This window comes from Macaca mulatta, chromosome 1, assembly GCF_049350105.2.
Source record: "Macaca mulatta isolate MMU2019108-1 chromosome 1, T2T-MMU8v2.0, whole genome shotgun sequence".
Taxonomy (NCBI): Eukaryota; Metazoa; Chordata; class Mammalia; order Primates; family Cercopithecidae; genus Macaca; species Macaca mulatta.
Genome location: NC_133406.1, coordinates 204,044,022 through 204,116,110, shown reverse-complemented (window position 1 = coordinate 204,116,110; position 72,089 = coordinate 204,044,022).

Genomic DNA, 72,089 nt, shown 5'->3' with positions numbered 1-72,089 from the left:
TGTTACAGTAATATATAGATGCAACAACTTAGAGTAAAAATAGACAGGGTAAGTCACAGGTAGAGTGACATTCCCTATAAGAGACAGATAACTACAGGAATACATAGATCCTATAATATGGTTAAATTTTCTTACAGGAATTATAATGTGCAGTCCAATAACATGTGGATAGAGTAATGCACAGAGTCAGACCCGTAGGAACATTGATAAAAAGCAGGCAATGTTGCTTCCAGCATTCTGTCTACAGTTGGAGTTCTTATTTTTATCAGGTTATAGTTTTTCTGAGAATCTTATGAAAGCTATGGATGCTCTTCTTAGAAAAAACAAACCTTCCAAAATGCATTTATAAGTGGCAAAATTCTGTATCTGTGTAGTCCTAGCTCTGGTCTGATATTTAGTGTTCAGATGTCCCAGATTCAAACACTTGAGAATCAGAGCAAGGAGAAATAATCTCTTAAGAGATCAGACTTCTGTCCACATCCAGGCATAGTCTATTCCTGCTTACTGGACTCTGATTTGATTTGATTTTTTAGGTGACCCAGTCTTCTGTATTGCTGGAGCAAAAGGGCATCTCTTTTGATCATGGTTTTGAGGTCCAGCCGTTCCTGTTGGCTAATCTGACTTCTGCTGAGGAGATCATCTTTGTTTGAGCAAAAGTCCTTTTTGACCAATATCCTGTAAAGCCCAAAAAAGTCAGTTCCAAACAGCCTATGCATAGGCTGGTCAGTCCTTTTGTATGGAGATGTTGGTGGCAGTTGCAACCTGGCTTGTGCCTGGGGCTGCAGTGGAAGATGAGTAACTATTTAGGGGCAGCTGGTGTCCACTAAAGTCAAACTGACAGACCACCTTCTTCATAGTTACATTTCCCTGGACTTGCTATATCAGTTAGCTATTGCTGTGTAACAAAATAGACCAAAGCTTAAAAAATACACATTTGTTATTGCTCATGCATTTATGGGTCAAGTGGATGGTTCTTCTGATGTGGGATAGGCTTGGCTGGTTTTGGCTGGACATACTCATACCTCTACAGTCAACTGGCTGGTCTAGGATGGCGCTGACTGGGAGAACTGGCTCAAATAGGTGTACTGTCCATGTATCTCTCACATCCCTCTAGCAGGCTTGTTTACAAGGCAGCATCAGGATTCTGAGAGAGAGAGAGAGAAAGAGGGAGGGAGGGAGCTGTGTGTGCAAGCCTGTTGAAGCCACAGCTTCAACTGGGGCACTGGCACTCCTGCTGCATTCTATTGATCAAAACAAGTGATGAAGTCAGCCCAGACCCAAGGGGTGAGAAAACAGACCCCAATTCCTGATGGAGGGAGCTGGAAAGTCAAATTACAAAGGTTTTGGTACAGAGAAGAGTGGAGGACTGGGGAACAACCACACCTACTTTTCAGGGAGAGTTGCTGGGGCCTCTGCCAAGTCCTCCTTTGGATCCCTCAGCAGAGCCAAAACTGTATCTTGGGCTGATTTCTGACCCTGCACACCTGAGACCAGGCTCCACATGGGCAGTGGGGCCCATTTGCTGGTCTCAAACCCTCATAAATGCCTACTTCCCTTGGATGATTGGCCCAGAGGTGAGCACTTGACCCAAAAGGGCTTATCCACTGGCTTCTAGTGATCTGTGCCTTGCAGGATTTCTCCTAACAATGAGCTGGGCCACCACAATTCTCTACTGGGAATTTGAAATCTGGGCCAAGAGGTGATGCAAGAGTCACCAGTGGGTGGAAACAGAGATCATGATGAGGGAGCAGAGCAGACTCTCAGAGAGAAATGCAGAAGAGAGAGACCATGTAAGTATAGAAAGGAGGCAAAGAGAGAAGTGGACTGGCCCCAGGTGCTTTCCTGTTTCCAGAAAACTTGCCTGAACTTTGTTTTCTGTCCTTGAATTCAATGAAAGCTCTGTTTCCATATAATATGCCCCTTGCTTTTGCTTGAGAAAATCTGATGGGGGTTCTATTCTTTGCAACCAAACACTGTTGATTAAGGATCCCCTTTAGTGGGGAGAAGGCCAGACAAAGCTTCCATGGGGGCCCCAGCTTGTTGGCATCCATCCCATACATCCCAGAGCATTTTCTCTCTTGGGTCTTGCTGACAGCTCAGGCTCAAAATAATTAGCTTTCGATGTTTAGTTTCTGCCCCAAATCAGAGAGACACTTGATATTTGCAAAAGAAAGTCATTGACATTCATTCCTGAATGTCCCCGACGCTCCACCTTAGGGAGAGAGCCACATAGTTCACCAACCACAAAGATGATTTCCCCAAACTAGGGGTGAAAGTTCCGCCTTTCACTTTTATATAGGGCTGGTAGAGACACAGACGCTTGAAAAGAGTTTCTACACTTTCTTTTACACTCTTGTTGAAAACATTGTCCTCTACATGAGATCCTATGTGATAAATTTATTTAAGAATTCAGTGATGGGTAAAAGTTATGAAGAACATTTTATGAGAGAGAGAGACCTCTGAAACTCAATCCTTTCTTTTTTGTTTTTCAAGGTTACAGGGAAGCTCACACCAAAATTTACCACTCAATCACTCGCTGACAGTTTCCAAACATGCCGATACTGATTATATATATATGCTAGCATTGTTGCAATGAACGATCACAAACTTAATGGTTTAAAACAACACGCATTTATTATTTTACAATTCTGGAGGTCAGAAGTCTAAAATTCATCCTAAGGGCTGAAATTCAGGGGTTAGCAGAGCTGCATTCCTTCTGGAGTCTCCTTGGGAAAAATCTGCTATCTTGCCTTTTCTAGAAGCTACCTGCTTTCCTTGGCTTGTGGTTCCTTCTCGCACCTTCAAAACCAACAGTATAGTATCCCCCAATCTCTCTCTCTATCTGACTCTGATCCTCTTGCCTCCCTCTCATAAGAGCAGTTATGATTATATTGAACCTACTGAGATATTCTGAGATTATTCTTTCTAAATAAAATCAACTTAATTCCATCTGCAAAGTCCCTTTTGTCATCTAAGGTAACCTAGTAACAGGGTCTGGGGATTAAGATGTGGACACCATTGGGAGGGGCTATTATACAGCCTGCCACAATATATATCTCAGCTCCCCTGTCCCATTTATGGGACAATTCTGAGGTGTGTTCTACAGCCTCACAGCAGATCCCCGGCAGGATTGAATCTCCGTTGCTCAGAGCATAACCCACTCATGAACACATCTTTATTGGCTCTCTTCCCTCCTTGTGTTCCTACTTCCTGACACACTCCTTGGGATCACCTCTGATAAATTATTTGTACCCAAAGTGTTGTTTCAGAATCTGTTTTGGAGGAAACATGAACTGAAACAAGAACCATATTAGCCTAGATTTATCGGCATATTTTCCTTTCCTTCTTTCTCTGGAGTCCTCTGAATTTTCTATTTTTAACACTTATGTAAAAAAAAAAAAACAGCATAATATAGAAAAGAACATGAGATTTGGAGCCAGAAAGACATGGATTCAAATGTGAAATCAATTTCTTATGAATTGTGTGTTTTAAAGCACTACAAGTTTCTGAAATATCTTCTGCATCGTCCAAAACATTTTTTTCCCTGACTAGTGTGGTATTAAAGTGCATTTCATGTTGCTCTTTAAAACTAATAGATAATCCATGCATATACATTCTGGTGTGCAGAATATGTGCTTCACCAGAACATTTATTTCATGATCTGCTGAGATACCAGAGGTTTCCCAGTGCATGGTGGTTAATGAGGACCTCTAGTTTCGCATTATTGAAGCCCATGTTTCCCATATACTTAAAATTATCAGAGTATCTGTTCACAGGTTTCTGATGCTTGTTGGGTTGCATGGGACCCCTGTTACATGCCGATTGTGGAAGGGTCTACATTGCCTGCTTCTCATCACCTGAGGCTGCAGGCCCTGTCCATGGTCCTGATGTGGACTCAAGCTCTTCAAGAGCGACTCTCTTCAATGTGGGATTCTCAAGATGACCCTTTGGAAGTGCAAAGAAAATATTAAAATGGTGATTTATCTATTTAAAAAGATCCAAGTTCAGTTGTACTAGTATTTAATATGTGGATTGATATTGGTGTCCTGTTATAAGTTGGGTAGTCATGGTACATGGAAGGGCCAAGGTGTGCTGAGGGAGGAATAGCATTCCACAGAGCAAGAAGATTAATGGTGGTATCTACCTTCATATGCCACTCCTGGCCATGTCATTCCAGTTTACATGTGACTGTTTAAGGGATTCATGGGTTATGAAATTTAGTTTGACTTTAAGCAAAGTTTTAATTACAGGATAATTTATATACAAAAACGTATACAAATTTTAAGGGTACAAGTCAATAGACTTTCACAAAGTGAACACATCTCTTATAACCATATACTCCAGATTAGAAACAAAGTTTCCAGCACCCCCGAAGCCACTTCTATGACGTCTTCCCATCACTACCTACCCCTCAGTAACCCTTATCCTGATTTCTAGCACCACCTATGAGTTTTATATGTTTTTGAACTTTGTATAAATGAAATCATGCGTTTGAATGACTTTTTAAATTCAACATTACACTTGTGAGGCTCATTCAATCACATTGTTTTGTAGTTTGTTCATTCTCATTGTTGCACAACATTACACTGCATGCACACATCCATTCTCCTGTTAACGAGCACTTTTGGTCCATCCAGGTCCTGGATATTATAAATAGTGCCACTAAGAACATTCTTATGCATGTCCTTCTATGAGATAATTTAATTTTAACTAAAATAATCCTCACAAAATGGGCAGATGGCTTAAAAATTTCCTGCAAATATACCATGAGTTGAAGATAATACTAATAAATGCAAGTCCATCAGATAGCTATAAAATGGAAAGGATGATACTTCTAGTCCAAATAGAAAGTTTTGGACCAATGATGAGTATTTAATCATACCCAACAAAAAATTAGCAAAAGAGGAGGAAAAATTTAAGAAGATTTTGCTATGTACATGTGACTATTCATGATAGATGTCGAGAAATTAGCTAACGAGAATGTAAGTGTCTGCAGTTAGCATGTGTGGATGTCATTGGCTCCATGCACCAGATATTTCTGATTCTTTTTTAAAAGATTGTCTCTTTTTAAAAAATTTTAATAGATTTTTGGAGAACAGGTCATGTTTGGTTACATGAATAAATCCTTTAGTGGTGATTTCTGAGATTTTGGTGCACCCATCACCTGAGCAGTGTACACTGTACCCAATGTGTAGTCTTTTATCTCTTACCCCACTTCCACTCTTCCCCTGAGCCCCCAAAGTCCAGTGAATAATTCTTATGCCTTTGCATCCTCATAGCTTAGTTCCCACTTATAAGTGAGAACATGCGATGTCTGGTTTTCCATTCCTGAGTTACTTCGCTTAGAATAATGGTCTCGACATCCTGGATAACACAGTGAAACCCCGTTTCTACTGAAAATACAAAAAATTAGCTGGGCATGGTGGCACGCACCTGTAGTCCCAGCTACTCGGGAGGCTGAGGCAGGAGAATCGCTTGAACCCAGGAGGCGGAGGTTGCAGTGAGCCGAGGTTGAGCCATTGCACTCCAGCCTGGGTGACAGAGCGAGACTCTGTCTCAAAAAAAAAAAAAAGAAAAAAAAGGATCTCGAACTCTATCCAGTTTGCTTGCTACGAATGTTATTATTTCCTTTCTTTTTATGGCTGAGTAGTATTCATATATATATATTATATATTTTATATATATATATATATATGGAATATCTCCATGGAATATATATACCACATTTTCTGATTCTTTTTGACTGATTGACTTCCTGGCCTGCTTGGAGTTAAGTGTGGCCATGTGACTTGTGTTGGTCATTGAAATATGAGAAGGAGTGACGGGTGTCACTTCCAGGCAGAAACATTAACAGCCAATGTGCTATTTATCATCCTCTCTTTTCCCTTTGCCACAAGTACTGGCAATGTTCTGTTCTGGAAAGAAGCTCAGTCAGTCTGGGTCCCAGAGTGAGGCTGTGCCACAGCTGACCTGTGATGTGCACTTAGCATGCAACAAGCTTCTACTGTTTTAAGCCACAGTTAGTGGGAATATTTGTTATCATAGCAAAACCAAGTCCCTCCTAACTAATATAACACTATCCTTTAAAATGAAGCATCCAGAACACAAAGACAAACCCCTAATATTGTTTTCTGATGATATCTAAGGTTATGTGATGCTCCCGCAGGTCCTTTACATAAGTTCTGATACTTTGTGGCAAATGTTTAGATGCCTCTTTTGAAATTGTTTTAAACAGTGAAAGATAAAAAGCCACATATCATCAAGAAAATGCTTGTTCTTCCTGCCCTCAGAAAAAAAGGGATGAAATAATCCACAGAACACAATCCACGGACAAACTAAAATGCATTCCCTTGTCAGCAAATGTACTTGGAAGATGCAAAGTGAGTACTGCTAAACATGTGAAGAAACAAGTACTAGAACAAATTATGCAGTGTAGGAGATCTGCTCTACAATCAAATAAAGGCACAGATATTTCTAGCCTGTCTCAGCTTATGGTATGTACTGGATTTGGGTTACAATAATGAAATACACAAAGAATTACTTTTTTATGAGATGTACTGAAGAAGAGACAGTTTTAATAACCAATGACTTACTTAACGAAAACAGTTTTTTTAAAAAATGAAAAACAATATAAACAGCCATTGAGAGAGTGGGTGCTTAACTGAAATACATGAAGTAGTCTGGATTAAAGTTATTGAGAGTACTCCAAATGTAAAATTCATCAGAAAACTAACTGTTGAAGCAAAGAAATTGAGGGCAGAAGTGTACAAAATAATGCAGGATGTTATTGATGAGATTATATTATCAAAATAAGACCTTTAATATATAGTAGAATCCTTACAATATTTTATATTGAGGATATAGAGGTTTGATTATTTTTAATGAGATAACAGAAGTTTGATTGTTATCTTGTGGCAGAATACTGATATGTGGAATTTTATTTTAAGATGTTATACATTTTTCTTTTTCTTTCTTTCTTTTCTTTTCTTTTCTTTTCTTTTTTTTTTTTTTGTTTTTTGAGACAGAGTCTCGCTCTGTCGCCCAGGCTGGAGTGCAGCGGCGTGATCTCGGCTCACTGCAAGCTCCGCCTCCTGGGTTCACGTCATTCTCCTGCCTCAGCCTCCCGAGTAGCTGAGACTACAGGCGCCCACCACCATGCCCAGCTAATTTTTTGTATTTTTAGTAGAGATGGGGTTTCACCATGTTAGCCAGGATGATCTCGATCTCTTGACCTCGTGATCCGCCCACCTCAGCCTCCCGAAGTGCTGGGATTACAGGAGTGCGCCACTGTGCCCGGCCATACATTTTTCTTTTACAAAAAAAGAAGTGTTTTAAACTTGCTGACCATTTAAATAAATGGCTGTCAAAAGTATGCTGTATAACCAAACATTAGATATATATATAACATATATAACATATATTATATTCAATATATTTATATTAAATATATATATTTAATATAATATTATATATATTATATATATATTTTTTTTCTTGAGATGTGGTCTCCCTCTGTCGCCCAGGCTGGAGTGCAGTGGCATGATCTCAGCTCACTGCAATCTCCACCTCCTGGATTCAAGTGATTCTCCTGCCTCAGCCTCCTGAATAACTGGGATTACAGGCATGCGCCACGACTCCTGGCCAATTTTTGTATTTTAATGGAGACGGGGCTTCAGCAGTTGGCCAGGTTGGTCTCAAACTCCTGAACTCAAGTGATCCACCTGCCTTGGCCTCCCAAAGTGCTGGGATTACAGGTATGAGCCACTATGCCCGAGATATATATATATATGTATGTGTGTATATATATATATATATATATATATGTCGTCTCAGTGCCACTGAGACAGGACTGTCACGAAAGCAGAGGTCCAAATATATATACGTATTTAAAGACAGGGTTTTGCTTTGTTGCCCAGGTTGGCCTTGAACTCCTGTGCTTAAGTGCCCCTCTGGCCTCGGCCTCCCAAAGTGCTGGTTTTACAGGTGGGAGCCACTACACCCGGCCCAAACATTTTTTAAGTGAATTTTTAAATTTTGAAATAATTTTATATTACAGAAGAGTTGAAGAGATAGTACAGAGAGTAACTGTATGCTCTGTGCCCAGTTTCCCATAATGTAAGTTCTTACGTAACCATGATATATTTGTGAAAACAAAGAATTAACACTGTACATTGCAATTAACAAAGCTCCAGACTCTGGATTTCACCAGATTTGCCACGAATGCCCTTTTTCTGTTCCAGCATAAAATTCAGGATACCACATTGCATTTAGGCAACAGAGATCTTGAAAGAAAAAAAAAGCACACACATTTTCTTTGTCTCTGCATGGTACATTTGACATGTGAATAATGACTGAAAGAGAAATTACTTTCTGAAAGCAACTAGTGCCATGGAGAGAGCATTTTTTTTTTCTTTTAAAACAAACATTTGGAAATGTTGTCATTGTTTGGTGATTTTTGTGATAGAAAATGTTGTACATATATCACCCATAACAACTCCTATATATGAAAACTTTAAAAACTTGGAAACAATATTTTAACCTGTTTAAAAAAATCTTCCAAAGTGTTTCAGAACTGATTTGCTAAAAATACAAAAATGTAACACCTTTTGATTAGTTTGCAAGAACCACTGATCGACATCAGGGAAGATGGAAATTTGCTTGCTGAATTTCAACAAAAAACTTTGCATAGTTGGTGGATGAGAATGAAAAACAACTATGAGTATTTAGTAAGCACAGCCAGCATTGTTGTTTTCCCATTTAGAACAATGCATCTTTGCAAGTTATTTTCCTCCCCGACACCTCCAGTAATTAAAACCAAGTATCAAAAGAATCTGAATTAAGAACCACGCCTTTGACCTACTGTATCATACAGCTTTGCTGTTTAAAAATGAAACATTTTCAATCACATGGTTCCCATTTAATCTTTTAAAAAAATTTTATTTATTTATTTATTTATTTATTTAGAGATGAAGTTTTTCTCTTGTCGCCCAGGCTGGAGTGCAACGGTGCAATCTCAGCTAACTGCAACCTCAGCCTCCCGGGTTCAAGCAACTCTCCTGCCTCAGCCTCCCACGTAGCTGGAGTTACAAGCACCCGCCACCATGCCCAACCAATTTTTGTATTTTTAGTAGAGACGGGGTTTCACCATGGTGGCCAGGCTGATCTCGAACTCCTGACCTCAGGTGATCCACCCACCTCGGCCTCCCAAAGTGCTGAGATTATAGGCATAAGTCACTGTGCCTGGCCTTCATTTAACCTTTTAGTGAGAACAAAAATGCTTTTAACCATTAATATTAATAACTATGTACAATAAAATGATTTAAAATATTTTATCTTTATCCTATCAATTTAAATCTAAATAATTTTAATTATGTTGTACAATACATGTAAAATATTAGTGCAGTGATACAGAAATATACTTTATAAATAAACATGCCAAATGCAAGCATGTACCCATTTTAAAAGAACTGGCAGGGGTGGCTGGAAAAAACTGTTTGGGATGTGGATACCTGTGGAGCTGGTGCCTGGTAGATGCTGAGGGGAGAGCTCTGCGGATGCTTGGAGGGCTGCCTGGGGCAGGGCGAGTCAAAGCCACCAGGCTTCCATGGTATTAGTTAGACGTCAAGACTCCGTGCCAGGGAGACAGGACTGTCACGAAAGCAGAGGTGCAATCCCATTCCAGGTGTTGGGGAAGGAGAGGAGTCTAGAATTAAACTGGCAACCTCAGTATCCAAAGATATCCCCTAAGCACTCATGTGCCCACCAAGTTGCAGCCCTCCCCAATGCCTACCTCTCGTAACTGGTCTGGTCCAGGGTTCCCTGTGGACTTCGGTGCCAACACCCAGTGTCTTCTCTGAATCCTGGCACTTCAGGTTGCTTGTCTCTATGTTGTCTCTGCCCAGGCCAGGCAAGCTCCTCTCTGCCCAGCATCCCCTCTCACACGGCTCTTCTCATTGTCTGCTGGGGGTTCTATCATGGGGGCCCACATCCTGCTTCTCTTTGCCTGGCAGACCCCCACTGTCATGGGTTAAATAGTGGTCTCTAAAAAGAAATGTCCACATCCTGCCCCCCAAAACTTGTGAACGTGACCTTATTTGGAAAAAGGGTCTTTTTACACATCATTAAGTTACAGATCTTAAGATGAGATTGATCATATTGGATTGCCCTGGGCAGACTCAAAATCTGATCAATGTCTTTATAAGAGACAGAGACACAGAACACAGAGGAGGGGAGAAGGCCACGTGAAGACGAAGGTGGAGATTGGGGTGATGCAATCATAAGGAAGGTCAACAGCCACCAGGGGCCGGGAGAAGCCTCTCATCTCCTAGAGCTTTTGGAGGGAGCACAGTCCTGGTGACACCTTGACTTCAGATTTCTGGTCTCCAGAGTAGTGACAGACTAAATATCTCTTGTAAGTCACCCAGTTTGGAGCAGTTTATTAAGACAACCCCAGGAAATTAAAGTACACACTACCTTTTTAGCCCCAGTTTGGACCACTGGGAAGCCACCTCTGGCCTCTCTATTCTGGGGTATAGCCACTCCTTTGGGCTTCTGACATCTCCCTGGTAGGTGAAGAAGGAATAAGTTCTCCTGTTAGAACATATTCGTATGTGTTAGAAATACATCTGTCTATCGATTCTCTCTCCCCTGAGCTAACCCAAAGAACTCTGCAGCCTCTCTGATTCCCCAAAGCTCCCGGGAGCACAATGCTGTCCCAGATGAGTGGGTTTCACTGGAGGTTTGAGGATAATGAGAGTGGTTACACAGGCCAGCACATGACTTAAAATCAAACCCACACTCTTGAGCCTCAGCCATTCCTGGTAATGTTCATTGGCCATGTCTCATCTTCAAGCCTATCAGTTTCCACCATGTTGCTCAGACTCCTGGACTCTCAAAGCCCTTCTTACATCTCTTCTCCTATATCTTGGGGAGACACTCATCATCTTGGATGTCTTCAGCTGAGTTCACTAAGAAGGAGACCTGAAGTAAGGATATGAGTGCAAGTCATTGTTTTGGAGGTGCTCCCAGGAAGCATGGGTAAAGGAACATGGAAGACAGAAGGGAAGGGGAAGGAAGGAAGGGACAGGAAGAGAAAAAGGGGAGGAGAGGGGAAGGGAGGGAAGAGAAAGGGAAAAGGAAGAGGAAAAAGGGGAGGGAAAGGAAGGGGAGGGGAGGAGAGGGGAGGAGCCCCGACGAGCCCCGATGAGCCCCGAAGAGGCTTACGTTTCTTCATAAAGGAAGGGATATGGGAAGGGGTATGGGAAGAGGAAGGGAAAGGGGAAGGGATATGGGAAGGGAAAGTGGAAGGGGAAGGGGTGGGGGAAGGGGAAGGGGTATGGGAAGGAGAAGAGATGGGAAGGGGAAGGGATATGGGAAGGGGAAGGTGGGTGGGAAGGGGAAGGGGAAGGGGTATGGGAAGGCGAAAGGATGTGGGAAGGGGAAGGGTATGGGAAGGGGAAGGGATATGGGAAGGGGAAAGGATGTGGGAAGGGGAAAGGGTATGAGAAGGGGAAGGGATGTGGGAAGGGGAAGGGGAAGGGGTATGGGAAGGGGAAAGGATAGGGGAAGGGGAAGGAGTATGGGAAGGGGAAGGGGAAGGAGTATGGGAAGGGGAAGGGGTGTGAGAAGGGGAAGGGGTATGGGGAGGGGAAGGGGAAGGAGTATGGGAAGGGGGAGGGGTGTAGGAGGGGGAAGGAGAAGGGATATGGGAAGGGGAAGGAGTATGGGAAGGAGAAGGGGCATGGGAAGGGGAAGGGGTATGGGAAGGGGAGGGGGAAGTGAGTCAATACAGAATGCTGATGAGCCATCACTGTGGGCCACAGGGGCTCCATTTCACTGGGACCTCTGTGAGATGGTGTGGAACACACCTCAGAGTCGGCCCACCTGAGGGTCAGAGAAGCTGTATTTAGCCTCCAACTTCTGTCTGCTATTGGCTGAAGGCTGCTCCCAGTGGCAGTGACTCCCTGGCAGGTCCAACCTGCATCTCAGGCAGGCCCTGAGAAAGCCCTCATTTGGAGGGTTTCAGAGCCTCACAGAGGCTGAGCATGGAGGGCAGGGGCACAAGGGCACCAGCAGCATCTGCTCCAGTGGAGTAGGCAGGGTTGCTCTGTCTTGCCACAGCTCATTGAGTCCATGCTCTTGGAGGAGGGGAGGCAATTTTCCCTCTAAAAACAGCCATCAAGGCATGTTGCCAAACAAAGGACAATCCACCCTGGGGAAAAATTATGCCTCTTTCTCAAAAGACAAAGGGTCTGTACACAGTGGTGGTTTGAAAAAAACGCAGTTGCTTCTGTATACCATGAGGTAGATACTATTATTACCCCAGTTTATACATTAGGTAACTGAGGCCGAGGGAGGCAGTGAGGGAGTAACAAAAGCCAAGATTCAAACTCTGGTCTTCCTAATAGAATAACCACATGCACTCCCAGCTGCTTTGTGGGGCCTGGGAGTAGGGCTTGGGTTAAGTGTGTGAATGCACAAAGCTTTGCCATTTATAATCACATCCTTCTCCCCCATCCTGTGTGCAGGGGGAATGGGGCTTCTCTTGTTGTGGCCATTTCACTGAAGAGTAACTAGCGGCATGGATAGATTTAAGTCACGTGTCCAAGTTCCCATAGACTTGAACCAGGTCTGTTTGACAACAAGTTGTTGAAACTGCCCCCTTTAACATCCTTGAAACACAAGGTTCCAAGTGCTGATGGCTCCAGGCAAATCCATCCCCACCATCAAAGGCTGCAGCTGCACCATAAGGGGAATCAGAGAGAGGCGTGATCTTCAGAGACAACAGGCAGGATGCCATCCTAAGTGTCCCCATCATCACCACCCTCATTCCCATCATCCACAAGTGGCAGGCACTGCCTAGCCTTATGTTGTTGAGTACTCACTAGATTCACAGAAAGAAATAGGATCTATGAGCCAAGAGGAAAGGCTTAGAGCAACGAAGAGCACAAGCTGCCTAGGTTTGAATCCCAGCTCTGACATCGGCCAGCTGTGTGAGCTTGGGCAAAGTACTTAAATGCTCAATGCCTCAGTTTCCCCATCTATAAAACAGAGATAATGCTGTCTATCTCAAGGGATGCTGGGAGACTAATGTATAGAGAGAGGCTAGAATGTAGGTTGTGCCATGGAAATATAAGCAATTATTGAGTAGGTATTCAGGGTAAACTCCAGTCCCTTTGGGAATCGTGGGGGGATAAGCAGGGAATCTGAGGCAGAAGACAGGTCATATGGAGTTAACTTGAGAGTAAGGTTGAGGGGAGAATGGGTGGGGCCTCCCCAGGCACATGGTTAAGGGCAGTATTACTAACACAGAGCTCATGCCTAGTGGGACAGGCCTCCTTAAGCCCTCCCTCCCCAGTGGCACCCCTGGATTGAGGAATGAACATGGATGTCCTGTGGGTGACCAGCCTCTGCAGGCAGAAGTGTAAATGTAGCCAATAATCTGGCCTTTGGAATCTGATAGAGCCAGATTTGACTCCCAGTTCTACTGCAAGTTATTTTGCCATTACACCTGTGAAACAAGAATGGCAAAGGCTTCCTTTGAGGATTGACGAGTAGGTGGCCCTGGTGACCACTCTCCCCTTGAAGTCCTTTCCTCTGACCGCTCCCTTCCAGACTCCAGCATGACCTCCTCTTCATGCCCTACCTCTCAAAACCAGCACCCCTGATGTTGCTGTCCTGGGCCCTCCCCACTGCTCGGTCTCACACCATCCCTCTGAAACCATGTCCACATCACATCCGCACCACAGCTTCAACTACTAACTGCAGCGCAGGCCCTTCCAAGTCTACCTCCCCTGCACAGACTTCCATCTCGAGCTCCAGATCCTCTTTCCAACTGTCCATCTCCCAAGGACATCTCCATCTCCCAAGCAAACTCAACATATTTAAAACCAACTCATCGTCTTTTTCCAACCTGCTCCTTCCATCTCAGTAAACACCATCACCTTCCACTGAGCCACCAGGGCTAAAACTGCACCCCATCTTCCACCATTTCCTCTCCCTTGGCCAAAAAACTCTCTCCAATCCATCTACCACCCTAGACCAGGCCACGGTCATCTCTTGCCTCCATCTGCATCCATCCTTCATCCTGCAGCCAGAGGGATCTTCCCAAAACACAAATATGAACACCTCCCTGCCCACACTCTTTCATGACTCACCAGTGTCCTCAGGATCAAGGCCAAGCTTCTGAGGCTGGGCTATGTGATTTTCACCACCTAGGTTCTGCTTCTCTTGTTGGCCTTATCTCTTACCTCCAGCTACAGATATACCCTGGAGCTAGGATTTCGGCTTGGCTGCTCCTAGGATATGCCTACCCTAGCACCCTGCCAGGTAGGGCCGGATCTGAGTCATCCCTGCAACTTCCATGGCCAGCAGGGAGAATGAATAACCTGCACGGTGTCTTTCCAGGTGAGAGGGTTTATGAAGACTGGGAGGCTTGGAGGTGGTGACTGGTGGGGCAGGTGCGGGTTCTGAGGGATGTAGTCCTGGCACTTTGTCTTGAAGAAGGGAGTACTGGCACACGAAGGACAGGTGCCATCAGCAAGAATGCCACCTCCCTCTTGTGACCTTTACCAAAGACATTTTCTCTGAATGTCAGGTTCATTAGACACAGGATGGGGAGTGGAGGAATTGCTCTAAGACTGAATGAGAGACAGGACAGACAGATAGACCTTACCTACAGGACAGACAGATAGACGTTACCTAGACTGTGATAAACCAGCCTGTAGGGTGAGCAGACACCCCCTCTACAGGCATGTGCTCCAATTCGAGGGACAGAGCCATGCTCATCCTCCTCAGACTGAAGGTCTCTGGGTCAGGGCCATGTCTCTCCTTCAGAGTGGAGAAGGACAATGTTTGCATGTGTGCATCTCACCGCCTCTCACCTCCATATTGTTCTCTGCCCCAGGGTCCCAGGGAATGCAGTACCAAGAATGGGGCCTCAGTCCATAGTACTCACCAAATGACCCATTAAGATGTGGTGTCCTGATTCTCAGGAGGGGCAGCTACACTTACTCCATCACCCTGCCCCTCCCTGGGTCATTTAAAATAGGTCCCTAGACTTGAAGCATCTTTTCCTGCCCAACCCTATTTCTCTAGCCCAGTTCGTCATCTGAGGATCTGTGTGTCTGACTCAGAGACCCACTCTAGGTCCACCTCATGTTAGACATTAGAGAAATAGATCAGATATTTGCCCCACCCTCAAGGAGCTCCAAGTCTCATGAGGAAGACACGTAGATATACAAATATTACCAAGTGGTGGGCTCGGTGTCATAATAAAAACAGGTCCGAGGTAGAGACATGCTGTGGAAGAGTCCTTGTAGGTGGAGGGTCATGAAGGGCTTCCTGTGACAAGGTAACATCTGAACTGGGCTTTGAAGGATGAATAGGAGTTTGTCACTTTGTGTGTTCTTTCTAGGAGACTTGGTTTCTGAAAACAGAGTAACCTGCTTCTGTGAGCGGTGAGCTCTCTGAAGAGCACAAGGTGACTCTGAGTCCTTGTCCTTCAGGCCACTTTCATTGCTGTGCACCATGGTCAGGGCACTGGAGAGCAAGGAGCCCTCAGATCTCGCTCCTGCTCTCTGCCTCCCGGTTCTCCTCCACGGCCCTCAGCATAATTGATGGTGCAGTGATGCATGCTGGGCACCTTCTTCTCCCAGACTAGCAGCTCTCTCCCGGTCTGCTGCCCCAGAGCTCCCAGGAAATGGGCTCCCATGCCATTGGCTAGGGTTTCACGTGTTAGCGCCAGGTACATGTTGGGTTAGGGGGAGTCAGGGACAAGACCCAGAATAGCAGGCTTCTCCAGTCTGGGAGCTTCCAGACTTCAGGCACACATACACGTGCCATCCTCAGAACCTCATCCCCCATCCACCCCGTCTCCACCTCCCTTAAGACCTTGGTCCCCTCCTGGGGATAACTGACCCTGACCCCACAGTTCTTCCTGGCAGCTCTGCCTCCTCTTCCTCTTCCTGCCCTCTGAGAGGCTCCTCTGTCTTCCCGGAAGCCGCTATTGCCCATCCTGAATGCAGAGCAGCTCCACTCAGCGCCTGGCTCGGCACCCTCGTAGCTTCTTGGTTGCCAACTCCATCTTCATGCCTCCGAGAGGATCAGCTGTCAGCTGGTGCTGGAGATGGGGGAGACAGAGACAGGGAGAGATGCAGTGCAAGGAAGGGAGAGATGGAGAGAGGAGAGACAAAAGGAGGAAGGCAGAGACAGGGGCTGGGAAAGAAGGGCAAGAGAGAGAGTCAGAGGCCCCATGAAGGGGAAGTGGAGAGGATAAAACAGGTAAGGGGGAGACAGAGAGAAAGGGAAAGGCTGGAACAGAAGAAGGTGGCAACCCTGAAGGCGACTCATCTGCCAAAGTCCATTCCTGCCATTAGAAGTGACAGACACAATAACGCAGGTTTTTACACTCTATGCAGAGAAGACAGGGAAGACATGACCTGTAGTGCACCAGAGGAGGGGCTGGTTTCCAGGGAGGTCGGGGAGTGGGAAGAACACTTACAGTTTAGCACACAAGCAGCACAAATACACTCGCATGCACACACACACACAGAGATATACATATACACACGCATGTGCACACACAGAGATATACATATACACACGCATGTGCACACACAGAGATATACATATACACACGCATGTGCACACACAGAGATATACATATACACACGCATGCGCACACACACAGAGAGATATACATGTACACACAGAGGCACACATACACACATGCATGCAAACATAGACACACACACAGAGAAAACCAGAGATACACATGCACACATGCAAACATGGACAGACACCCGTACACAGACACATGTATACAGCATAGACATACTCATATACATACACACATGCAAACACAGAGACATACATTGACACAGACACATGGGCTCTTCAGGGGCTGAGTGGGTCAATGGCCCCACTGTGGGGAGGCTCAAACCTGTCTGTGGTCTGGAATGAGGGTTCTCTTCTCCACATAAGTCACAGAGGCCAGGTCAACCCAGCTTCCCACTCCTGCTTTAGAGGGTGTGTCCACGCAGGATGCAGGGTACCCCCAAACAGTTTCACACTGATCCGAGTCCCAGCACCCATCATGGTGGAGCTGTCCCCAAGCCCTTTTGTGCAGAGGGTAAGGAGGCACAGACAGGGAAGGGACCTGCCCAGGATCCCTCAGCCCAGCTGCATGGGGCTGGCCTTGAAGCCTGAGGCACCTGATCCTTGCCCCCATCTGGCTCTGCAGCTTCAGGGATTGCAGTGCGACCTGGACACTCTGTGGGCACAGGAGGTCTCCTGCTACTCACACCCCCCTCCCAGGAGAAACTTCTTCTCCAACCCCCAGCACAGGTCCCAGCCAAGTGGAGCCTGGACCCACTGCACCCTGAGAAGAGTGCAGCCTGGCCTTCTCTCTTGGCCTGTCTCAGGCCAGGCGCTCTCTAGGCTGGGTGAGGCTGTCACTGCCAGCAGGGCAAGTGAGTGGGAAGCACATCCACTCACTCAGTCTTGTCCCCTGCCAGCCTGGATGAATTCTGCTCTCAGACCAGCTTTATGGGGGTTATGAGACACTGGAAAGTAGGTCCCCTCTTCTGCTAGAGATGGAACAAAAGGGAAGAGGGGGCTTCAAGGTGGGAGAGAACCCAGCTGGAGGCAGGAAGACAAATAGGGTGGACTATGGAGAAACTGCACCAGAAGCCAACCCAGAAGACTTAGAAATGCAACCTAACAAGGTCTTTCTGATGTTACCTGTGGTAGGCCCCATGCTGGGAGCTGGCGGGGAGAGATACTGATGATAACGGGCACCCATTACTGACCACCCACTGACCTAGGCGTGCATGTCATAACTCTTTTGACCCTCACAATGTCTTGTGTACTGTTATTAACCCATTTTATAGGAGAGAAAACTGAGCCTCAGAGAGGTGAAGAGCCAAGCCTGAAATTCCAACCTGAGTAGCATCAAAGTCCACCTTTTTTCTTCCACACTTGTCTGTCTCCCTGTGTGCACAGAGAGACCAACAAAGAACGTACAGATTAGAGCAGGAATTGCCCTTAAGCAGAGATTACATGTTTGGTGGGAAAAGATTTTTCATAAACTCATGTAGATGTAAGTTTAGCCTCCGCGCCTGGAGCTAAGGTTACAGGAGAAGCCAAAGAGTGCAGTAGACTGTAGAATGCCAGGCTCGGAGACCACACTGCCTGGACTGAGCCCTGTATCTGCTGCTTCCTGGCTGTGTGGCCTCGTCCCTTGTCCCCAAAATGGGGATAGCAAAAGCTCGTACTTGCAGATGTCTCATGAGGTTTAAACGTGGTGATTCTATAAAGTACCTAGAACAGCTCCTGGCCCATAACAAGTGCTTGATAAACGGCAGCTACTGGTGTAGCTCAGGGAGACGCTCCTCTGTTTAGCCGAGGGTGGAGGGAGACAGATGGGGAAGGGTTGGAAAGCAGGAGGGAAGATAATGGGGGAAGGAGCAGTGAGAGAGCACTGTGCACTGAGCCCCCCCAAGACACCTCCCCCACCACCACTCAAGTGTGAGCACATCCTGAATGCTTGTTGAGACTGGATTTCTTATAAAAACCAACGAAGTAGCAGCTGAATTCTTCAACCCAAGTGGGCTCAGAGGAAAGGGATGCGAACCAGAGACCTCAAGTCTCCCAGATCTCATAGCAATCCCAGGGAGGGAGTGGGACTCCTCCAAGCCACAGAGATTGGAAAGTTCCCCCAAGTCATAACTCAAATGCAAGAACATGGAGGCACCCAGCTGGCATTTGGGTTATCCAAGCTAGTGAGGTTTGTACAGTGTCAAGGGGTTAGTGTAATAATCATCTCAGCTGATACTCACTACATGCCTGTATTGTTCAAAGCATTTTACACACGTGATCTTTCTTGTTTAAGCTTCAAAACAATCCTATGAGGTTGGCACCATTATTAGTTTAGTTACAGACTGAAACCAGAGAGGTTAAGCAACCTGCCTAAGGTTACACAGCTAACCATTGGTGAGGCCAGGAGGCGGACCCAGAAAGTCCAGCTCCAGAGTCCATATTTTTAGCCATTACTCCTATTACTTCGTGAGGAGAACCAATGGTAGAGAGCCACACTGGGCTTCCAGGAGAGTGCCCCCTGAGCCTGCCTCATCTCAGGTCTGCAGGCATGGTCACAGCACAAATGTGATAACCCAGCCAGGAGCCCTCATATTCCTGATTCTGGGCTCAGCATCTCTCAGAGGCTCCAGTGAGCTCAGGGTCTGCACCACTCCCTACTAGGCACCGATCCATGTGAAGTGACAAGTGCCAGGATTGGGGCAACAGTGCCAACCTCAGCCAAACCTGTCACAGGCCAGCAGCTCTGAACCTACCAGGCACCATCCCTCCAGCCTGAGCCATGCTCTCCACTGAACACTTGGCTGACCAAGCCTGGCCCACCTCTTTCAGCACCCCTCTCCTGGCTCCATCCCACTGCTCAGATAATGCCACCATCTGGGGCCCATCTGCAGGGAGCCTGCCTGGTTGTTAGAGAGGGGGCATCTTCCATCTGCATCCTGTGGGAGCATCCTAGGACTCCATAAATCTCAGGTTGGGCAGAACAGCACCTGCCAGCAAAGGGCCAGGGTATAAAACACAATCCTGTTAGCATCCTTCTAGGGAGGACACAGGCCATGCCACTCAGGGTAACTCCAGGAAGATTTGTGCAATCAAAAAGGCAACTCATGGTGGAAGGAGCAAGGGCTTTGGAATGGGATCCTTCATTGGAAGGGGCTTCAGGCAAGCCGGTTCAGTGATCTGAGCCAGTTTCTTTATCCGTAAGATGGAGATAATATAGCACAGATGTCACTGGAACTCCATCTTAATCATTTGCATATCCTTTACACTTAGAATAGGGCATGAGAGGGCTGGGCGCGGTGACTCATGCCTGTAATCCCAGCACTTTGGGAGGCTGAGGCAGGAGGATCACGAGGTCAGGAGATCGAGACCATCCTGGCTAACACAGTGAAACCCCATCTCTACTAAAAACACAAAAAATTAGCCAGGCATGATGGTGGGAGCCTGTAGTTCCAGCTACTCGGGAGGCTGAGGCAGGAGAATGGCATGAACCCAGGAGGCAGAGTTTGCAGTGAGCCAAAATCGCACCACTGCATTCCAGCCTGGGCAACAGAGCGAGACTCCATCTAAAAAAAAAAAAAAAAAAAAAGACATGGGAAAGATGTTTGTGGAATGAATGAATGCAACCAATCCGATGGCCATTCTGCCTTCATTCTTGCTAGCAGCGCCCCAATTCAGACCAGATGACAATTGTGCCTGATGACTCTGAAGAAGTCATGGCAACCCTGTGCCCCTTTGTGGTGATTGGTATGGGCGGGGCGGGGGGGGGGGTGGGTGTGTGACCCAGTTCTAGCCAATGGAATATAAGGAAAAGTCTACTGGGAGTTCTGGGATAGATTTCCATCTCTGATCAAAGAAAGGAGGTGTGTGAGGAGAGTACGCTTGCTCTTGAAGCTTCCTTCCTGCTGTCAAGATTGTTAAGGAGAGTGGGGGGTTTGGTGACGAAGTAACCAACTGGCAACCACAAGTGGAAACAACACTGTCATCTGAGGATGGCAGATGAGAGAAAGAGACGAGCATGGATCCTCAATGATACTGTGTTACACTGGGCTGCCAAATCAGTCCTGAGAACTCCTACCATGAAATCTTTAGTTGATTAACAATAAATGTCCACTAAGTTTAAGCCACTTCTAGTTCCTACGCAGACACTTGCAGCTGTAAGCATTTCTATCTGACACAGTGACCAGTGAAGGAATGAATGAATGTCTTGTAGCCTGAGCAATGCTATGCAAATGTTTGTTATTGTTGACAACATTAATGCGGTAACACCTCATTTATTTAGCATTATCAGCAATGGGCTTTGCTCAGAAGGAAAGATTCAAGATAATTGAAGTTTATCCCCTTTAGGCACCAAAGTATTATTTTGATTTTAACTGATTTTGATTTTTAAAAATCTGAAATGTATCGCACCTCCATCTATCTCTCCCCTCTCTCTTTACCTCCCCCCTCCTCATGTACATACACCCATACACAGGATGCTGATGAGAATTCATTTAACTTGGCTTGGACATGGTCCTCACCAGCAAATGCCCATCACCAAAGTGAGATGAACCTAGCAATTGCCGTAGAGCCCGCAGAGGTGGGGGTGAGGGTGGGGTGGAGTTGCATAGTCTTGCTCTGATTTCCAGAGTCATCACCCCTTCCAGCCATGTCCTATCAAGCTGCCAATAGTCACAGAATGACTGCCTCTTAGAACTCTCCCCAACTTGGACAGATTTCTCAGTCCTGAGCTGTAAAGCCAGACCACCATGCTTGCTAGACTTGTGTGCAAAATGGGTTCTTGTGGCAACCTCTGACCAAGGCACTGCCCAAAGGTGCCCAGGTGGGGAAGCCCAGGCTTCCACCCCAAAGAAGGGATCATTCATTTACTCAACAAATAGTTACTGAGCACTTATTCATTGAGGCAATAGAGGCTACGAATGCAAACTTTGGAGCCAAAGACCTGAGTTTAAATCCTGCTCCTACTATTTACAAGCAGTGTGAACCCAGGCAGGTGACATCCCCTCCCCGAGCCACAGTTACTCTTATCCATATAATAGAACTAAAAAAAAAAACCCTTCCACATATGAATGAGGCTAGGAATAAATAAGTTACTGTGCCTAATGCCCTCAGAACAGTGACTTTTACTTGTAAAAGTAAAACAAATGTGAGCTATTATCACCATTTTTACTATGCACTGGGCTTTTTTCTGTGGACCAGAGCAACAATGGTTAACAAGAATGGCATGGCCTCCGCCCCAGGAAAGTAACAGTTAATCAAGGTTCTACTGACAGGAGGCAATACACCAGTGAGATAGAGACTCAGCCAAAGGAGAAACTGGATGTGAATGATATTAAGGAGAAACACGTCTCTTCAGGGCTTGTTGGGGCTGCCGGATTTCCTACCATATGTGGGATGCGTGGGGGCACCGTTTTACTCACATATTACATGCAGGGTGAACCTTAAGACCTGATCATGTAGGGACATCCGGTGCCTGGCAACTTGAGTTTATGTGTGGGAGGCACCTAGCACAGTGCTTGGCTAGGCCCCTTCTGAGAAAGGAGGTTTTCTGGGCAAAGCCAGGCACTCACAAGGGAACAGACGCTTGGCCTCAGAGAGCTGAATTTGAAGCTGCTGAGCTAACCTGCCAGGTCTCTGGGAGCCCTCTCCACTCCTCATTCTCTTCTTTGTTAAGCAGAAAATGCCAGTGCAGAATGCTGTTCCTCTGGTTAGCTTTCTGAATGTTCTTTCTAGAGCATTCAAATCTCAGATATTGGTGGCACTTGATTTCTAATGTGTGGCCAAGCATATAGAGTCACAGATAAGACTGTGAACCAAAGTTGCTAAGTGATCAGGAGGCAACCATTTTTGGCTCCCCCTTTTGTGTTATAGCTGTAGTATTTTTCTTTCTGCCTCAGGGCCTTTGTACAAGTGCTCAGAATGTCATTCCCCCAACACCTCTCCTCTTTGCCTACTCCTGCCCGTCCTTTAGATCTCAGCCCAGGCATAGCTTACCAAGGAAAACCATCTTAGATGCCAGGTTCCTTTCTTACAGAACTGTGTATTTTCCTCCAAATCTCAATCTATGCGATTATGTGAATAGTAATAGTGTCTGTAGCACCATGAGGCAGGGATTGTGCCTGAGTTTTTTCCACACTGTACTGCCAGCATCTGCACAGCTGGCCAGAGAAGGTGCTCACTAGATATTTGCTGAAGAAAGAAATGAAGGTATTCTTAGTCCCTGGGTAAAGGGATGAACTTGGTCCCCATCTATGGGTTCCAGGGCTAATGAGGCCCCTTAATGGCCATCTTACAACTGTCCTGCCTCCAGGGGAGCCATTCTCCTGCTTAAACTGTGAATGATCCCCAGCCCTGGCACAACTTTTCCCACTGTGTGACTGGGCAACATTACTTGTGTGGGGATGCTAGCGTTACACGACCAAGGGTCGCATGGGATGTATGTCTGGAAAATCAGAAGGTAAATTCCCTCCCTCCCTCCTTCCTTCTTTCCTTCCTTCCCTCCCTCCCTCTTTCTTTCCTTCCTTCCCTCCTTCCTTTTTTCCTTCCCTTCCTTCCTTCCCTCCCTCCCTCTTTCTTTCCTTCCTTCCCTCCTTCCTTTTTTCCTTCCCTTCCTTCCTTCCTTTCCCTTCTTCCTTTCCCTCCTTCCTTTCCCTCCTTCCTTCCTTCCCTTCCTTTCCTTTTCCTTCCTTCCTTCCTTCCTTCCTTCCTTCCTTCCTTCCTTCCTTCCTTCCTTCTTTCCTTCTTGGAAAGTGAAAATGGGGATGAGGTGAGGCTCAGTGGGTGCTGCACATAGTATCTGCCCGAGCGAAGGTCATAGGCCAGACTCCACCGGCCACTTCGAGGTCCTCCCCTCACACAGCCTTTAATGGACATTGAACAGAGCTGTCCACTCTTTTCCTTCCTGACACATTGACTCCTCTGGGCCTCTAGGATACCATATTTCAGCTCACTGATACCCCCCACCTTGGATCTCCAAATGTTGGAGGGCCCAGGGGCTCAGTCCCTGACCTCTTCTCTGTATTCATTCTCTCTCAAGTGATCTCATGGAATCCACTGGCTTTAAGTGTCATCTCTCTGCTGATATCACCTGTCTTGCCTTTGCCACTGAGATCCAGATGCATTTACCCAGCTATTGATCCAAAAGCTCTACTTGGGTGACTAATAGGCACCTGAACTTAACAAGACCAAAGCAGGATTTTTGATTGTCCCCTCCCTGAAATGTGTTTCTTCTCTGGTCTTTCTACTTCAGAAAACGGCATCATTACTAACTTAGTCGTTCAAGCCAAAAACCCTTCAGCAGGTTAATCCATAAGTCAGGCCTGCAAGCTGTATTCCTAAACATAGCCTCAATCTACCCCTTTCTCACCATCTCCTCTACTATCATGCCACCGTCATCTCTCACTTGGACCATTGCAACAGCATCCAAACTTGTCCCTGTTTCCTTACTTTCCTCCACAATTCTTCCCATTGCCATAGACCACAGGGATTTGGAAAGAGTGGGGGCTTCAAAGTCAGACAAACCTGGGTTCATATCCTGGTTCTACCATGTATTATCTGTGTGACCTTGAAGGAATGACTTACCTCCTCTGAGGTTCAGTTTCCCATTCGTAGAATAAGGATTAAAGCAACCAACTTGCTTTGGAGATGAGGTGTCCATGGGGTCTTCTCTCCTATAGTTGAAATAATGAAATGGGGCTGAATTTGAATTTACTAGGAAAACACAAAATCAGACTAAACATCATGGGAGAATTGCATTGGGAAAAATGCACGTGGTAAGTCTTGTGACCATCATAATTGTACCTACTAAGTGTCATGCCCTGGCTCAGGTGATGCACATATACTAATGTTTGCTTTTTAAGACAACCCCATGAGACACACCCATGTGGGAGACTCAGAGTAGTTAAGTAACTTGTCCAAAGGCACACAGCTTGTAAATAGGAGGGCAAAATTTTGCACCCTGGTTCCCTGACGCTGGAGAAGCCCGTGCTTTCACTTTGTATGGTTAGATCAGATGAGATTGGGTGCATTCAGGGTGGTGTGACTGTAGCCTGCATGGCCAGATCAATGTACAGTACAGCCCTACCCATGTGGAGGCAGAGAGCCCTGGACTTGGAGTTGGACTTGGGCTTGAGTTTAGGCTCCGCTGTTTGTAAAAAGTATGCCTCAGTCAAGCCACTAAATCTCCTAGAATATCTATTTCCATGTGAGAGGAAAAAAAGTGTCAACACAACAGTATTACCATATTGGGAGGTGCGTTTGTCTGTTTTGCATCACTATAAAGGAATACCTGAGACGAGATAATTTATAGAGCAAAAGGTTTATTTGGCTTATGTGTACAATTGTACAAGTGTACAAGCATGGCGCCCGCATCGTCTTCTGGTGAGGCCTCAGGAAGCTTTTACTCATGGCGGAAGGTGAAGGGGGAGCAAGTGCATCGCATGACCAGGGAGGGATCAAGAGAAAGAGGAGGAAGTGCCAGGCTCTGCTTTGCAATCAGATCTCGCGATAACTAACAGAGTGAGAACTCACTCGTTAGTGTGGGAGGGCGCCAGGCCACTCATGAGGAGTCCATCCCCGTGACTCAAACAGCTCCCACTAGGCCCCGCCTCCAGCATTGGGGATCACATTTCCACATGAGATTTGGAGGGAATACACATCCCGACTATCTCAGGTGGCATGAAATCAAATGCAATATTATGTGCTAAAGTATCCTGGAAACTATAAACACATAAATGGTTCTTTCCTCACATAGTATTTGTGGAAAATACGAGCCCAGAGAGGCTGCGCCTCTCTTTGGGGCTCAATTCTACTTCTTCGTGGGCTCTTTTACATCCAGAATTACTATGCTGTCCCCATAGTTGCTCTTGTTTTATTGACTTAGTTTCTCTATTAAACTCTCCAGGCTCCCTCCTCCGGGCTCCGTCTTTCTCTCCCACTGCTCCAGTCTCCTGGGAACCCTGCCTAGAGTCCATACTTGGAAGAAAATATCTGCAGCAGCAACTCCCATTGTACATTATGAGTATTGGCACCCCTAGGGAAGACAAGAGTGTTTTTAGCCCACATGTAATAGTAAAGATTTTCTCCAGTTCCCATTTCTGGAGATACATTTTTTACCTGGGACTGGAGTTGGGAGAGGCTGCTTCTCTTCGGACCTGCGGCTTCCTCTGCTTCCCTGTGATAAAGGCCCCAATCCATGCTGGGCAGGAGGAGTTGGGTGCAGTGATGCCTGTGGCCAGTGGGGGGCAGCAGAGGGCAGCAGAGCAGGAATCACTAGGGGCTGGCAGAGACGGCGGGTGGTGCTGCGGCTGCGGTGAGGGGCCCTGGGCGGAAGCGCGAGGCCACTGGATCTGCTCTGCCCCAGATCTCCAGGCCACACTTTCCGGACTGGCCTGGATTAGACAGCAAAGACGTGGGAATTGTTTCCAGAAGGCCAGTAGAGAGAACATGTCAGTAACAGTGTGACAACATGGTGGTTCCAAGCGACAGAGGCTCAATTTGAACCAGACAAGACAAAAAGAAGACTATGGCTCACGGAGCCCGGGTTTCAGGGAGAGTTGCAACCAGGAACTCCAACGCTATCAGGACCATCTCCCTCCTCTCTCTGTGTTGGATTTATCCTTTCCGCCTGCAGATTGGTTTCTTCCAGGGACCGGAACCACTGCCACCAGCAACTCTTGGCTCAGATGTTCCGTGATTTGTTGTTTTCCCTGAGTTCTGATGGGACAAACCTCAGGGGAGGACCTTTCATAGTCTCAGTGTGGTGCAGTCATGCTCTCCTCTGCGGCTGGGGGTGGCGTCCTCTTACTGGCGGCCGGGGCTGCACCCGGTGCACTCTCCAGGTGAAGGGCTCTCTCTGTGGAGGAATAGATGGGCGCCATTCACATCAACACACCTTCCCTTCGGCACAACAGCACCAGCCTATGTCTCTGATTTGTGAACTGACTTTCAGAAATCAGGGTGGCAACTTCACTCACCCCTACTGTTTCTGAAATGAAGGGACAGGGTCCTAGGAGGACCACAGCTTGTCTCTCCATCTTTTTTTTGTTTTGTTTTTGTTTTTTTGAGACAGAGTTTCTCTCTGTCACCCAGGCTGGAGTGCAATGGTGCCATCTTGGCTCTCTGCAACTTCCGCCTCCCGGGTTCAAGCGATTCTTCTGCCTCAGCCTCCCAAGTAGCTGGGATTACAGGCGTGTGCCTCCACGCCCAGCTAATTTTTGTATTTTTAGTGGAGACGGGGTTTCACCATGTTGGCCAGGTGTTTCTCCTCACCTCAGGTGATCTGCCCGTCTCGACCTCCCAAAATGTTGGGATTACAGGCGTGAGCCACCGCGCCCGGCTGTGCCTCTCCATCCTAAATTCACCTCTCTGCTGGTTGCCTTGGTGAAAGCGGACTCAAGGAAGGGGTCATCATGAGGGAGCGCCTGAGCTGAAGGGCAGGAGAGGAGAGGAAGGGTCTGAGCGCTTCAGCGAGGCCTCAATTGGGATCAGCAAATAAGAGATTGTTGCAAATGTTCTGCAAGATGCATTGTATAGAGTGATTCACTGTGTGCCTGACATTTCCTGATAGCCCTGAAAGCTAAGCAGGGGCTGCTTAGCGTTGCAATAAATGTCACCATCTGAACATTATTAGTGGTGTCTTCTGACCTGCCAGATTATCTGCTGAGTCAAAGATGACGGGGGGGGGGTCTGTGGAGATTTTAGGAGACCCGAGCAGTGTCCTGGAGCCCCCAGAGGAGGAGGCAACAAAGGATGGGGAGAGTGGTGCCACACACATCTGGGTGCAGGATCTGTCACGAGTCTGGTGGTTGGGGAATGGTGGTGAGTCAGGACTGAGGGAACTGGCCAGACCTTTGGACAACTTTTACCCAGATTCCTTACATGTGTAAAGCATTCAAATGCACCACCTTGTTTGACCCTGCCAGCCTTTGGTTCCATTTTACAGTTGAGGAGACAGAGAGAGAGAGAGAGACAGTGACTTGTTTAGAAATCCCAAAGTCAGTCAGCAGAGTTGGGACTGGGACTCAGGTTTCCTGGTGCGCAGACCAGGTCACTCTCTGTTCTCTGGAGGGTGGAGCAGAGGCAACTGGAACAGGAAAAAAAGAAGGCAGCTGCTGGGACACAAGCATAGACATCTGGGGATAGAGGCCATTCAGCAGGCAGCACCTGGGTCCAGACTTTGCAGCACACTGCAGGGTGCACAGGGAAGCTCTGTAAAGTGAGTGCCTGGGGCTGCCACACTGAGAATTCCCCATTGCTGAATGCCCTTGGAGCAAATGGGTGTGTATTGACTTTTCCTGCAATCGATTGCATCCCACCTTTTGGCACCTTCTGCACACCCAGGTCTATCTCCTGAGCTCCAATCTGTATCTGCATCTGGAACATCCCTATTAGAAAGCCTGCAGGCAGCTCACACTCCCTACTTCTCAACCTGTCAACTCCCTCCATTCCCCAAACTGCTCCTTCTTTGGGCTCTGCCCTCTCTGTGAGAGTCATCTCCCCCAAATCATTCAAGTCAGAAATCTGAGCATTGCCCTCAAGTTCCACTTCACCTCCGCCTCAAATCCAGTTAATCATCAAATCTCCTGGATTCCTCTTCCTTAATATCACACAAATATACCCTGGCACAAGTCCCATCCTGTGCCAGGTAAGCCAGACCATGGAAGCTGGAAGGGCTTCTTCAAGCAAACTTCTTCCCAGGAGATGGCAGGTGCTGAGGTTGAGGCATGAGGAGAGATGCACCCATTGGGGAGGGGGCAGCAGACTTGGCATCCTTTGGGGAGGGAAAGTGAGCACGGAACAGAACTGTTGACAGACTCCAGGCTGCTATATTGGGAAGATTTGACAACACACACAAGGAGAGAGTGAGGGCGCGTTGATGGCTGGTGAGAGGCGCGGGGGCCGGCTGGGGACGTGCTGCCACCGCCCACGCAGGAGGAAGTTGGGAACAGATTGCTTGGGACCTGTGCCAGCCTCCTGAAGAGCCATCCACTTCCTTCCCTCTCTCCTGGCTCTGGCACCTGCCGAGCAATCGGGGACGGGGCTGCCTGGTTGTAGCCAGTCTGGCCAGCGACATGGGCTGTGAGGATGTGTGCTGAGATGAGAATCTAGCTTTGCACGGAAGAGCCTCTGCCATTTGGCCTGATTCCCTCACCCCATCACTTCCCATCCAACATCAGCCTGCACCTTTCTATTCCCATCCTGTCTCTCTCCCGTTCCTATCTCCCACCCATATTTATCAGTACAGGACATTTCAGGTTTTGTTTGTTACTGTCTTACCTTAAGTGGATGAGGAAACAAGAGAGTGAATTTTATTTATTTTAGTATTCCAGGTGATAATTAATCATACTCTGACTCGCCCCCGACACCCAGCTGGTCAGGGACCAACTAAACAATTACACAGGAATGGGGCAGATGGAGATCAAAGAAGTATCACCTTTACCATGAATACTATCAATACCAGTTAATAGTATCTAGAATCATCTGTGCAGTGAGAGGGGATTCCTGACTACAGTCATGGAGAATGTGGCTTGGAAGTGTGGTCATAACTGGGCCTCCAAGACCTCCTTCTCTACACTTACCATCCAGAAACAAGCAGAACTAGACAACAGCAGGTATCTCCCAGCGGGTATTCTTGGGCCAATCCACCTCTCATGTTCCTTCTCCCCAATCTCCCATCAGATGAATCATTCCCTATGGTGTCAATAGAGATCTTTCTACTTCAATACCCCGGGCATATGGTAGGATTACATTTCCTGACCCCACAAGGTTGAGCAAGACTTGGCTGTAAAGTAAAAATGTAAATGATTTCTAAGTATTAGTACCCTCCCCCTTGCCCAGGTGATAGAGAGAAGTTGAGAGAACAGTGATTAGACTCCCACATCACTGACTAGGAAATAAGAAAATGAGAAATAGCCTCCTTTGAAAGGGCTTGAAGTGAGTTCAACTCATTGAACACATGTTGGTGGCTTGGGGAGAATTGAAACTGGCCGTCTTTAATTCCTCTGATTTTAATTTCTTTATTTTAGGGGCTGTTCTGCAACACCGCTTCATTTATTCCCATCCCATCTCCTGGAGTCCTCTGAAATGGGATCTGTATTCTCGCTGGATCAGCTGTCTCAGGACAGGGAGTATGGGGAAGATAATAGATTCTAAGAGACTGGCAAGTTTCTGCCCCGCCCCCATCTTCTCTTCCCCTCTGTGAAGAGCATTAGGGGTACACTGTGAGAGACCCAGCATGTGGGATGGGCTGAACCTGTCTTGTTGGCTCCCCATCTTCCTGCCTGGGCCCTCTTTGGCTCTCTCTGCCTCAACTCTCTCGTTCTCATCTGGCCTCCTCCTCAGCTCTCCACATCACATGCCCACACGACTTCCTGACCTGGCTGGAATCTGGGTATGTTCACAATGACCTATTCTCTGGAAAACTGCTGGTGCTGATGAAGTTGGTGATCACCTGCTTCATAAGCCAGGCAGGCCCCCCCCCTTTTTTTTTTTTTTGAGGCAGAGTCTCACTCTGTCTCCCAGGCTGGAGTACAATGGTGCAATCTCGGCTCACTGCAACCTCAGCCTCTCGAGTTCAAGTGATTCTCCTGCCTCAGCCTCCTGAGTAGCTGGGATTACAGGCGCCCACCACCATGCCTAGCTAATTTTTGTATTTTTAGTAGAGACAGGGTTTCACCATGTTGGCCAGGCTGGTCTTAAACTCCTGACTTCAAACGATCCACCTGCCTTGGCCTCCCAAAGTGTTAGAATTACAGGTGTGAGCCACTGCACCCGGCCAGCCAGTCACTTTTGTCTCTCATGCCTCTCAGTGACAAGGGGTCTTAACTGCCATTCAGAGACCTGGGACAAAGTCCAGCAATGAACGAGTTCCTGGGAGGAAGGACTTGAGCAGAACTTGTTGATGGCATGTGTGTTGGGGGTGGGGCCACAATCTGTGAAGACCCCTAAGCTGACCAGTTAATACTATCTAGAACCACCTGGGCAGTCAGAGGGGATTCCTGGACTTAGGGTATTAGAGTCAGAGAGATGTCTGACCATGTTTTGACTCTGACAGTAACTGCATGACCTTGGGCAAGCCCGTTCATCTTGTGGGGCGTCATTGTCCCATTGTGCAATGGGTGCCTGTGGCCCAAGTGACCCCCTGCTGGGTCCACCGATGAGAACATGGCTGAGAGAATCCCTGGAGTGCCAGATGCTCTGCAATTGCCACTGACACTGACGACCGGCAATTCTCACCAGTCATCACCTGTGACATTCTGGAAGACAGCCGAGTCAGGGACCCAGGGCAAGGTCAGGGCTTCTAGCTGGGGCACCCTGGAGGACTCTGGAGGAAACCTGCCCACTGGTTGGGCCTGGAGGAGGGTCAGGATTTCAACAAGCAGCGACGGAGGCATTTCATGCCAGGGGTAAGGCTCATGTGGATGTCGGTGGGCTGAGGGGGCGCCACCTAGAGGTGGGTGTTCAGGCATGTAGGTTGATGTATGAGGTTCCTTGGGAGAGCAGATTTGCAGAAATTCTGGCATCTCAGGCCGGGGAGGCTGGAGAGCTCAATGTGGCCAACTCATTGTTTTCACAGATGAGCAAACCAAGACTCAGAGAGGGGCAGGGGCATTTGTGCTCTACAGCGAACTGGATAGCTCAGAGCTGGGAACCGTGGCTCCCAATTCCTCCAATTCCAGAGGCCTCAAATGCCCAGCTAAAGCACTGGATTTGATCCTGCTGCCCCTGGGAAGGATTTGATGCCTTTTGAGTGGGGAGGTGTTGCTGAGAGACAATAGTGGACAGACTGGGTTGTCTTTGCCTCATGTCTTGTTGCCCTTTCGGCTCATGACACAGACATCCCGGGGTCTGCTCGGTGTTGTGCCCCCTCAAGTCTGGATACTGAGCTGAACTATGGGCCTGCCTCTAGATTGGAGGCCCCCAGTCCTGGCTGCATGTCAGAGTCACCGGAGAGCAGAACAGAAGAAAGATGCCCAGCCCAGCTCAGGGCTGTGAAACCCACTCTCTACAGGTGACTCTCTCCGGGCCAGCCTGGTCCTCAGGGCTCCATGGGGAGATCACAAAGTCCCCCTGGAGGAGGAGTCTGAGAAGAACATGCTGGAAGTGTGACTTGTTATAGCTGTATTTGCAGAAGCACATGACGAGGGCAGGGATGGGCCACGTGTGTCAAACACCCCAGCCCAGACCCGCTGAGCTGCACATTTCCAATCCCATCCCATGCCCTGTCGGAGGCTCCTCACCCTTCGGCGGATTCTAATGATACAGCGGGCCCTGCCATCTCCATCTGCCATGAATTGCTAACTATTGCTGCCTCTGCTATAGTCATTAGCAACTCAACATTAATATCCCCCATGTCCATCACTGCGGTGATTAGGATCCTGGACTTGCAGGGCGCCTCACTGGAGACAGGGTGTGAGGTGGATCCCCAGGGCCTGGCTGCCCTGCCCTGAGTGGGTGGGGAAGGAAGGGGACAGGCCAGCTTGTTAAATCTAATTACCTGGCTCCAGACAGCGGGCCCGAGCTCTTCTGAGAGCTGGCTCTGCCCACCGTGTAATCCTCTGCCTGCCTCTCCGCCATAACGAGCCGGCCCGCCACCAGCTGCCACGCGGCTAGAAGGGGCTGAGTTTAATTGCTACCCCAAATGTCAGCCCTTTCAAACCCACAGTATTTCATCACTTACCTTTAAAGAAGAGGGGAAAAAAAACCAATTTGGACCGTGAGTTTCGGCAGCAAAGCCTGCAGAAAGGGCTGCCCAGTTCTTCAGGGGAACGGTTCTTTTCATTAAAATAGCTATTTTTAAAACTCTCTCTCTCTCTCTCTTTAACAGGAGATGAAAAATCCCAGCTACAAGAAGAAACCCTTTCATGAGGGAATAATAATATAAAAAAAGAGTTTAAAAAAGCCCACTTCTAAAATGGGTCCCCTTTTTTTTTTAACCTCTCAAAGGTTAAAAAAAGAAAAGAAAATGGTTTTATTCTCAAAGGGCTTTCACACGTGTGATCTCGTCTCAACCACACAGAAGCTTGGGGTGCTGGGGGAGGGCAGGTGTCATTGTCCCCATTTTACAGATGAAGGAACGAGGCCCCAAGATGAAGGAATAAAGGCTCTGCTGTGGGGAGGGGGTCATGCATCTATTTAGGGGGCAGGAAAAAGAATCTCCATTTTCTGCTTTCCAGACTGGACTCTTCTTACGGGACCACGTGTCCTGTCCCCAGATACACCCACATGCCAAATTCAAGCTATTTACCTACTAGTCAGAAAGTAGAAAAAGGGGACATTAAAAAAAAAACCCACAGAGACTCGTTGGAGTTTAACACTCATTTAACTCTCCGTGAGATCACAGCCATCCTTTCTTCCCTAGGGAGAATTTTTTCCCCATTCCTTTAGAAGAAAGGAACGTAATTCTTTTGGAGATTACATTCCCTGGAAACTGGTTTCTTAAGCTCCCGCCCGAAGAAGTGTTCCAAAGTCTGCAGGACTAATTAACCCCATTGTTCAGAATTAATCACCTCAGGAATATTTGGAGTCAACAAGAAATGTATCAATTGGGCTCTTAATAAACCTAATGAAACGACTCAACATAAAGGCATATGAAATAGACTTTAAAACATTAGCATAAACCACCAGCCTCCCAGAGCTCTCGGCAGCACAATCAATCTTAATTGACACTTTATTAGCACCAAGAATTGCTATCAACTTGGCAGGTCCCCCCACATTGCCTGCTGAAATGATAGACAAAGTGTTTTTTCTTTCTTTTTTCTTTTTTTTTTTTAAAGAAAGGAAAAAAGAGAAAAGTGGCTTGCAGATTTTGGTGAATGAAGACAGAGGAGAAAGTGAATCGAGTCGTGGGGCAGAATGGAAGTGACTGGGTCCACCGCTTCTCCCCCGCTCACCGGGAGTCCAGTGGAGGCAGGGGTTTCAGCCACCATATCCTGCAGGGTTGAGGAACTGTCATTGACACACAGTGGGAAACTGCCCCAATTGTCTGCTTGACTGTGTTTACCAGGAGAGGTATAGCTGGAGTATTTGGGGGCAGGGTGGGGCGTGGGGAGTCCGGGCCCAGATGGAAATGAGAGAAAGCTCTGAGAAGGCGCTTGGAATTATTTTTGCATTTTTGCTTCTCTTGGGATGAAACACTTGCTCCCAAAGGTTGGGAACTGTTTCTAATCCTGTATTATTCAGTTCCTCTTAATTTCTAATATTTCTGTCCTAAACTTGGAATAAATGTCAGAAGAGGCCAAATATTCTTAGCGATCTCAAGTCAACCATGAGCCAGGAGATAAAGCACCCTGGGGTTTTATTTCAAGAGACTTCACGTCATTTGGTTGTTTGTCCTGGGTGTCTATGAATACTCTGACACGGCCATCTTCTCTCTTCCCTTCCTCCTCTTTCTTCTTCTCCTTCTCCCCTTCCTCCTTCTGTGATTCTTAGGGACAGTTTTAGGGCTTGGCTCAGCTGGGTGAGGTGGCCCCACACTTTATGGAGTGGGTCCTGTGTGCCTGGAGCAGTTTGGGAGGAAGAAGGCTTAGGAAGAACACGGTGCTGTCCCAGAGCGGTCACTGGCCGCCGCAAAGCATCAAGCCCAGGACAGAGGTCTGGGAAGTGTAGAGGAGGCAGCTCGAGCTTGATTTGAGACCGATAGGACAGGCTGGCAAGTCCTATCCCATGGCCCCGACTTGGATTAGAGTTCTGCCTTGTGAAGATATTACTAATATAACACAGGCTCTGGGGCCAGCCTGCATAGATTTGAATCCTGGCTCTGCTACTTCTTAGCTGTGTAACTTGGTATGCCTCAGTAACTTCATCTGTAAAATGGGATGACAATAGTATTAGCTCCTGAAAGCATTGTTATAAAGATTAAGGGAATACTGTAAAGTTCTAAGAACCATGCCTGGCATAGAATGAGCACTATATCAGTACTTTCTTCTTGATATTTATAAAAGAAGCTAGAGGAAAGTAATAGTTATCATTTATTGATCACTGATTCACTATGTGATGTGATGAAAAGCTTAGGGTGGAAGGAATTGTGAGAGGAGAGAGTGAACAGGGTCAAACACTCCAGATCAATAAGATGCTGACCACTGAGACATTGGTGAGCCATGGATCCAGACTTGTTGGAATCTGAGGTCAGGTGAGGTCAGGCACAGTTGCAAGCACTTCACATGTACTCTCTTATTCTCACAGAATCTTACGAGGTAGGTACAATACTTACCATCATTTTACACACAAGGAAACTGAAATACATAGTAATAAGTATTTTGCTCAAGATCGCATAGATAGTAAGTAACAGAACTAGGATTCAAACCCTGGCAGTCTGGATCCAACATCTGTAATCTTGGTCAGTTAGCCATGCACTGGTTGGGCAGTGGTGCTTCAATTTTGAAAGACAAATTCAAATCCAACATCAAAGAACATAACTAAACATAACCACAACCGTTTCTCTAAAAGTCCTGTCAGAGCTCAAGTCAGAGAAGAGAACTCTGGGGTCTTTCTCTGAAGGTGATTTAGTTTGTTCTTCTAGCATAATGGACAAACTGATCCTAAATCTCCCATGGAAATGCAAGGGACTCCAGGTAGCCAAAAACAATCTTGAGAAAGAACAAAGCTGGAGAACTCACAGTTCCTGATTTTAAAATTTACTACAAAGACACAATAATCAAAACAATGTTGTGCTAGCACAAGGACAGACACATAGATCAATAGAATAAGATTGAGAGTCCAGAAGCAATCCCATACATCTGTGATTTTTGACAAGGGTGACAAAATCAATCAATGGGGGAAAGAATAGTCTTTTTTTTTCTTTTTGAGATGGAGTTTTCCTCTTGTTGCCCAGGTTGGAGTACAATGGTGCGATCTTGGCTCACTGCAACCTCAGCCTCCTGGGTTCAAGCGATTCTCCTGCCTCAGCCTCCCAAGTAGCTAGGATTACAGGCACATGCCACCACACCTGGCTAATTTTGTATTTTTAGTAGAGACGGAGTTTCTCCACATTGGTCAGGCTGGTCTCAAATTCCAGACCTCAGGTGATCTTCCGGCCTCAGCCTTCCAAAGTGTTGGGATTACAGGTGTGAGCCACCATGGCTTGCCAAGAATAGTCTTTTTAATAAATAGTGCTGGGACACTTGATTATCCACGTGCAAAAGAACAAATTTGGACCCTTACCTCCCATCATATAAAAAAGTGAACTCAAAATGCAAAGACCTAACTGTAAGAGCTAAAACTATAAAAACTCTTAGAAGGAAACAAAAGTGTAAATCTTAGTGATCTTGGATTAGGCAACAGTTCCTTAATTATAACACCAAAACCACAAGCAGCAAAAGAAAAACTAGATATACTGACTTCAACAAATTAAAAATGTTTGTGTTTCAAAGGATACTATTAAGAGAGTAAATAAACAACCTACTGAATGGGAGAATCTATTTGCAAATTATATATCTGAGAAGAGTCTAGCATCCAGAATATATAAAGAACTCTTACAACTCAACAACAAAAAGACAACCCAATTTAAAAATGGGTGAAGGATTTGAATAGACATCTTTCCAAAAAAGATTTACAAATGGCCAATACACACATGAGAAAATGCTCAACATCATTAGTCATTAGAGAAACAAAAATCAAAACCACATGAGATACCACTTTACACCCACTAGGATGGCTTCATAAAAAAACAAAAAGGAAAATAACAAGTTCTGGCAAGGATATGGAGAAATTGGAACCCTCATACAGTGCTGGTGGGAATGCAAAATGGTGTAGTCATTGTGGAAAACAGTTTGGCAGTTCTTCAAAAAGTTAAACATATAGAGGTGCCATATGATCCAACAATTTCACTCCAAGGTATATATCCAAGAAAATTGAAAACATATGTTTCCACAAAAACTTGTACACGAATGTTCATAGCAGCAATACTCATGATAGCCAAAAAGTAGAAACAATCCAAATGTCCATCAAATGATGAATGGATAAACAAAATGTGGTCTATCCACAGAATGGGATACTCATCAGTCGTAAAAAGGAACGAAGTACTGATACGTGCTGCAACATGGATGAACCTTGGAAATGTGCTAAGTGAGAGAAGCCAGACATGAAAGACCACCTACTATATGCTTCCATTTATATTAAATGCCCAGAATTGGCAAGTTCATAGAGACAGAAAGTAGATTAATGGTTGCCAGGCCTGAAGGGATTGAGGAGTTGGGAGACACTGCTAAGAGGTATGGGGTTTCTTTTGGGAGTGATGGAAATGTTCTGTAATGAGAAAGTGAGGATGGTTACACAACATTGTGAATATACACCCCTCCCCCAACACACAGAATTATACATTTAAAAATGGTTAAAATGGCACCTCAGCACTTTGGGGGGCTGAGGTGGGAGGATCCCTTGAGGCCAGGAGTTTGAGACCAGCCTGGGCAACATAGTGATACCCCTATCTCTACACAAAATTAAAAAAAAAATTATCTGGGTGTGGTGGTGTGTGCCTGTAGTCCCAGCTATATGGGAGGCTGAAATGGGAGGATCACTTGAGCCCAGGAGTTTGAGGCTGCAGTGAGCTGTGACTCTGCACTCCAGCCTGCGTGACAGAGCAAGTCTCTGTTGCCAACCCCACCCCCCCAACCCCACAAAACCAGTTAAAATGATGAACTTCATGCTGTGTGGATTTTATTTCAGTTTTAAAAATTGCAAAAGAAAAGTATAAGAAAAATGACCTGATCATGTCAGTCTGCCTGAAACTCTATCACTGGCTTTCTGTCCCTTCTGAGGTCTGCCTGTGCTGTTCCCTGCCACCTCCCAGTCTCATTGCAGCCTACTGGCCCCTTCCCTTTGGATTCCAGCCTTTTTTCCTTCAATACGAAGGGAATGTGCCAGGCTTCCCACCCTGCTCTGCGCCTTTGCACTGGCTGTTCCCTCTGCCAGAAACACTCTTGTTCCACCCTCTGCATCTCTGAAGGAACATTCCATGCCCTTCCAAACCATCTCAACACATCACTTCTTGTTCTTTCCTTCTGAACATTTGCGCCTATTAGCATGTTTGTGTGAACATGCACACACGGAGAGACAGGTTATTTGACTAATGTCTTCATTTCCTACCAGACCCTAAGCCTTACTCACCATTTTATCCCTGGCCATTCACATGGTGGCCAGCCAGCCACACAGTTGTGAACTTAATCCTCTGTTGAGACCAACAGAGGATTAAGGGACCAACTTCACCAGGCCCTTGTTCTTCTTGGCAGCTCCATTTTCTTCCTCTAGCCCAGGGGTTCTCAATCCTGGCTGTTTGCTTGGATTACCCAGGGGAGTTTTAAAAAATGCCCATGAGCAGGCTCCAATCAGACAACTGAATTTCTGGGGTTGGGACCTGTGCAAGGGTAATGTAAAAGCTGCTCAGGTGTCTGATGTGCCGCCGGGGTTGAGAACTTCCCCTCCAGTCTCATTTCCATCCTCTCCAAACCACTGCAGAGTGGGAGGGATTGATTATCCCAGCTTTTCCTCTCATCCTGCTCAACTCAATCCGTCCTCATTTATTCTGAGCATCTACAATGTGTCATGTCCTGTGCAAGTCCCCTAGAGCACAAAGACCTAAGACACCATTCCCAGAGACAGTGTGTCCCTCTTTGGTGTTTTCTTAAGAGCACATAAATACCAGCTACTATCAAGAAACAAAGTCAAGCAAAGAAAGCAGCAATACATTTCTGAGCTAGCAGAAGGAGTGGAAGTTTCCAGCTCACAGTCATTGCTGAGGACACCTCTGAATGTTGCTATGACATCTCTTGGCCTGAGGCTTCCCCAGCACCTTATCCCCACCTTACTTTTGCCCACAGTAAGGGGCTTCTCCAATGTTCTTTTTGGGTAAGTCCCATTTGGGTAAGACAGAAAACCCTAGGGGGTGGCTTCAGATGTTCAGGAGGTTAGGGTAATACACATTTGCGACTCTAGCCTGGTTCTGCCTCAGGAGGCTTCCATCTCATGCAAAAAACTCATAGGGTGGCTCCAAGTTTCTTCATGGCAAGGACTGGGGTAACAACTTGTTTGGAAGCAGTTTGAGGTAGGGCCAGGGGATTTGTGTTGCAGCTACATTTTTATGAAAAGCACACAATTTTAACTTAGGTTGTATTAAAGATGACTATTTATAATTCACATGAGGCAGAAAACATCACTTGTCCCTATTGGAGAATATTTCTATTATTATTTTACAGTAGTTCTGGGGGTGAAGATTTTGGTGGGTCAAAGCTATCTCTTGGCACTGTCTCTAAAGTGAGTTCTCCAATCTTCCTGGGAAATGCTGTGTTTATTCTGTGAGCTTAAACTGAGAGCAAAGCTCACATCCTTTAAATCATGGGCACAGCATTGGCAGGTGGAGCAAGGTGACAAGAGATTTGACCTCAGTTTCCACTGCGACTTACTATGGGACATAAGAAAAGTAAGCACCTCAGTTTCTTCTTCTATCAAATGGGGTTAGTAACTAAAACCTACCTCTTTGGGTTTTGGGAGACCCAATGAGATGATACATGTACAGACATACCTCGGAGATATTGTGAGTTCAGTTCCAGACTACTGCAATAAAGCAAATACTGCAATAAAGCAATTCACATGAATTTTTTGGTTTTCCAGTGCACACAAAACTTATGTTTACACTATACTGTAGTCTATCAAGTGTGCAATAGCGTTATGTCTAAAAACAATGGATATACCTTAATTTAAAACAACTTTATTGCTAAAAAAAAATGCTAGCAATCACCTGAGCCTTCAGCAAGTTGTAATCTTTTTGCTGGTGGAGTAGAGGGTCTTGCCTTCATGTTTGTGGCTGCTGACTCATCAGGGAAGTGGTTACTGAAGGCTGTGGTGACTGTGGCAATTTCTTAAAGTAAGACAACAGGAAAGTTTGCTGCATCCAGTGACCCTTCCTTTCATGAAAGATTTCTCTGTGGGATACGATGCTATTTGATAGCATTTTACCCACAGTAGAACTTCTTTCAAAATTAGACTCAGTCCTCTCAAACCCTATTGCTGCTTGATCAACTTAGTTTATGTGATATTCTAAATCCGCTGTCGTCATTTCAACAATGTTCATAGCATCTTCACCAGGAGTAGATTCTATCTTAAGAAACCACTTTCTTTGCTCATCCATAAGAAGCAACTCCTCATCTGTTAAAGTTTTATCATGAGATTGCAGTAATTCAGTCACATCTTCAGGCTCCACTTCTAATTCTAGTTCTCTTGCTATTTCCACCACATCTGCAGTTACTTCCTGTACACAAGTCTTGAGCCCCTAAAAATCATCGCTGAGGACTGGAACCTTCTTCCAAATTCTTGTACATGTTGATATTTTGACCTTCTCCCATGAATCATGAATGTTCTTAATGGCATCTAGAATAGTGAATCCTTTCCAGAAGGTTTTCAATTTTCTTTGCCCAGATCCACCAGAGGAGTCACTATCTATGGTAGCTCTAGCCTTACAAAATGTACTTTTTAAATTATAAGACTTGAAAGTCAAAATTATTCCTCGATCCATAGGCTGCAGATTGGATGTTGTGTTAGCAGGCATAAAAACATTAATCTTCTTGTACATCTCCATCAGAGCTTTTGAGTGACCAGGTGCACTGTCAATAAGCAGTAATATGTTGAAAGGAATCTTTTTTTTCCCAGAGCAGTGGTTCTTAACAGTGGCCTTAAAATAGCTAGTAAACCGTGCTGTAAGCAGATATGCTGTCATTCAAGCTTTGTTGTTCCATTTATAGAGCACAGGCAGAGAAGATTTAGCACAAGTCTTAAGAATCCTAGGATTTTCAGAATGGTAAATGAGCATTGGCTTCAACTTAAAGTCACCAGCTGCACTGGCCCCTAACCAGTTTGTCCTTTGAAGCTTGGAAGCCAGGCATGGACTTCTCCTCTCTAGCTATGAAAGCTAGATGGCGTCTTCTTCCAATAGAAGGCTATTTCGACTGCATTGAAAATCTGGTAGCCACCTTTATCAATGATCTTAGCCAGAGCTCCTGGAGAACTTGCTGCAGCTTCTACATCAGCACTTGCTGCTTCACCTTGGCTTTTATGTATGGCCATGGCTTCTTTCATTAAGCTTCACGAACCAACCTCTCCTAGCTTCAAATTTTTCTTCTGCAGTTGCCTCACCTCTCTCAGCCTTCATAGTATTGAAGAGAGTTAGGGCCCAAGGGGAGGGAGGGAGATGGGAGAACGTCTGGTCAGTGGAGTAGTCAAAACACACACGTTTATCAATTAGGTTTGCCATTTTTTATGGGTATGGTTTCTGGCACCCCAAGACAATTACTATAGTGACATCCAATATCACTAATCCCGGATCACCATAACACTTATAATAATAATGAAAACATTTGAAATATTTAGGGGGCACAAACCCCATCATGAAGGCAGAATTGCAGAGGGACTTCAGAGCCAGACTATCACTTGCCTAGTTCTTAAACTTTCTGGGCCTCAGTTTACTCATCTGTAACATGGGGATAATTGTAGTACCTTAACCTGTAAGGTTGTTGCAAGGCTTAAAATGGTGCCTGGCACGTACTAAGTGCTGAATATATGTTAGTTATAGTTAATACCGAGCCTGAGTCCTCATGGGAGCAGTGTAGAACTTCCCATCTCCTCCCCCACATTCCCCCACAAGAGACTGGGCACTCTAGAAGAAAGGGACTATGGCTTGTTCATGTTTGCATTTCAATGCCCATCGCAGGACCTGCCACACAGGTGCCCAGAAAATACCACTAAGCCCCAAGACAGTCTTACGGGATTGGGATTGTGAGTTCTACTTTACAGAGAAGGAAACTGAGGCTCACGGAGGAGCAGAGACTTGTCCTAAGCCATGTGGGGTTGCCAGTGAAGGATCTGGGTTTGACTCCAAGTCTCTGGCTCTTTCTCCTCTACCAGGGGGGTGATCCAGGCCTTTCCATTTTGGTGGCCAGTCCCACCCAGCCCTGAGCCCCTACCCGGCATGACAGCTCCCTGCTCCCCACGTGGGGAAATGGGCTTGGCAGAGCCACCCCTACTTGGGGGCCCAGCATGGCAGCTCCATAGCAACCTGAGAATGCAGCAGTGGGGTGGGGAGCTTACCCCGGGGGAGAGGGATAAGATGGGGGAGGTCCGCAAACAGGATCTAGAACAATTCCCATACACCGAAGAGTTCCTTCATGCTGGGACTTTGTAATCAACCTCTCCCCATCCCCAACCCTTGATCTGTTCTCTGGCTCTATAGTTTTTCCTTTCTCAGAATGTTGTACAAATAAAATCAACAGCTTAGAATCTTTTGAGCCTGGCTTCTTTCACTTGACATAATGCATTTGAAAGTCATCCATGGTGTTGTGTGTATCAATAGTTTGCTCTTGTTTATGGCTGAGTAATATTCCATTGTATGGCTGTACCACATTTTCATTATCCATTCACCTGTTTAAAGGATATTTGGTTATGGAAAAAGAATATTTTAAAAAAAGGACATTTGGGGTGTTTCCAGTTTTTTGTAATTTTGAAAATTTATGTAATTTATGTAATTATGTGCTTCTATCAACATCTGTGCACAGGTTTTTGTGTGAATGTAAGTTTTCATTTCTCTGGGAAATAAATACCTGCGAGTGAGATTGCTGGGTCATGTCACAAGCATTTTGAGAAACTAACAGACTGTTTTTTAGGATAACTGTACCATTTTGCACTTCCACCAGCAATGTATGAAAATTCTAGTTGTTCCACATCCTGTCTAGCACTCAGTAATTGGCAGTATTTTTTTTTACCTTTGCCATTCTAAATAAGATGCGCAACCCAAGCATGGAATTGTGACAAAAAATCTTAATAAATGGTGTCAGTGGCTACAGAAATCAGAATAAGGCTTGCTAGAGTGAACTGGAGCAAACAATTACATCTCAGACACTAGAAAGGTGGTGGAGGTGTGGGAGGAGGATGCCCTGGAGTGATGGATGGAACTGGGTTGTTTAAGACAAATTCAAGGGGGACCTGGGATTGTGGAGTGACTCTCCGGGGTCAGGGCTGCAAAGCCTTCAGACTATCAAACTGCATCATCCCTCCATTGCACCAAGGTGTAGACCAAGGTCTGATTGTCAGGGAAAGGTCTGCCTAGTCACAGGAAGTACTTTGGCTTCTTAATAAATTTGTGAATGACAAAGTGGGGATTGTCTTCAGACTTCCCCTGGGGCTGGGGTATGGCGCAGTGCTCGCCTGAAGGTGGCAGGTGCACTGATTGACCTCTCCTGGGTCATTTGGACAGCGGGCTTCTTCGTGAGGGACACAGCACAGAAACAGCTCCTTGTGGCATTGCCTGGCCCAGAGGGACCCCTGTGCCCACTCTAAGAAGGAGGACAGGCTGTGGGACTGGGAGGGTGGGAACTGGGGAGTGTCACAGGGTTGTCTGCTCCGGAGGTATTAATTGTCCCCATTGCATGAAAATCTGGTCATTTCCCTTCTTCTGTGTGACCGTCGAGTCTCTGAAGGCATGACATCCTCATTAAGGCCACCAGGCCTGCCCCACAGGGGACAGACAGCACTGACTAGGAAAGAATCCAGCCTGTACTCCCCAAGGCCTGGAGCTGCCCAGCCCTCACTCCACTCACCCCTCTTGCCTCTGATGTTCAACAGGGAAAGGCCCCAGGGAGGCAGGGTTAAGTGGATGGACTATGGCTGGATTCTGGGAGTGAAGGAGGGAGGGACCCATGATTACCTAATGTATCTGAGCCAGGCTGTGATTTGGCCCCAATCTCAGCTCCTGCAGTGGGTTGGGGAGCCCTTTGACTTTTGTATCTCACACAAGGAAGGAGGGGAAGCAGAGAAAACCCCTATTCAAGAAGCTCATGGCCATATACATTGCTCAAGGGGGTGGCCTGTGCCAGTGATTGTAGCGGCAATGGCCATCTGCCTGTCTCTAAATCTCACTCCACTGCCCTGCCACCGTACCTGGAATTCTACCATTGGGGTCAGGCCTTTGATTAAAGCTGTAACTCTGGAAGAGCCCTGTGAAAATGTATCCACATTACTTAGAGAGGGCAGGCATTGTTTTGTGTTGCCTGATTAAATTGACTGCTGCCACTTAGAGAGTGCCTACTGCAGGGCTCTGAGGGGCTGAGACATGAGGGGGGTAACTTATGATGAGTGAGTGGGGGAATGGAAGAAGAGAGATTGGTGTGAGCAAAAGGTGTGGCCTGATCACGGTGGGCAGCATGTGCTGGGGGCAGAGGTGGCCCAAGTTGGGGGGAATAAGTGGGGAGGGTGGTAGAAGAGGCAGACTGACCACAGGGCATTGAAGGACAGGGGTGTGGGGCAGACGAGGGTGGTGTGGGATGGGTCTGAAGCCTCCTCTTTGTCTGGTGTTTTCTGAATGACTGATACTTTGAGAAGACTTCGTGCTCCTGAGACCTTTAGATGCTGCCATGGAGCTGTTCTTTGGGGCATACGGGAGCATCTTTTAGGATTGTGGCTCTTCCTCCATTACCTTCTTTCAAAGCGGACTTTGGCTTCTGGAGCTTGTGACCAAGGAAGAGGGCTCCTACCTTTTCCTACACTGGCAACATCAAAGATGACAGTGCCACCTCCTCCAAGTTAGTGCATTTGGGGCTGAGGAGATACATTGTAGTACAGACAACAACCATAGTGATGACAATGACAACATCTTGACAATGTCTTCATCAAATGCCATTGTTGAGTGTTTACTTCCCACCAGGTGCTGTGTAAGCAGTTCACGCACATTTCATGTAATGCTCATAAGGACCCTATTGTCACCCCAATTTATGGAGCAGGAGATGGAGGTACAACTTGCCCAGGAGCATGTGGTGAGTACAGAGAACAGCTGGAATCCAGATGCAGACCTGACTGCAAAGTGAATGCTTTTGACCGCCACTCAAGGTCAAATGGAACCGAAATGGTCACGCCTTTAATTCAGGTGGACAGGGGAGTATGACATGAGGAGTTCCTAGAATTCTAGGTCTGCGCTGGATGGGGAATAGGGGACCTGGGACCAGACCCTGCCCCAGAGACTCCCAGTCCATATGGGGGAGATGGGATGGCACTCTAGGGGGATGGAGACAGCCCTCTCTGCTGAGCAGCACCTACCCTCAGTTGGGCATTCACAATGGGATTTCCCTGTCTTGTCCCCATCGAAGTTTATCCAAGGAGTACATGACTGTAAATTTTTCCAACTCCGCAGCCACCCGGCCCTGGCCCCAGCCTCGGCCAGTGGATGCTGCTGAGCAGACAACAGATTTGTCACTGGGCAAGTCCCTGAGCCAGCACGGCTGTCAATGGGGAGGAGTGGCTCTGCACGGTGGCCATGGCAAGTTTACCCTTGAGCGTGACAGGTGCAGACAGAGACCTCAGAATTTGTGGCTCTTCCCTCTGAGTGATGGATAGATCTAGCTCCTGAGCCTGGGCTCCAGCACTTGCTGTCAGAGATGAGTCCTGCTCAGTGGGGTGAGGAGTGAAGCAGAGGGCAGAATGTGCCTCTGAACAACTTTGGGACCACTTTCTTGGTGGGCAGGGCTGGGCGTGAGTGCAGTGACCTTGGCCAGGATGGAAGAAGGGAGCTTGAAGGTTGTGAGCTTGATGTGTGCTGCTCCCAGCTGCCCCCTGACAGTTGGCACCCTGTCCTGCACAGCAAACAACAGCAGGGCACGACTCTTGCTTTCTTTCTCTCTTGCTCTCTTGCTTTCTTCCAATGATCCATCCAGCTGACAAATATTTATGGAACATGCACTCTTTGCAGGCACTGTGCTAGGTTCTGGGAAAAGAGTAGGAACAAGATACCCAATCTCCCTGTCCTTAGAGTCACATGGGGGCAGAAACCAACAAACACCTTAACAGATGAGAGACACCTCAGGGAATTGCGAGGTCTATGCAGAGAATTTGGAGTGGTGAGAGAGAGTGACCAAGCAGCCACTTTATGTAACCAGGAAGGTGTCTTTTAGGAAGTGACACTGAGAGATAACAGAGTGCCGGCCATGTGTGGCTTCAGGGAAAAGTCCAGTAGGCAGAGGGAACAGCTGATGTGAAGGGCTGAAGGCAGGAATAAGCTCAGAGGTTTCCAATTTGAGAACAAAGGCATTTTGGCTAGAGTGGATCCCGTGCTGGGGACATGGCACAGGATAGAAGGCCAAGGCTACTTCTTCACAGGGCCTAAGTCAGCACGAGGAGCTTGAGTTTTATCCTGCGAGGAGCTTGAGTTTTATCCTGACTACTGGGAGATGGGCAGCTATTGGCTATGGGGGATTTAAAGTAGGGGAGAGGCATGATTTGATTTATGTTTGAAATGATCACTCTGGTTTCATTAAAGCAGATGCCACTAGCAAAATTCAAACTTGCTGGAGTTCTCCAGCTGCCAACACACACGGCCTGCCCAGAATATCCAATGCTATTTGTCCTGGTGCCATTCTGACCACATAGAATGCACTGTGTCTAAAATGATTTTAAATACATAAAGTTTTGTATTAATGTCATTATACACAGACACATATCTCATGAGTATTTCTTTATGAGACATGTGGACAAGGACCAATCTTATCCAAGCAAGATACAGAGCCTTGAGTGAAACTGGCACCATTACGAACCATCCTGAGTCCATCAGTTACAAAAACTGCTCCTAATAAATTGAGTAAAGTAGGGAAGTTAAATGCAAGAGCCTTAGAAGCGTGGGCTCATTGGCTCAAAGGGATTTAACAGATTGGCATTTGAGTGTTGATGTTTGTCGAGCTTTGGGCAGCATCGTAATTCAACACATGGTTTGGTATGACAATGCTTAGTGTGATATGTTGAATCTGAGATGAGCATGTCATATATAAAAGAGAGAAGAGCTAGCCCAGAGCTTAGAAAGGAAAAGGAGAATAAAAATTGAGAAATGTGTATTAGAGCATAATAGGAAGGAATTTCAGTGTCCTGGAATTGAATTGGAAAGAATAGCATGAATTTAGGATGTTAGCATTCTGCTTAATCCCCTAAATAAACCAGGCTCCCTCTGGACTGATGCATGGGGTCCTGGTGGTGTCATGATGTAACTGTGTAGTCCCACTGACCATGGATTAGTTCTTTAAGTCACTTTGTATTCCAAGGAAGCAAGGGCTTCCTGAAGGATAAGGTGTGCTGGATCTTGGAGAGGAGATGTCCTGGTTTCGGAAGGCAGTGATGCTTTTTTTTTTTTTCGGTGACGTAGTCTTGTTCCGTTGCCCAGGCTGGAGTGCAGTGGTGTGATCTCGGCTTACTGCAAGCTCTGTCTCCCGGGTTCACGCTATTCTCCCTCTTCAGCCTCCCAAGTAGCTGGGACAAGGAAGGCAGTGATGCTTTTAAAGATGCCTATAAGAAAATTGGAATGAGCACAGTGGCCAGCCCAAAGAGACTCCTTCTTACCCCCTGTTAGTATGCCCAAGCAGGAACAATCTGAGCATAAAAGTCAGTAATTATGGGCAAATGGCACAAACCAAGTCTATAAACGAGCCTGAGTCCATAAGCCTATTGAAAAATGAAAGCTAACATGAAGTGTGCCAGAAGAAGTTGGAAGGCACCCCATCAGTTTTTCCGTATGGTTTACTGAGAGATATTGATTAAGTCACGTGGCTAGAGGCTCACACCTAAATTGTGGCTAGCACCTAGGTCTCCGATCCAAATTTTTGTCAACTTGTTCCAATAATTGCTTAAGAGATTAAAAGGCAGAATTGTGCTGTTCCTTACGATGTTTATTTGGTTGTGCCCAGTGTTGGATGTTTGTAAAAAGCCGGGGTGGAATGCAGTGATCTGCAAGGCTTATTTCAAACACTTAGCAAGCACCGGTATACAGACCCACAAGACCCGGATTTTGTCGTTATAAACCTTTGCATGGCACATCCACATTGTCCTTTGCCCAAGTGACTTTGTCACCAGGGAACAGGTACATAGCACATCCAAAAGAAATCAAGATGCCTTGAGTAAAGGTGAACAGGATGGTCTTATTGTCCTGAAGCCAGGACATCTGACACTCCAGGGTCATATTGAGGGTCATGTACCAACAGGTACATGAGTACACGTGTGGTTTTTTGAACTTTATACGTTAAAAAAATAAATTATTTTAAAATTTAAAATGAGAAAGATTTTACACATAATCCTGATTTTTCCATTTCTCTCTCTCTCTTTTTTTTTTGAGACGGAGTCTCGCTCTGTTGCCCAGGCTGGAGTGCAGTGGCGTGATCTCCGCACACTGCAAGCTCTGCCTCCTGGGTTCACGCCATTCTCCTGCCTCAGCCTCCCGAGTAGCTGGGACTCCAGGCGCCCGCCAACACGCCCAGCTAATTTTTTGTATTTTTAGTAGAGACGGGGTTTCACCGTGTTAGCCAGGATGGTCTCGATCTCCTGACTTCGTGATCTGCCCGCCTCGGCCTCCCAAAGTGCCAGGATTACAGGCGTGAGCCACCACGCCCAGCCAATTTTTCCATTTCTTTTGAAAAATTGAAAGATCTTCACAGGACGCTGGAGTTGAGTAGGGACCTCCCTCTGGACAGAGGTTGCTACTCCAGTTAACCCCAGTCACCACCACTCCCAGTCGTCTTCTATGTAGATTATCTTCTTGAACTCTGTAGATATTTGAGTGTTTGACTTCTGCTAGTGATAGCAATGGAGGACAGAAACAGTGAAGGGCCCATTATTGCTGCTTTATGGCTAAGGAAACTGAGGCTTTAGAGGGCTCAAGTAAATTGCCTGAGGTCACAGGCTCTGGGAGGAACTACTAGCTGGCTGCCCTGTCATGCATCCTCCTCTTCCTCATTACTAACTGAACTCTATTAACTTTTTCTTTTTGAGACACAGCCTCTCTTCTTATGTTCCCCAGGCTGGCCTTGAGCTCCCAGGTTCAAGCGATCCTCCTGTTTCAACCTCCTGAGTAGCTGAGACTACAGGTTCACACCACAGCGCCCAGCTCACAGCCCATTGTGGCCTGGTGATTAAGTTCTGGCCAATGACATGTAAGCAGCATTATAAGAACCATTCGAAAAAGCATCCTGGCCAGGTGTGGTGGCTCACACCTGTAATCCCAGCACTTTGGGAGGCCAAGGCAGGCGGATCACTTGAGGTCAGGAGTTGAAGACCAGCCTGGCCAATATGGTGAAACCCCATCTCTACTAAAACCACAAAAAATTAGTCGGGCATGGTGGCGGATGCCTGTAATCCCAGCTACTTGGAAGGCTGAGGGATGAGAAACACTTGAACCCGGGAGTTGGAGGTTGCGGTAAGCTGAGATCACACCACTGTACTCCAGCCTGGGCAACAGAACCAGACTCCATCTCAAAAACAAACAAACGAATAAACAAACAAAAAACCAAAAAAAATCTTAAGTTGGAAGGAGATGTATTCTTTCCCCTTTTGTCTTCATTCCTCATGCCTGGAATGCTGATATAATTAATGACTGGGGCCCTGTCAGCTGCATTGGGCCATCAAGAGACTGAGAATGGAAGCTGTGAATTTCAGAGAAGAAAGACAGGAACTGGATTTTCTGATGAATGCGTAGATCCACCACACCAGTACTGACCTATGTGTTTCATGATAGCTAATAAACCATGTGTATTTTAAGTCTCGCTTACTGTAACTAATACAGTGTTAAGGCCAGGATTCACGCTCAGTCTGCCAGACACCAGTGCCTGGGCTCTTAGGTGCTGCAGTAGTAGCCAATCACAGACATTCCCTATTGCCTGAAGCTGGCCTAACCACCCTCCTCCTTGCCTACTGGAACCACATGCTTTGTCTGGCTAATGGCAAGTGGCAGTATTCCAGTTCTACAGAAACCACAAAACTGACCCAAACAAGGGCAGTTTGGGAGTTCCTTGGTTGGGAACTGCAGTTCCATATGTCACCTCACTATAAGAACAATAGCCTCTGAGCTTCCGTTCTGGGCTGCCCTCCAAGGCCAAATGACAGATAAACAATGACCAAAAGGGAGTGGGTTCTTCAGGGAGACCCCAACAGTCTGCTGAGGCTGTCACCAGCTGCTACCTTATTTTTACTAATGTGTAGTGTGCTCCTGTAGTGATGAGTGTCCTTTTAGTTCAAAGTAATGGATCTCTCTTGCATAAGTTGTTGGGGTTATTAATTTTGCTTTTGGCACAAGAAAAACCCACAGGAGGCCGGGCGCGGTGGCTCAAGCCTGTAATCCCAGCACTTTGGGAGGCCGAGACGGGCGGATCACGAGGTCGGGAGATCGAGACCATCCTGGTTAACACGGTGAAACCCCGTCTCTACTAAAAAATACAAAAAACTAGCCGGGCGAGGTGGCGGGCGCCTGTAGTCCCAGCTACTCGGGAGGCTGAGGCAGGAGAATGGCGTGAACCCGGGAGGCGGAGCTTGCAGTGAGCTGAGATCCGGCCACTGCACTCCAGCCTGGGTGACAGAGCGAGACTCCGTCTCAAAAAAAAAAAAAAAAAAAAAAAAGAAAAGAAAAACCCACAGGAGGCCGGGCATAGTGGCTCACGCCTGCAATCCAAGCACTTTGGGAGGCCGAGGCAGGCAAATCACGAGGTTAGGAGTTCGAGACCAGCATGGCCAACATGGTGAAGCCCCGTCTCTACTAAAAACACAAAAATTAGCCAGATGTGGTGGCAGGCGCCTGTAATCCCAGCTACTTGGGAGGCTGTGGCAGGAGAATTGCTTGAACTCGGGTGGCAGAGGTTGCAGTGAGCCAAGATTGTGCCACTGCACTCAAACCTGGGTGACAGAGCAAGACTCTGTCTCTAAAAGAAAAAAAAAGAAAAAACCCACATGATCAGATATTGAGATGTCTCTGGGGGCCGTGAATGAAGATGGCCTTCTGGTTGGAAAATTTGCAAGATTTGTGCTCAAATCTTTCCAGTCTTAAAACCAATGATGATGATACTAACATCACTTCCAGCCATGACACCATCTTCCTTCTTGCCTTCTCTTCTCCCAAGAACGATCTCAGCCCCTTCTCCCCATCACTTCCCCTCCCTTGGGCTCCTCACCTAAGTGGCATCTGCTTCCACCACCACCACTCCCTGGAGGCCACTCTGGCCAACATCACCACCCACCTCTGGGTGCTAACCCAATAACAATCTAATCAGCTGCCAGCACAGCCAGAATAAAAGCAGGCAGAAGAACGTGGAAAGACTAGACTGGCTGAGTCTTCTGGCCTCCATGTTTCTGCTGTGCTGGATGCTTCCTGCCCTCGAACATTGGACTCCAAGTTCTTCAGCTTTGGGACTCTTGGACCTTCCACCACAGACCAAAGGCTGCCCTCTTGGCTTCCCTACTTTTGGGGTTTTGGGACTTGGACTGGCTTCCTTACTCCTCAGCTTGCAGACGGTCTATTGTGGGATGTCACCTTGTGATCATGTGAGTCAATACTCTTTAATAAACTCCTCTTTATATATACATCTGTCCCTCTAGAGAGCCCTGACTAATACAGATTTTTTTTTTTTTTTTTTTTTTTTTTTTTTTTTTTTTTTTTTAGTTTTTTTTAATGTGATTGGACCTCTCTGTGGAGTTTGGTGCTATTGCCACTCCCTCCTTGAATATTCTGCTCTTCCGACTTCCTGACAGTAGGATCTTTTGGTTTTCCCTCCTTATCTCAGGGCAGTTCTTTGGTCTGAAGCTCATCCACCCTTGTTCCTCATCTTGGTCCCCTCCCTGCCTCCCTCTCCTCCTTTCTCCTTCCCTTCCTTTCTCATCTCACTGTGCGCAAGGTCCCCAGGTTCTCTCTCCAGTTCCCTACATTTATCTTACACGCACACAGCGGTGATGGCTGACTTAGGTCAGCTTCCTCAGAAACAGACTCTGAGATGGAGATTTGCTGGCAGAAAGCTAAGTGGGGAGCATTCACGAGAACGACACCTGACGGGGAGGAAGGGCCGGGACAGCAACGGCAGGATTACACTGAGACGTAGTTCAACCAAAGGCCTTGGCGATCGGCTGGGGGGACCCTGGACCTCGGGAGCTCCTTCAGGGATCTCCTGAATTGAGGCCAGAACTTAGCTATTGTGTCCCTGCAGCAGCCGGTCACTGGATGTGAGCTGCCCCTAGGAAGGGGGCATCACCTTGGGTGTGGCTGCTTCCTTTTACCAAAGGGAATTCCTAAGACTGGCCCAGCTACAACTGACAGCAGCCGATGTCGCCTGCAGCTGGGGAAATGAGTTTTTCCATCCTGATTGGGGGATCTAGGCAGCACCACAGGATCCACAACACAATCCCAAGTCTAAATTTATAGTCCTGACCTTTTTCTGCGCAAGCACCAGGCTTACCTATCCACCGCTGCTGAATGTAATCCCCGCCCTGCAATGGCTCCCCAGTCGCAGCCCGCTGCTCACTCCGTGGCTTCCTCATAGTCTCTCCCCTCTGCCTGGGACGTGCACTCACATGCTATATTTATCCATTCTACATGTGTTCAGGGAGTGTGCCCCCTGCTAGGTGCTATACTAGGACCTGGGGCACTTGTCAGGGGCTGGCTGACTAGAATTCAGCTCTCGGGCTGGAGTCGACCTGTCTCCTTCAGGGAGACTGAGTAGGCAGCTCTTGATTGATGGAAGGCAGGGTGGGTGGCACAGAGTGTACCAGGACCTGGGCAGGGCCAGGCTCACTGGCTCTGAAAGCTCCTTGTATCCAAGCAGCAGGATGAGGGGGAAAGCAAGACCCAGGGCGGTGGTAGCAGGAGCGAGTCTGAGGGCCTGGGATTAGGGTCTTGGACGACAGGTCAGATGTGTGCACGGCTTGGGGAAAGTAGAGCAGGGCACCTCCTATCCCACACAACCCCTGCCTGGCTCCCTGGAGAACCACAGGCACTTCTCTGTTTCGGACAGTTCCCCAGCTGCAGAAATTGACCTGTAGTCCCCAATGCTTCAGTAGGGCCAGCCTGTGCCTATCTAGGTGCCCACAAACACACCTGAGCCCACTGTGCACAAATACATGATGATACTTCTGACTCCCCCAGAGGCATGCACATAAGCACATCCATGTTCCCCACTTACATACACATGGTTGGACATACATGCAACTCCCGTACATACCTGTGGCCCTGTGTCCGCACTTGAAACCCCACCTGCCCTGGCCCACACAGGTGAGGCCCATTTTCTCACTGGCACACACACATGTGCAAGGACACTCACGGACATTCTCATGTGCTGGTGCGGGCACACGCCTTCGCGTGCTAGTTTGGAAAGCCTGAGTGACAGCTGTCACAAAGCGGCTTTGTGGGCACCTTCCGGAGTCGCTGCTGCAGGGCAGGAAGAATTATGGCTCTGGTTGCGTCAGCCTCCGGAGGGGAGAGGTGAGTCTTTTCTCTTTTCTCTTTTTGGGGCCAGCCTTCTGAAGTGCCATGAATAAGAATTCAGTTGCCTTTCCTCCCCAGAGACCAGGTTGCTCTCTAAATACCAAGGCAGGAAAGTGGAGACTGAAAAAGGTCATTACCAAACATTGAGAGGGTGGTATTTAGCTGGTGAAGCAGCTCCTGGAGAAGAGACCTCAGACCCCAGCGGGAAGCCTTTATTTTCACCTTCATTTGCTTCCCTGGGTCTGAGAGGTGGGGAGGAGCAGGAGGCTCCATCCTCCAGGGTCGAGCTACCCCTTGAGTTGGGGGGACACACCCCCAAGGGCGGGAGTGGGGCTATTTGGGATCAGAGAAGGCTCTAGAATGGGAAGCAATGGTAGCTCTATAAGTGCTGATCCTGGGGGTGGGGGGCCTAAGGGAACTCCCCACTTTTTCTGGGGAGGAGGTGAGAGGAGGCAAGGCAGGGATTCAGTTGCCACCAAGGACTACAGAGGCCTGGCAGGGGCCACAAAGGCCCATCCCTTTGCTTCCAGACCGAGGCAGAGAGGTTTCTGGGAGAGGACAGTCATTCCTCCCTTTGGGAACACCTCCCTGTCTCCATTCTTTTGTAGCTAAAGTGGAAAAAACAAAGAATACTTAACAGCTTGACAGCACAATTCCTCTTAGGGTCTTCGTTTAGGGAAATACCTTGCTAAGCTGCCTCGGCTAGAAGGTGAGATCCTGAGGGCAGCATGTTGACAGGAGCCAAGGCAATAAGAACAACTAATTGGCTCAACTGTTCTGCATGAGAAGGTGAGAGGAACTGGTTTTTCTGCAGAGAAAATGGGAGAGAGAAGAAAGGTTGGGGGTGGGGGCGGGGAGGTCAAGGGAGAGCCGAGGAAGGAGTAGGACACTGGGGTGCTGGGTCTTCTCCATTCGTCCCTCCAGGTCCTGTGCCCACCCTTGGCCACCCTGCTGTGGGTCCCTGGCCTGACCTCTGTGAACACCTCTGACCTCAGGGCACTCCTCTGTGTCTGGCCTTCAGTTGGGTTTGGCCAGTAGGCAGCACAGACAGGAGATCAGAGGGTGAGATGAGAGAGAGGTGGGCCATTTGCTCCTTACCTCCCTTCCTGCCTGGCTGCAGGTCACAGCCCCACAACGGAGGCCCCCTTGACTATGGTTATGCACACAGTTCTGCCTCCTTCCTCCAGGCTCAGCCAGGCCTGTTTACTGAAATGCTGAGGTGACGTTACTAAAGACGAGGTAAGCCTTAGGGACAGGATGCTACTGTCTGCTTCTAGTTTGGGATGGCTACGAAGAGAGGAAGAGCTGGCACAGGTGGATGGCCATGGGGCCATGTTTTGGGCCTGTAGTTGGGGAGGGGGCATAAAAAGGAGGAGCATGACCCTGATGTGGGGCCTTCTGTGTGACAAAAAACTTGAGTTGCCAGGCTCTACTGCCTGTGACTGGGGAGCTGCCCCCTGCTGCTCAGGATCAGGTGGCGCCTGCTCCTGGTCTACTTGTGACCACCAGGAGAGGGGAGCTCGGGTGCAGGTGGGAGAGAAGAACTCCAGAAACCGTGACTTGTGGATTATCTCTCTGGTCCCTGCAAGATGTGGGGATCGGGGGCAGACAGGCAGAGGGGAGGCTTTCAGGACCCATTTTTTTTTCCTGACTCATGATGCATAATGTAATCAGATGACATTTAAATATTCATGTCATAAAAGAGGATGCAGATGCAAGTGTGAGACTGGTGGGCTGGGGCAGAGGGGAGGGAGAGAGGGATGAGATCCACATGCGGCATTTTGTGGAACCACAGGATCTCAGCGTGAAAAAGGGCATTTGGGATCATTTAGTTTGACTCTTAACTGTGGCAAGAATCTCTTTATAGGATGCCTGATGGGTGGGCACCCTCCTCACCAGACTTACTCCATCCTAAAATGAGACTTTCCATCATGCAGCAGCAATCCTTGCTCTGGGAAATTCTTCCTTAGACTGAGCTAAAAATCTCTCCACTGCTACCGTCATTGGTCTCCCCCACTGGTCTTAGCTATGGCCCCAGGGACCACCTACAATGTGGCCACTCCAGTGTCCCCTGACAGCCCTCAGAGATCTCCAGCAAGTGATCTGTCTTCCCAGCTCTAAACCAAGCAACCTAAGCCTTTCTGCTCTTGCCCAGAGCTTTCTTAAGGTGCCGCTCAAGAGACCCCAACAGGAAAGCAAGGAGAGAGCGTGCATTTTCAAATGAATGCTCATCCTGAGTGGGGGCTGAGCCCCTTGGACACTCCTCATGTCTGGACATTTGCCACCTAACTAGAGGGTGGATAATGCCTCGCTTTCTGGGGAGCCAGCGAGGGAGTGGGGTGGAAGGAAACCAACACAAGTTTGGGGATTAGGAGACTTGCAGTCTTGATCTAACCTGGATACTTCTGGCTGTGCAAAGTCACTTCACCTCTCTGAGCCTCAGTTTCTCATGTGTAAGGTAGGGACACCTCCCTTATGAGGTTTCATGAGGATTATTGGGAGCTGGGAAGAGCAGTGTCCCTTGGCTGAAAGGGCCAGGACACTCCACTGGGTTTGGGGTTCTCTGGCTCAATGCTTGAGGCAGAGGGAGAAGAAAGCAGATACTTGAGGTTCTTGGCCATCCAGGGTCCATCCCAACAGGCTCCAGATGGCAACTACTCAGTGATGCGGCTGGAGGATTGATGCACCTGCTCAGGGCTGGGCAGGAGCTCTTCATAGTAGGGGCAGTAGCCTTAGCTGTAGAGTGGAATAGATGGGACAAAACCCAGAGCCATAGGGTATAGTTTTGCTCCCCCACTGGCTTTGCGATTTTGGGGAAAAGTCCTAACTTCTCTGACCCTTAGTTTCTCTATTTGAAGATAATAGGAAAACAAAAAATGACCAGATCCTTCTGGTGGATGATCTAAAGATAAAGGAGGCATTAATTGATTGAATTTAACAGGAAATGAACCTGAGTGGGCAGGGCTTCTCAGAATATCAGGATGGGTAGGGTCATAGGTGCTCCCAAGAGCCATGGGGAGCCATGGGGGATGGAGGAAGGTGTCAACAGGACACTGGCTTGGCCATATCTAGCATTATCCTTCCCCACCTGGGGGCAACAGTCCCACCCCATCCCATGCCTTTAGAACCCATGACAGGACAGGACATTGAGGGTAGTAGTTCAATGACCCACCAAAGGTGGGAATCCCCACTACAGATCCCAGCTGAGAATTTTTTTTCTTTTTTCTTTTCTTTTTTTTTTTTTTTTACAGGATCTTGTGTTGTTGCCCTGGCTGGAGTGCAGTGGTGCAATCATAGCTCGCTGCAGCCTCAATCTCCCAGGCTCAAGCAATCCTCCTGCCTCAGCCTCCCAAGTAGCTGGAACTACAAGTGTGTACCACCATACCCAGTTAATTTTTTTTTTCTTAATTTTTAGTAGAGACAAGGTCTTGCTATGTTGCCCAGGCCAGTCTCGAACTCCTGAGTTTACTTGGCCTCAAAGTGCTGGGATTACAGGCATGAGCCATAGTGTCTGGCCCCAGCTGAGATTCTTGGCTTCAACTTCCTGACTGAGGTGGAACTCACCACTTCCCACAGTATGCCACGGCATTGCTAGAGAGGCTGATAGGAATTCTCCCTCATGCTAGAGTGAGTTTTCCTTTCCCCACTGACCCCTCAGCTTCCTTGACCCCTGACAGGCTTGAGAAGGTTTAATAAGCTTCTGGCCTTGAGGCTGCAGGAAACAGACATCACAAAACAGAGCAGTGAACAGCTGCAATGAAGGAAGGGTCCGAGCTCCCTCCTGTCCCTGCTCAGACACCTTTCCTGTTCTCAGGAATTGCTGAAAGCCCTCACTACTGTCCCAAGATTCCTCCTGTCCCAGTCTCTCCAGGCAGAGGCCCAGCCTCTTACTTTCCTTTTATTGAGGTCTTCCTGGGACTGAGGCTCCCTCAGCCCCCTGTCCCACCACACTGCTCTATGTCTGTCTCTGTCCTCACACCATTCCTCAGACAAGCTGCTCTTCCTCTCACTATTTGGTCAACCTTCCCTGCACCCTTGACTCCTCCCCCAGCCCCTGTGCCCTTGACTGCATCCCTCCACCTTCTCTCACGGGCCTTTCTCCATGAGAAACTCCTCTCTCCTATATCACAATCTCTCTCTGCTTACTGCCTTGCCCCCTTTAGCCTAGAAACCTCCTAAAGGCTCTTCCATTGTAGAAAGAAGCCAGCAAACAGACAAATAACAACCTCCCTCCCTAGACCTGGTGGCTTCTTTGGCTGTGACCCTGTCTCTCCCTTGCCTTGAATCCAGGCTTCTTGAGCAGTCCACACTTCTCTTCTCCCATGCCTGTGTAATTGGTCTTCTGCTCCCACAAAGACCTTTCCAAGGTCACCAGGTGACATCCTTGATGACCTGATTGGACACACTTTGGTCCTTATCTTGCCTGACTTCCTTGCAGCCTTTGGGACTGGCGATCACACTTACTTTCTTTGGACATGCCTTTGGCTTTGAAGACACCACTGTCGCCCACATTTCTGCCCAACATCTGGCCCTAGCTTCTCAGCTCATCTTTCTCATAGCTGAGTATCTTAAATATTGATGCCCTTGGTTGTCTCTGCTCCTCACACTCTCCGTGGATGAGACCATCCAGTGGGTGACCATGATTGCATCTGTATGCCAAGGACTCTTGAATCTCCATCTCCAGTCAGGACCTTTCTCCTGAGCGCCAGATCTCATATCCAACTGCCCACTGGACATCTCTATTTGGATGCTCTTCAAGCTCACCATGTCCAATACGAAGTTCATTGTCTTCCTCCCCAGGGCTCTCTGTGTCAGGGAATGTCACCCCTATCAGCCATCACCCAAGCCTGTGGTCCCCCATTGACTCCTTCTTTTCTCTTGCTCTTCTACTTCCCTCCAATGAGTAGGTGCTTGCAGGTCTTTTTGTTTGTTTGTTTCTTTTTTTGAGACAGAGTCTCGCTCTGTCGCCCAGGCTGGAGTGCAGTGGCCCAATCTTGGCTCACTGCAAGCTCCGCCTCCCGGGTTGACCCCATTCTCCTGCCTCACCCTCCCGAATAGCTGGGACTACAGGTATCTGCCAACATGCCCAGCTAATTTTTTTTGTAGTTTTAGTAGAGACGGGGTTTCATGGTGTTAGCCAGGATGGTCTTCATCTCCTGACCTTGTGATCCACCCACCTCGGCCGCCCAAAGTGCTAGGATTACAAGCATGAGCCACTGCGCCCGGCCCCAGGTCTACTTTCAAATATCTCTTGACTCTGCCCTTTCCTTTCTGTTTGTGAATACTATTGCTCTGGTCCAGGCCAGCAGTATCCCTTGCCTAGATACTGACACAGCCCCCTACTGGTGCCTCGGCTTTCATCTGCCTCCTGATCCCAGCAACACTAGCAGTGCTCGGCCCTACGGAGGAGGTGAGGTGTCTGGAGAGGTCATTGGGACAGACCTCTAACCTTCCCATCCCTTGGACCTTGGCAGAACCTGGGCAAATCTGGAATTCTGGTTCCTTGTGAACCAGGACCTGCCATGGGAGTAAGGAGTACGATTGTGTATGCGTGTGTGTGCTTGCACTGTGTGGGTAGTGTGTGTGTGCATATGCGTGTGCATTTGTATGCACAGGAGAAAGGGGATGATCAAGGAGGATCTCCTGGCCAGGCACAGTGGCTCACGTCTGTAATCCCAGCACTTTGAGAGGCTGAGGCAGGTGGATCACTTGAGGTCAGGAGTTTGAGACTAGCCTGGCCAACATGGTGAAACCCCATCTCTACTAAAAATATGAAAATTAGCTGGGCGTGGTGGCGGGCACCTGTAATCCCAGCTACTCGGGAGGCTGCGACAGGAGAATTGCTTGAACCCGGGAGGTGGAGTTTGCAGTGAGCCGAGATCGCACCATTGCACTCCAGCCTGAGTGACAAGAGTGAAACTGTCTCAAAAAAAAAAAAAAAGAAAGAAAAAGAAGGAGGAACTCCTATTCCCACAGTCCCCAAAGATGCTTCCCCAGAGCCTGCGTCCTGCCTGCCGCCCGCCCACGTGGGAGGACAAAGCTCTTTCTGGCTGACTGCCGCCCGTGTTAGCTGAGACAAGAGTTGTATATCTCAATTTTTATCACATGAAAATGAAATAAAGAACGCTAGAATAGATCCTGAAGAGGCCAGACTGAAGAGATGACTACTTCTTTGCTGTAGAGACCCCTCATCCCCTCCACACCCCCCAGCAGAGCTGTTCCTGTTGAGATACCATCACTCCCTCTCCTTGGGGCTTTCAAAGCGGGTGTCATGGCTCTTACATTTTAAAACACAGGAAGAGTTAAACGCACGGCAGCAGCAAGAAAAGCAGCTCTGAAATGCGGCGAGTGTGTGGTGCCAGCCCGCGCGGCACCGCCTTCACAGCCCTGCCTTGATGTTGCTGCCTTGACTAGACAGAAGATGTTTTCCTTCTCAATTAGGAAAAATCCACAGCTTCACGCCTGCATGGGAGGTGGCAGCGCTGGAATTAGCACTGGGGGAGGGGAGGAGACAAGGTGACAAACATCTCCCTTGCCTTGGTTTCAGCCTTGGCCTGGTCCAGATGAACATTTTGGCTTCCTTTAGGTCTTTCTTTCCGCCCACCCCACCCCTCCACCCTTCACTTACTTACCCAGGCAAAATGAACTGGAGCTACTTCCTACTCTGCCAGGCCTTGTGGAAGATCTGAGTTCACAGAGGAATAAAATGTGGTCCCTGCCCTGGGGGAGCTCAGAGCTAGTCCCAGAGACTGATGGTAGAATAGATAAACCCAGGTGCCAGTTAGACTCTTCCTGCCCTTAAGATCCAGGTCAGCTCGATTCAAACCCTCATTCAACAGACTGTACACCAAAAATCTCCTGAGGTCTCTGCGCATTCCTGGCGGGCTTCTCACAGAGGGTGGTTAAGAGCACACACTCTAGTCAGACTGCCTGTGTTCAGATCTTAGCTCTATCTCTTGCTAGAGCAACTGACGCTACTGAATTGCTCTGTTTCCACATCTGTAGAAGGCTGATAATAATAGTACTGATTTCATCGGGTTGTTGCGAGAATTAAATGAGTTAGTTCCTGTGCAAATGCTCAGAGCGGAGCCTGGTGCATGGTAAGTACTATGAAAGATTAGCTCTTATTCTCACTGTCATTTCTAGCTCTCAGCTCCTGTTTGCATTGAATTAATGCAGTTTATGCATCTTCTTACTGCCTGCTGGTGTTGTCAGTTCCACCCTGAGTCAGGCCAGACATGGACCTCAATCTTTTCCTTTGTGTTTCATTAAAAAAATCAGCCTCACCCCTAAAACAAAGCATAGCTGGGCACACAAAGTCTCTGTGGGTAGCAGACATTTCCAAAGGATAGGAGAAGGGATTTATAGATTGCAAAACCGCCAGCAGTGTAAAAGTCCATCTTTGATATTTCCATTCCTAGAAGCCCCTCAGCTTCCACCATCTGAGCATCCACCTCCTGTTACATTGTTTTATTATTTTCTCCTTTGCTCTTTCCCTCTCTCCCCTACCTCCCAGTTCTCGCTTGTTTCCCATGCAGAGCATTTTAGCTATCTCTTTCAGTTCCTTGTCTCTTGTCAAATCATACCCTTAGGATGTTACCTCTCCCCAAGTGCCTTATCAAGGTATTTTCTTATACAAAGACATTTGCTTCCCTAAGAGGAAATCTGATGTTGGATGTTATATCAGCCAGGATCTAGCCAGGAAAACAGAAACCTCTAAACGTTTAGGGCAGAAGGGATTGAATGCAGGGCGTTGGTTGCCGACGGCAGAAGGGTAGAGGAGCTGAACGGTGTGGCTGCTCGGTAGGTGATCTATTGAAATGTTCCTGCTGGTGAAGAGCCGTCGTCCCTCCTGTGCTTCCCCCACCCGCCCTCCCCATGATCCAGTCACTAGAGGGTTCACCCTGTCACAGCAGGGAACCCCCGGGATCTGCTCCAGGGTGTCTTCCTCTGTTAAATATTTGGAATGTCACTGCCAGTCTGGATGAATGGGGCCATGGTGAGTGGCAGCAAAAGAGTAGCAAAACCTGATGTGGAGACTGCAGAGGATGGAGCAGGTGGGATGAGACTGGAGGCAGGGGGACAGTTAGGAGGCTTCGTGGTCAACAACCCAGGGGGGAAAATCTGAACATCTCACTGCAGTTTGTTTCTCGGCAGTACTCCCTCCTCACCAGGGATGAGATCTTGGTGGGACATCAGCCCCATCTGTTTATTGATAGGGAAACTGAGGCCAAGGAGACTGAGGTTTGCCATGTCACAGAGCAAACAAGGACCAGAGCTGGGGCCCCCAGACTCCACCTGAGGGCTTTCCTCACCATGTGCATCCCCAGAACTGGGTTGTTGCATGGCATATCCGGGTCGCAAGGAAGAGAGGAGAAGCGAGGAGGACCTGAAGGTGAGCAGAACTTGCTGGAGGGAGACCGTGGGGACCAGTTAGTTCTCTGCAGGACACAGCAAAACCGGAGAGGCCTTTGACTGACTGCGAAGGGAAGCTACAATGCAGCAGTCAAGGACATACACGGCCCCACTTTTTCTGGGAAAGGAGGAGATGAGCTGTAATCGGGGGTGGTGAGAAGTGTTTCCAGGGTGGCAACAAGGCAAGGAGATCAACGCTCTCAAAACAAACCTAGCACCAGGGCCCTGCTCTCTGCATGTTGACTTCCACTCGTCTCATCAATGCACATATTGTTGGAATGAAAGAATGTCAAATGGAGATGGAACATCTGGTCCTTGGGTGAGTCCGGGTCAACCTGGTTCTTGCTTGAAAGTAACAAAAATGAACTGTGATCAATTTAAGCAAAATGGCATTGACTGGAAGTCTTTGAAGTTATCCCAGACCCAGGAGGAGACATTAGGACTGCCCTTAGGCACAGGCAAGAACTAAGATGATGGTGGTGGGCCCGGGGAACAGAAGGTGGTCTTGAGGCTGGCACAGGCTGGGGGTGTGCAGCTGTGGCTAAGGCTGACCTTCAGCCACTTGCTCTGCCAGCATCCCTCAAGAGTCACCTGGGAGGGGAGCTGAGGCCCCCTGTTCACTCCCTGGCTGTGCTAGGGTCAGGAGAAAGAAAAACTCAGCTTTCAGACCAGAAAGCAGTCACCTGGAATCTTCTTCCTGCTGAGACAACACTCAAGGTGGGAGAGGTCACTCCCTGCCCCTACCCCTCAAATCCGGGTGGTGTTAGAATATGGGCTTTGGGGAAATCAACACCCAATCAGTACTCGCTGGCTGGGGTTCTTTGGGGGTCCCCCTCCACCCTGTACTCCCCATCCCAGTCCCTGAGCACTCTCCTCCCTCCCTCAAGCTCTCTCAGGGACAGTTTTTCATTTCAGCTGCTGCAATATCTGCTCAGGCAATCATCTCTCCATCTCCACTTTCCTTTGGCAGCTCCTTGCTGTTCACTCTCCAGTCAGGACATATTTAAAAAAGAGAAACTTTAAATTAAGTTTGAGAGAGTCTAAATGAAAGAAAACAAACCCTCACCATTATCACAGGTAAGAAAAAGGCTTCTGGCTCCTGGTGGAGAATTGTAGACTTTCCTTCATTTTGAAGCCAGGAAGAAAATCAGGAGGTTTTTTCCTCTACCTCACCCTGGACACCCTGCCAGCCTCCTGCCAGCCGTGCCCAGGGTTAATGGAATACGGAGCATTCGCCTTGCTCTCTGAATGCAGGATTGCTCGCCCCCTGGACTCAGATGGGGTTTGCTTATGGGCTCTGCAGGCTGAGAGGAAGGCGGCTCCTGACTCAATCATTTCATTCTCCCTCCAGCATCCTGAATCTCTCTTTTGGGAGAAGGGCAGTGTACTTGGAAGGAAGGAAGGAAGAAAGGAAGGAAGGAAAGAAAGAAGGAAGGAAGGAAGAAAATAGGTAAACTCTGGGTTCTGGACAGCCTGCTTAACCTGGGAAGTCTCAGGAGGAGTGGCTGTTCTGTCCTGGCCCTGAGGATCTCCTGGGGTGAATTCCGTCAGGAGGGCCTTTCCTGCGCTGTCCTTGGTGCTGCTGGCATAAAAGAAGACCCATGTGATATGGCTCACTGCATTGCTTCCTCTGTCACTGCTCCCAGGGTGGACTGGGATCGAGGGCAATGACACTTACTGGCCTCTGTGCTTCACCCCGCCAGAGACAGAGGTTCAAGTCTTCCACTCAAGTCCTCTCTCTCTCCCCCTGCTCACCTCTGGCTTTAGGCTCTTGGGAGGCTAGAGCTGTTGGGTTCACCTCAAGTGAGCATTTCCAGGGCATCCAATGTGTTGAGGTGTGGGGCTACATCTTGCTCATGGGCTGTCCTTCTCCTGGAGAGCAAGAGGTGGATGGTTAGGCTGGTTCTGCACCAGGCGTTGGGATAAGCATTCTTTTCTGCTTCTTTCTTTGTCTCCTGTTCTTGCCTGAGCTTTAGGGACAGGCATTTGGGGTGCAAAGCTGGGGGAAGATGCCAAGGAAACTGCCAGATCTGTCTGCTGTTGTTAGCTCAGAGCCACCCAAGATGCAGACTGAGGTTCCAGAGCTCCTCGTGATCCAGCTCAGGCCCTCAGACAGCAGCTGGGGTCTGGGGCTGAAGCCTAAGCCTCAGGAAACCTCTCATCATCCCCTCCTGTCCAGCCCATGGCAGAAGCTGGCTGCATGGAGTTCAGAAGTTCTGTCTCCACCATCTGCCTGAAACATTAGCTCCTATTGCACTTACTACGGGCCAGGTTCAGCACTGTGAGTTCCACTGACATTGTCTCTTATTTTTTATTATGGTAAAATACATATAATATACAATCTACCATTGTAACCATTTTAAGTGTGCAACTTAGTGTCATTAAATACACTCACATAATTGTGTAACTATCACTACTATCACGTTCTACCACTTTTTCATCAACCCATACCCATTCAGCCGTCCCTCCCCATGCCCTCTTCCCTCTAGCCCCTGGCAACCATTAGGATGCTTTCTGTCTCTACAGATTTGCCTATTCTGGCTATTTCATGTGAAAGGAATCATGTAATATGTAGCCTTTTGAGTTCAGTTTCTTCCACTGAGCATACTGTCTTTGAGGATCATCCATGTTGTGGCATGTAGCAGCCCTTTCCTTTTTTATGGCTGAATTGTATTTCATTGTATGGATGTACCACATTCTGTGTATCCATTCATCAGTTGATGGACATGTATATTTTTAATGCCTTTTGGCTATTACGAATAGTGCTGCTATGAACATTCATGTATAAAGTTTTGTCTGAGCACTTGTTTTCGATTGTCTAGGAGTGGAATTGCTGGGTCTTATGATTATTCTACGTTTAACTTTTTGAGGAACCACCAAACTGTTTTCCATAACAGCTGTACCACTTTACAATCCCACTAGCAATGTATGAGGGCTCAAGTTTCCCCACATTCTTGCCAACACCTGTGATTTTCTGCTTAGAAAATTATTACAGCCTTTTTTTTTGTGAGATGGGGTCTCACTGTAACGCCCAGGCTGGAGTTCAATGGCGAGATCTCGGCTCACTGTAACGTCTGCTCCCCAGGTTCAAGTGATTCTCCTGCCTCAACTCCAGAGTAGCTGGGATTACAGGCATGTGCCACCACGCCTGGCTAATTTTTGTATTTTTAGTAGCCATTTTGATATGAAGGAGAGTGTAGTTTTTCTATCTTACAATAACTTCATGAAGCAAGCACTTTAAATTACTCCCATTTTACAGATGAGGAAATAGGGATCCAGAGAAGGGAAGTTACTGTGTCCAGGGAACACAGCTTGTGATGACCAAGTCAGGATCTTAACTCAGGTCTGCTGACTCCAAAACCAAGGCCCTTCCTCACAAGGCTGCCCTGCATCCCACTTCTACTAATGGCAGAGTGCCTTTGATGTGGGGAGGAGTAGAGAGGCCCCATTAACAAGGTGAACTTGTGGAAAGCAGTTAACGTCCCTGAGCCCCAGTTTTCTTATCTGTCAAAGGGAAATGTTGATGCCTGCTCCAGAGGGTCCATGAAAATAGTCTGTGGGTGTGAAGTGCTGCATGGTTGAGAGGATGGCTCTTATTTGCAGAGGGTCCAGACAATTATCCCAACACACAGAAAGCAGAGACAGACAGACAGACAGGGCTTTTTGAAGGACAGCACTGAGATCGGGAGGAGATGGAGAAGCACTAGCATTTATTAGTATTAAGGTGCAGAAAGTTTAATGTTTAAATACATATCTAACATGAAAGGGTACACGTGTATACCCTTTCACATTATTTGGATGATAAAAGCAATCCATGTTTTTTTTTTTGGAAGCCTGGAAAATATAGAAGAGCATAACGAAGGAAATAATAATGATCCACAGTCTCACCAGCTAGCAACATGTACGGTTAGCATTGCCTCGTGTTTTCCCGTCTTCTTTCCCTAGACATGATGCAGCGTGCAGGGGGCTTCTCAGCCTGTGCAGAGTGTGTCCTGCTCTGGAATTCAGCCGTGCTCTGGCATAGCTGATGAGCTGGTGACACAGGGCCACCACCATTTCTTCTGGGACTGAAGTGCCTTCTGGAAGAAAACTTATACTGCGATAAGAGGCAGCTGAGCAGGGCCAGCCCCGGGTCTGAATACCGGCTCCACCATGGGTGGGTGGGTGGACTTGGGCCCATTTTCCTGCTTCCTAATCTATAAGATGTGGGATAATAGTGGAGCCCAATTCACTGTTGAAGACGGTTGCATGAAATAACAATACCTGTAACAAGGCACAAGTGACAGTATTTTCATATCTAGAAGCTATCAGTGATTTCTCTGTATAGACCAGAGACAGAAATGGAGCAGAATTCCTCTTTATGGGGAATCTATGTGAGGCTTCCTCAGAGTAATGCAAATGTAAGGCCAGCAGGCAAACTTACTGAGGCAGGAAGACATTTGTGTGTGTGTGTTGCATAATAAAAGAGCTGGTACCTGGATGCTCAGGTGGTGCTGGCAGGATTTACACCTGTGCATGGACTGGTTGCGCCAGGCAGACAGGACTAGTCTTTAACGGGAACATTCTGTCTCTCACTCTACTGGTGTTTGGAAGCAAGTTTGACTCCTTAGGGCTTTTGAATAACACAGAGGTGATGAGGATTGAGGCCTTGAGATGGAGTCACTGAACTGTGCGATTAATATAGGTGGGGACTTAAATAATTGGAAACTTACTAACAGATGTGTCTGCATTTTTACCCCCACCTGCTGAGCTGGGCCCTTGCTGGTAATAGGTAGGTTAAGTATTTTGAGGGCTTGGCACACAAAATGTATACAATGAATAGAAGTGGTTATAAGGCTGTAGAGCCAGATGGGAGAGGTGAGGCTGAGCATACAGTGGGAATTATAACTCAGGTTTCCCCATGAGCCTGACCTATGAATGCATATGTATGTCACTGGGAATATGGAGGGGAATTAAGCAAAAATGAAAAGAACACTTTGACTAAAAGCTCTACAAGTCCTTGGGGACATTGACAGAACTCTTGGCATATCCCCTTCCCCAAGAGAAGAACAGAAGAATAGGCTGCCTGCCTGCGCCTGTTCCCTTCTTCTGGGAGCTGCTTCATCTCCTATCCCATGCCACCCTGTGGTTTGAGTGGGAGCTACCAATCATGGTATTCACCCGTATAGTTACACAAGTGATCACATGACCCAGGTCCAGCCAATCAGGAACTTTCCCTGAGAATTTTTATTTGGAACGAACAGAGAAAAGCCAATCCTTTGAAGGCAACACCATGAGCTGTCATCCTCCAAGTTATCATGGGGTTGGTGGACCTTTCCCACCCTGTGGGAGAGAGCAATCTGAGTAGCAGGAGGCAGAGCTAATCCATCAAGAGAAGCAAAGGTGAGAAATGGAGTGGTGGGGGTTGTTAGAAGGCATTGAAATCCTGGCTGTGGTCATTCCTGTACTCCAAGTACACCCCTCTACTTCCCATGGTTTGGACATGTCACCCAAGATGCTCTTCTTTTCGTCTGGCTACCTCAAGTTGGGATTCCAGAACTCGAAGGTCCTGTAGTACTAGGTGATTCCACGTGCATTGATAGTGATTTGACTGAATATATTGGGAGCCTGGTTGGGGGTGATGGCACCTGCTGAGAAGGGCCATGCCCAGCAAAGGTGGTGTTATCCCATAGGAGTGGCAGAGACACCCAGGAGAGAAGGCAGTGCTGGGGAAGATGCACTGCCCAGCAGAGGCAGCAGAAAGTTAGGGGTGGGTGGAAGTGGGCACAGAATTGAGCAGACTTATTGGTGAAATCTATCATACATACATACAATCGATGCAGTCTAGTATTCTTTTTATTTCCACTTGCCTTTACACCTAGGGCATTTTCCCTTAAAATTAAATATGATTTGAGAACATGATTTTTAATGACCACATAGCATTCCATCATATGAATCTAACATAATCTATTTAACAAATCCCGTAGTATTGGAGATTGTAAATCAATTGTCTTCATATTTTTTGTTTTAATTTTTTTTTGTTATTGTATACTATGCTGCCAGGAACCTCCTTGGAAATAAATCTTTGTGTACATTTCTAATGATTTCCCTAGGAGAAATTGTTATAAATGGAATTGCCTTATCAAAGAGTATGGGCATTTTAAAGCCTTTGATCCACATAAATAAATTGCCTCACAGAATGATTGTGACAATTCATACTCCCTCCATAAGGTAGAACAGTTTCCTTTCCTCTGAACCAGTGCCAGCCCTAAGTACCATGATTTTTTAAAAGCTTGGTTAAGATGACCGGCAAAATATATGTCTCACTGTTTTAATTTTGATTTCTTTTATTACTAGTGATACTGAAATTTTTCATGTATTTATTGGCTATTTGTAGTTTTCTATTGTAAATTTCTTATTTATGTCCTTTGCTCCTTTTTCTAATGGGGTTTCCGGATTTTCTTATTGATTTGTAAGTTATTCACCTTGTCTGTGATGTATGTTACAAATATTATTTCCTAGTTTCCTAGTATGTTGTTTGATTTTTAATTTTGTTTATGATATTTTGATATATGTTATGGTTTGATTTTTTTTTTCTTTCCTTTTTTTTTTTTTTTTTTAGATGGAGTCTCACTCTGTTGTCAGGCTGTAGTGCAGTGGCTTGATCTGTGCTCACTGCAACCTCCGCCTCCCAGGTTCAAGTGATTCTCTTGCCTCAGCCTCCTGGGCAGCTGGGACTACAAGTGTGCACCACCACGCCCAGCTAATTTTTGTATTTTTTTGGTAAAGATGGGATTTCACCATGTTGACCAGGATGATCTTGATCTCTTGACCTTGTGATCCGCCCACCTCGGCCTCCCAAAGTGCTAAGATTACACGTGTGAGCCACCATGCCCGGCCTGATTTTTATGTTTTTAGATTAGTTATTCTTTTTCTTCGTGCTTTCTTCTTTCTAAAGAAAAGAGTGCTTAGAAATACTTTCCTTACTCCAATGTCAGGTAAATATCCATCCATGTTTTCTTCCTGTTCGTCTAAAATCTAATAGATTAAACTTCCTTATCCATCTAGAATTTATTTTGATGGAGGTGAGATAAGGATCAGGTTATTCCCTCCTCCAAATGGTAAATAATTTGTCCCAACACCATGTGTTAAAAAAAATCTATTCTTGGCCATAATTAAAAAGTCAAAAAAAAATATTGGCATGGATGTGGTGAAAGGGAATATGTTTACACTGCTGGTGGGAATGTAAATTAATACGATCAGGATGGATATTCCTTACAGAACTAAAAGTAAATCTACCATTTGATCCAGCAATCCCACCTCTGGGTATCTACCCAAAGGATAAGAAGTCATTATCTGAAAAAGACACATGCACATGAATTTTTATAGCAGCACAATTTGCAATTTCAAAGATATGGAACCAACCTAAGTGCCCATTGGCCAATGAGTGGATAGAAAATGTGGTATAAATCTATGATAGAATGCTACTCAGCCATTAAAAAGTATGAAATGACACCTTTTGCAGCAACTTGGATGGAGCTGGACACCATTATTCTAAGTGAAGTAATTCAGGAATGGAAAACCAGATGTCACATGTCCTCTTATAAGTGGGAGCTAAGCTATGAAGATGCAAAGTCACAAGAGTGGTATAATGGACTGTGGGGGCCAGGCGCAGTGGCTCATGTCTGTAATCCCAGCACTTTGGGAGGCCGAGGTGGGCAGATCACCTGAGGTCAGGAGTTCGAGACCAGTCTGGCCAATATAGTGAAACCCCATCTCTACTAAAAATCCAAAAAAAAAAATTAGCCAGGCATGGTGGTGTGTTCTTGTAATCCAAAGTACTCGAGAGGCTGAGGCAAGAGAATCACCTGAAGCCAGGAGGCAGAGGTTGTAGTGAGCCAAGATCACACCACTGCACTACAGCCTGTGTGACAGAGTGAGACTCCATCTCAGGAAAAAAAAAAAAAAAAAGGACTGTGGGGAGAGGGGTGAGGGATAAAAGACTTCATATTGGGTATGTGTACAGTGCTTGGGTGACAGGTGCACTAAATCTCAGAAATCACCACCAGAGAAGTTATCCATGTAGCCAAAAACCACCCATACCCCAAAATCCATTGAAATAAAAAATCAATTCTTTTTTTTTTTTTTTTTTTTTTTGAGACAGAGTCTCACTCTGTCACCCAGGCTGGAGTGCAGTGGCATGATCTGGGCTCACTGCAAGCTCCGCCTCCCGGGTTCACGCCATTCTCCTACCTCAGCCTCCCGAATAGCTGGGACTACAGGCAACCGCCACCATGCCTGGCTAATTTTTTTGTATTTTTTTTTTTTTTAGTAGAGATGGGGTTTCACCAGGTTAGCCAGATGGTCTTGATTTCCTGACCTCGTGATCCGCCCACCTTGGCCTCACAAAGTGCTGGGACTACAGGCATGAGCTACCACGCCTGGCCAAAACCAATTCTTTTTCCACTCATTTGGAAGAGTACCTTATCACCTACTGAAGTTTTTTAAGTGCTAGGATCTGTTTCTAAGCTTTCTGTTAGGTTCCTCCAGTCTATTTGACCATTCTTGGACAATAATATAATTAAATTAAAAAACCCAAACCATGAGTCCTTCTTTTTCCATAGGGAAATTTAATTCAGTTGTATTTCTTGTCAAAATTTATTAATTTTGCATTCTCATTGAGTTTAACGCTTTTTTCCTTTTTAATGCTTTCGCGTGTGTGTGTCTTGTTCACTGCTGTATCTTCATTGCCTAGAATAATGCCTGGCAAAGAGCAGGAACTCAATAAATGCTTATTAAATTAAGGTATATGTGAATTTAGTATAGGATTAAAGTGGCTATTTAAGTGAAGAAGGATAAGTAATGTTTCTGGCTAGTTATCCAGAAAATAAATAAATGTAGATTCTTACTTTATATCATGCACAAAACAAATTTCAGATAAATTAAACATTCAATCTTCAAAATAAACTAAACAAATATTAGAAAATGTTGGAGGATGTGTTTGTAACAGTTGAGGAGGTAAGAGTCTCTTAAGATAAAAATGCAGAAGCCACAAAAAAAGGTGGATTATTCTGTCTACCTCCAAGGTTAAAACTTCCCTAAGACAAAGATGTCATAAACTAATCCAGGTAAAGCAATCGACTAGGAGAAAATACTTGCAATATGTATAATAGACAATAATCAGAATAAATGAGATTCCACGAGTCAAAAGAAAAGTAAAACAAAATTAGTACAAAACAGGGCAAAATATATGAATTGGCAATTCACAGAGGGGGAAAATGGCCAAAAAATAAATTTAAAATATTTTGATAGTCAGGGTTATAAAAACTAAAATGACAGTGAGATAATCCTCACTCATTTGGTTAGAAAATACCAAGCAGTGGCTTGGCTAGGATATAGGGAAGGGGTACAGTCATACATGGCAGAGGTGAGTGTAACTGGCATCATAGAAGGCAGTTGGGCAGAATCCATTACAATAAAAAACACACAGGTCCTTTGATGCAGCGATTCTACTCCTTGGAATTTACCCTCCCTAATAATTACTCTCACATGTGCAAAAAAAAGGCAGATATAGGATGTTTCTCCATCTTAAACAATTGTTAAAATTGTAAAAACCATCATTATCTTTTTATGGAGGAATGATGAAATAAACTGAGGAATATTCATAGTAAGAGTGTTTAAACATTTTGTGCCATGAACGCTGCTGGTATTCTGGCAAAGCCCGTGGATTCCCTCTCAGAATAATGTTTTTTGTGCATAAAATAAGATACATAAGATTACAAAGGAAGCTAATTATACGGAATGCAATTATCAAACTATTATAAAACTCAGATATGGTGATATATGTATTCTTTTAAGATCAATATTTAGCAGCAGGTCTATTAACTACTAAAATTTCAAGTTAAGATGATTGTAAATAATATTTTGAGATACTTGGAGTAACTGTAGCCTGAAATAAAAATATCTGTGATTTCTGTTGGTGACAAGGTGCTAATTCCACTGTTGTTTGTTTCCAACTGCATTCATTTCCCATTGCTGCTTAGTTTATTACCACAAACTTACTTTATTATGTCACATTTCTGCTGGTTAGAAGTCTGACGTCAGTATCAATGGACTAAAAGCAAGGTGTTTGTGGGGCTGTGTTTCATTTGGAGGTCCGAGGGGAGACTCCATTTCCTTTTCTTTTCCAGCTTCTGGAAGCTTCTTGCATTCCTTGGCTCATGGACTCGCATCATTCCGACCTCTGCTTCTGCCGTCAGGTCTCCTTCTCGGACTTTTACTCTCCAGCCTCCCTCTCATAAGGACCCTTGTGATTACACTGGGCCCACTAGGATAATCCAAGATCATCTCCCGATCTCAGGATCCTTGATTTCATCCCATCTGCAAAGTCCTTTTTGCCTTGTTAGGTTCCACAGTCACAGATTCCAGGAATTGGGACGTGGATGTCTTTGGGGACCATGTTCTGCCAACCACTCCTACACTCATAACTAAAAGAAATGCTAAATTTCAGTTAGGGTTTAGTAGAAATAAATATGCAAAAATTTTCTGCTCAGGTTCATAGACTGCTTCTGAATTCCACCCATGAACCCTAGATCTGGTATTGATACCTATTAACAAACTGCCATCTAGAAAGATAGTACTGATTTATACTCTCTCAACAGGCTATGAAAGTGTTCATTTTCCTCAGGTTGTTTCCTAGGTCAGGTTTTATCATTTAAAAAGAGTGAAAGGAAAGGAAAGTTGGAAAGAAAAAAGAAAGGAAGGAAAGAAATCTCCGCCAGTCTGAAAGGGGGGAAAACACGTATAACTGAGAATTTAGCTTTTTCTAGATATTACGCTACCTTTTATTTTATTT